The following is a 72,089-nucleotide window of genomic DNA, read 5'->3' as shown; positions in this document are numbered from 1 at the left end:
GTGGGAAGAAATCTTTTCACTAGAATTTTTACCAAAAACCACTTTGCACTATGGTTTTGGATTGTCTACTGACTTGAACAATGCTTGATATGGCCTACTGTATAATCTGTCAAATAACATCACAAATGTGCAAGCCATCATAGGCCCTCAGAGACTAGTTAGACTTTTGTAAGCATTCAGCTGTGTACCTTAGACATTTTGATTAAGACGCTAAAAAGATACAAAAAGAAAAGTGCTCTGAGTCTTTCAATCACAAGGATGTTAAAAAATATCTGTCAGTGTTGGAGACTTGCCTTTGATGACAATATTTCATCATCATCTTGTGTATTAGTACTTCACAGAACAGAAATGCTTATTCACTACATCCACCTTTTTGTAAGACAGACATTTCCTTAAAAGACTGCATTTTATTCATGTGATTTTTTTAATGGCAGAAAGACAACACTGTGTTTTCGAAAATACCCAGCCAAATGAGCTTAACAGACTTTTTCTGTTCTTCTCTGGGTTTTGGTTTTATTTGTTTTTTTCTTTTTTTTCAAGACATCTTTTTAATAAACTGTGACTTCATTTTACAGGAGGAAACTGTATCTTCTGGAAAAGGAGCAAAAAGTTATTTGTACTTTTCCAGCTATGTGCCTGGTCTTCAGATACATTCAGTTGAAATCCATACTAAACAGACATTCTAGGAAATGTAAATCCTGACAGAAACAGAAAGTATATATATAAATAAAATGTCTAAATTATCTTTATTAACCTTAGCCTGTACTTCAATCTTCGATCTTCATAGCAATTACTAGAATTAATTTACCTTAATAACTCAAAGTACCCTTTAGTGCCTTGACATATTCTTTTGTCTCCGACAAGTTAGAAAGAAAAGTTTGATTAGAACCTGTCAAAACATTACTTAATAAAATAGTACAGCAAGGTATGATTTACAAAATGGCATCTATTATAAATTAGCTCTGCATCTGTATGATATAAATGAATTTGCGGACCGAGGGTGACATCAAGGTACATGAAATTAGACATCTTTATACCAGAGATATAATTACACAGAACATAAACTTGAGGAGAGACAAAACAAAACTCTCGAGAACAGAAAGAAGACTCAAGAAAGAAAAAGGATTCTACTTATTCTTTTGCCAAACAGAAGTTCAAACACATAAAGGAATCTAGCAGAAGAGAAAGTCAGGTTGTTAAAGTAGTGGAACAACAGAGGCCTCAAAACATATTTAATCTGACCTGATACATCACTTACTTCCAGACAACCTTTTTGTCCTCGTTAACCTGCTCATACAGTTCTCCCTGAAAAAAGTAGTCAGCCACTCTCAGCAGCAACCCAAAAGCACTACCACATGCATATATGTATGTGCTAACACAAGGTTTCTTTATCTTTAATCTTTTTTTATCTTTCAGATGTGAAATCGGAACATTTTTCTGAATTACAGCTTTCTTAACCAATTAAGGTAGATTTTCTAGGTTCTCAGAACCACTTTAACTGAAAAACAGTGAGAAACGTTATTCATGGTTTACTATGGTAGAGGCTACTCTTAGAATGATCAGCTTTATTTTTAATAAATTTGTGGGGGGGTGTTGGGATTTTTTTTTTTTTAATAAAGATCCTAATAAATGCTCTGGTACCTATTTCAGTTTTAGATTTTTGCACCATATTTACAATCAAGTCAGTGTATAGCTGTCTAAAATTGATTACAATATTACAGAGAAGCTACATTTAAATATATTTATTTAGGAAAAAAAACCCAAAACCCACCAAAAACCCCTGATGATTACTGAGTTTAGCCTTGACCTGCACTGACACCCAAGAAGCCTAACATATATTTCTCCATCTTAAGTAAGCAATATACTTCTTTGGTTTGGATTATTTTTCAGACATTTGTTTGTTCATATTATTTTTTTCTCTCTTGCCCAAAACATGTGCTGGAAGAATCTTGCAAGTGCCTGAAATACTATTCCCATTCTTCTTTTCTCTCTCTCAAGAACACAGCCTGCCCTTACAGTGAAAACTACTTGCTTTCCCATATGCTGTGTAAAAATTTCAAGTGATTTGGATCTCTCTAAATTATTAGATAGAGAGTTAAGAATTTGACATTAGTACTGGTGCTACATAGAAAAAGGGCCCTAAACAATTGTTCTGCTTCCTTCAGTGATCAGTATAATACATGCCGGTGCAAAATGGAAAAGTAAATATTTTAGGAAAAATATGCCTGTAGAAAAAGCTTTCTGTAACTAAAAATCTGGCACCTGATACCTGGAACATATCAAGACTGAACACAAGAACTTCAAAGGACAGATGAACCACCACAAGATACAATTCTTATATTCCTATAATTTATTTTATTTTTCACTTGAAAATAAATATGTTAATAAAACACATTTTTAAGATGTGCAGTTTTCCATAAAATCATTCTTCAGCAACAGTTTAAGTTGGAGCTTTAGAATAGCTTTATTTGAAAGAAAACATTAAATTAAGAAAATTCTGCACACGTTTATAATATATGCTATCCAAGGAATTCAAAGTACTTTAAAATACCGCTTTGAAGTTGGTATCTGAATGTAAAGTTTAAAAGTCAGAATTTACTTCTGAAATATTTACATTGATATTTTCGGTGAAATTATTTAAATAACTCCCCAATATGTGCTTATTTTAAATTCATTTATTCCTCTTAAAATCATTACAAGTAAGCACACATCAGCACTTAGAGGGAAATCCTACAGACAACAGTACTGTAAATTTCAGTACTTTAAAAAATATCCACTAAATCAATCTGGATTTTCTTTATTCATTAAACATTTATTAGTTTTATGTGTAGGTTAGATATTTTGAAACTACACAAAGTACATTTTATAGAAAAAATTCAAGCTACTGATAAAAACAAGTGAAATTAACGTTATACTTGGAAATGAAACCTCCCCCGCCCTGAAACAGAGTTGATTCTATTAAAAGTGATAAATGAAATGGAAATTAAAATTTTAATGAGGTGCTTGTTAATCCATTTGTTCACATCTAATTTGAACTTGGTTAGATTGCTACTTATTATGAATACTATAGATATGACTCCTTCTAAATCTCAAGGGCAAACAAAATGTTAGAGGACTGCTTGTCCCAAGATAGGTCCACAGTATATTATCCAAGCTTCTGAAATTAAGCACTGGAGCTATTTCCTGTGATACATTTCATTTAAGAAAATTAATGACATTTTAAAGCAGTTGGTTAAGTCCTTTGACATGGTAATTGTCCGTACCAGAACAATAGAAGAAATATAACCAAAAGGAGACTGCCTACCTGCCATTGATCGCTTCCAAGACTGGAGGGTTTATTTGTACCAATTGCAATTCCCAGGGACTTTATCAAGCACTATCATTTCTCTTAGCAGGATTTGGGGTTATTTTATCTTATTTATTTCTACTTGATGTGTGCACAAGGATTTGGTACAGACACATATCAATGATTTTTTCTGCTTGACTTTAACATCACCTAGAAGACAGCACTAGAACTGAAATATATACAGCATAGCTCTGGATGTGATTTTTACACAAAACCAAAATGCAGAGCAATTGCAGGAATGAATAACATACAATTTTATAATAATTTCATAAAAATTTGTAAATTAAAAGGAAAATGTATAGGACTATAAACAAAGAAATGCCACAATCAAGGTTGCATAGGCAAGTCCCAAAATGGGTCCCTTGGACTTATGTATTGTAATAACTCCATTATTTAAATGGTCACATATGATTTTTCAAATAACTCAGTATGATCATTTTTAACCCACCACCTTAAACTCGTTTAAAACAAGTAGCACTTTTTAATATTTCATTCAACATTGCAACTTTGCATTTGTCTTACTGTGAGGATGTTAACTATAATTCAACATTTACAACGTTTCATAACTTTATTAAAGCCAGCTGAGTTCAAGTCAAGAGTTTGGAGGTTTTTGCTTTATATATGATAAACGATTTTTTCTCATTGGACTGTATTTTCATTTTACTAACATCATTTGCTACACTTCTGAGAATCCCATTATATAATACACTATATCCATAATATGATTCAATAAATTGCTATCTTAAAAATAGCTATGTTTCTTGACAATAGCATCCATTTTTTAAGGCTTTTCCAAAGTTTCTTTTTTTTCCTGAAGAGTTTATGTCCAGCTAAGTTCACAGACAGTGTATGTAGTTTGTTCTGGTCACCATATAATATTTAATCTAAAAAGGCTTTTTCCTTTCTTGGCACTTTCCCCAGTATATGTTATCAGAAAATAAAATTTTAGGAGCCACCTACTTCTTTATACAAAAATAATTCACCCAATTACTAAAAACAAAATTCACCAAAGAATAATCCTTAGTGAATTCTACTAACGATGTACTTACAGTCTGATAGTTGACCTTTCAGCATAACCTGTCGTCTTCCTTTACTAAATCTTTAGCCACCTTATATTCCTTTTTGTTCTCTTTACTTCATATTTTCCCATCTGTATCCTCTCAATTTTATCCAGAATTCTAAATCATCTTACATATGTCTGTTGTGTCACAATCTAGGAAAAGGAAAAGGTATAGAGGAAGGATCCTTTCAGGTCAAGTCTAGAAGTTTGGCACATATTGCCCTTATTTTACTACCTCTTCTGAGCAAAAGGATTTGATTTTTCCTCTTGCTAGTATGGTTTGTATTTAATTCCCAATCTAATCTAAATAAAGGAATAAAGTTAAAAATTGCAAGAAAAGATGCTGTTTTGATAATCAACAAAGCTCAGTTAAATAAATGCAGTTTAATTTTGGGGCACTCGCTTATCTGAGAAAGAAAAACACATGGAAAGAAACAGTAGCTATCTAATATTACTGATACTACTTTATGTGAACCTGTTTCACTCTGTACTGAAATGAACTTGGAGCACTTACAAATTCATTTTTCCTATCTCAGTGGAGGAGGGTGTAATGAACAGCTGTAGGGTAATAAATCTCTGAAAGCGCAACATGCGTTTTGTAAGTAAGCATCTGTTTACACACTGAGTTACAACATTACTCTGTCCATTCCTCAGGTACCCTCTTCTCTTATAAAAGTTGTTCCTTGTGACTTCCAAAAAATGTGAATGCATATCCACTATGACAGTAACTCTGGATACTACTCATGAAGGAGAATTCCCTCAAAGTGACTTAGGTTCGTATTAAATTTTTCCTTGTTCCAGTTTTCTTGCAAGCAAATGCTATTGTACAGATTGAGGGGAGAAGGGATTCAAAAGAAGAAAGGAAGAACAGAGCACTGGAGTGGACTGTCTTATCCCCCAAGCCCCTGCATCTGATACAAAAAAACATTTCTGGAAATATTTATATGCCAAATAGCTTAGTCTAACTTTGTTTACCTGTTTTGATACATACCATTTACACAATTCAATTCTCTATATTGGATTAAAAAAAGTTACATAGATTAACAGATTCCTCATGGAACCTTTTGACACAAAATCTCTATCATATTGCTCTGAATATAAGGAAATTTATTTTCTTTTTCAAGAAAGCATTTTAAAAAGTCCAACTGAAAGCTAACTCACAGCAAGTTCACCCACGATCAGGGACAGTCAATGGTTAAACAGGCAGTAGCGATGAGCCAAATGCTGAGTCCTCTTCAGAGGACTTTGAACTAAGCAACTGCAAAATGGCCCTTCTGGAAAGTAGATCATCACATGAGAAAAAAGGTAGGTGGCCTATGGGGCATGTGTAGGATTGGGAATTTTACCTATGAAAAGTAATTTTTCATGATTGCTGAGGTTTCTCTTTGTTGTTTTTTTTTTAACTTTTCTTTGAGGAGTGCACTATACTGGAGGCAGCTCCAGTCAATAAAATATGTATGTTCTAACATTGTGCTAACAACTACGGCATACCAAGCGTAAGTAAAAGTTTCAAACCCAAGCTGTGCTGTTAGGTAGCAGGGTTGAGAAGCTGGACGTACTTTGCAAATTTTAGGCCCAAAGAGGACAAGCTCCAGATTCCCATTAAATTATAGATGGACTGCCAGAGACAGCCAAACGCCTGCAGTGCAGTAAATCAGTGGGATTGAGGAGAAGAAGCCTCTAAGAGCAGTCACTCATGGGCAGAAAAAATTTCTGTCTAATGTTGTAGTTGAGTATATTGAAGAGTAATATTCTCCTAGAACAAGATTTAAGTGGCAAGTTTGAAATCAGTTGACATCCTACCTTCCTCCAGGTTTGAGTCCCACTGCCTGCATTTCTACACAAATACGCACACAGCAGTCAATCTGCAAATGCACAATAAATTCACCAAGTCCTGACAACATTTGATTTATAAAGTTCAACTGTACTGTGTATGCACAGTAATCCTTTCCCATAACTGAGGAGTAAACAACAAAGAAATAGGTAAGAGCAGACTGCCTTCCTCAAAGTAATTCATTCAGCCCACAGCTAGTTTTTGGCTGACATCTTTCTTGACAACATATCAAACTTCAGCCACGGATGCAAGGTAGATGAATAACAGTGGTGGCAGCAGCTAACCCTTTCCATCACTCCTCCAAGTAGCCATTCCTATTGTGCTTCATAAGATCACAGAATCATAGAATCATTTAGGTTGGTAAAGACCTTTAAGATCATCTAGTCCAACCCGACTGTGTAGGCAGGTTGGATGCAAATGAATTCTGCAGGTGAAGCACCATGATACAGAGGGAGTATTTGCCTTTCTTTGTTCTTGACTTTTTTGAGCACTTCTGACCAAGAATCATCTTTTGGGTTTATATTCATGCATTAGCTTTAGAGCAGAAACCTGATCCATGACGACAAATTGCTTGATAATAACCCATAACAACAATTTATTGTTTGTTTGCGAGGAAGAGATCTCCCATGCTGCTGATCTGGGGAGGGGAGGAATTACTTCAGTACTACTGAAGAGATAAGCACTATCATTTCTCAGTCCTGTGCTGTGTAACACTTCCTATCACTCCATTCAAGCTCTCTTGAAAGGATACCATCTTTCCCAGATGGCAGGGAAGTGCTGGTGCACTTTAATCTGGCTGTGTTTATATTGGAAATTCCTACAAACAATGTAGAAGCGTTTTAACTAAGAAAGAACAATTACAGTTCACCATAGGTTAAAAGGCCACATATTATAGGTGTTCAATATTACTATTCACTTAATCCTTTTCAAATCCAGTAAACATCATTGAAGAAAATTATAAATATTTATGCTTTCTAAGTGAAAGGTCAAATTATTTTTTCTGCTTTTCACCTCTCAATATTAATGCATACTCAAAAGGAATATATTTTATAAAAAAAATCCCCCAAACTCAGCAGAAATTGAAACTTGCAGAGAAATTACTCTACCGATTCCTTCACCAAACCATATTAAAATAACTATTTTTACCTTTATAGCAACTACCAGCCATCAGCAACTTCAGTAACAGTAAGCAAAATCTGTTAAAACATTGTATATTAATCACTTTCTAAGCCACACATGGTTATATATCCTAAGTCATCATTACTGAAAATCCTAGCAGTCTCTGTAAACACAAGAAATTCTAGTTTCATTTGTATGTTCATCCACTGAAAATTAGACCTATCAAATTCCATCTTTGGAGAAAGATACCAAGATTTACAAAAATCAGCCATGAATGAGGTGCACAGCATAGTTATGAAAAAGATGTGTCGGGAAAATTCTCCCAGGTGAAAAAAGAATTTGGCAGTTAGATGCAAAAGATGATCATTCAATGGGAATATATAAGAAGTCTCTCTTTTTAGCCCATTTTCTTAATAACGGAAATATTTAACAGCAGATCAAGACCTAAATTATGTAAATGATACCACCACATACCTAAGAATTTTGCCAGATACAGGTTATGAGGCTGGAGCAGAGGGACCAAGCTCAAGTACACTTCAGCCTCCAGGGTGGGAACTGCAAGGTGCAACCAAATGATTGTGGATGCCAGGCTATTTCACATATATTCATGTGGAACTTCAGCACCTTCCCATTAAACTGAAAAGACAAAAAAAGAAGAAAAAAAGTGAGGAGGCATATAGACATATACTTCAGGGATTTTCTCTCTCTTTGGCCCTCAATTCAGAAAAGGTATAAAGATAATATCTAAAGGGTGCTGGATGTATTGGTCAAAGGTGGGGAGAAAGGGCACAAGTACGTGGGGCAGTATTTTGGTATGAGTAACAATGACCAGGTCTTCTACCTACAGATTTTAAGTACCAGATATCAAGAATGGAGATTTTGTTTTTCATAGAAAAGGGTTATTTGATTTAGTCAAGCGCAGGAAGTCCTCTAAAGACCCCCAACAACCACAGTATCTGAAAGCATTTGCATTTGCTGATGCGCATGGTCAGGGACATTAACTCCACTGCTCCAAGATTTTGGATTATATTATGGAAAGCAAACACATACAAGTTTCTCAAATCTGAATATATTTGACATGCAGCAGAAATACACATAATATTCTGTTTTACTTGCCATGCTTTTACACATAAGTTATAACCAGCACTTTCGTCCCATGTCTAAGACAGGGCACAGAGGAGTTGCAAAGACATGGTTGAATGTAACCTACAACAAAATACTTAGCTAAGTGAATAGCCACCTGAATCCAGAGGCATCTATTGCAAGTAGTAGCTAGTTAGGGATTTTTCTCAAAATCATAAAGGATAAACTCTGTTGGAGGGGACACACTGAGAATATACACACGGTAGATTAAACGGCTTAAAGATGTATTGCCTTAAAAAAACCCAGAATCCTCATGTTCTAGAAAGTGTTCCAGAAAGTCCTTGTGCCACAGCAGCCACCATGTGCCCACATGAAGAATACTGATTTTAATTTTCCTGGACTTCTGGCCAGATAAGCAAGCTTCTCTGTGTTACTCTGTAGAAGGGAAAGAAAGACAGCAAGCAATGCTTTAAGCTAACTATGAAATTAAACCCTTGTTTTCCTTACTGTTACAGAAAATGGTCGTACTGTTTACAGCTGGCCTGTTTCCTGCAGATGAAGAAAAAGAGACCACACATGTGGCACAAATATTTTCCACTGGACATCAGTATTCTATACTTACATGACTGTGTTAAATTGGAAAGGGACAGAACTAGCTCAGTCCTTAAATAAAGCACAAGACCACCATCATGAAGAATTGTAGATCATGCAGGACAACAAATCAGGTCCACCATGACATGGAACTTCGAGACAGAATTGCACCTGAGTGTAATTAAGGATTGTAAGTATAATTAAGGTTAATAATTGTGCCCCATTATATAAGAACTGACAGACAGCTTTTTGCAGCCAGAATATTACGTAACATTTGAGGCTGGTAGCTTGCAGCTCACTTAGAAGGAACAGTGGATGTGGTGAGAAGTCAGTGAGTCAGAACTGGAAAAGGTAAAATTGCAAAGAAAAACTGCAACAGTTCAAAGCAGAATAAATAAGAAAGTAATGCATCGTACTTCTTCACAGAAACCGTTGGTGGCAAGTCAATTCACATTTTCTTGATACACCTCTGCAATCTCCACTTTTTAATTGTAAGCATGGTTGGTTGGTTGGGGTTTTTTTAATCTTTCAAACAAGACTCACATGACATGGAATTTTTATTTCTTTCTCCATATTCAGATGTACATTTCTAGCACATATGACAGATCAGGAAGTGGGTCTGCCTCAGATAACCCATTACTCTACAACTTCCAGCTTGTGGGTGGGTTTCAGATCAGACAGCTAGGTAAAATCAAGTCAGTCGTGGCTGCACCAGAAATCTAAAGGAACAACATGAAGACCTGGTCCAGAACTGATTATGTATTTAGGAATAACTTGATATACTTACAGAAGGTCACGTGATCAACAAGACAGACTAGAATCATGACTTTTGGGACATAAACTAGATAAGAAAGCATCACTGACGTAGCTGTAGTTTGCATTCAAACATGCACAGTGCATGCACACACCTGTGATAGAAGAATAATGGCCAATTACTACCAATTGCCATTTAATTAAAAATTACAGGGTAACAGGAGGAAGACGTGGACATAAAAAATTCTTTACTGGGTCACTGCCACTGTTTTCGGTGTCAGGATGCAAGGGAAATTCCAGTCAAATGTACCCAGAGTACTGAACTGCAGCATGCATTTGGACGAGAAATTACATACTTAATATTGAGTAAATCACTGAAAATTAGGATATGATCAGTAATCAATTTAATAATAAAAATCTTGCTGTCAACATTGAACAGAAAATTAAGTCCTTTAAACTTAGTGAGGACCTTCAAACTTGCTTTCTGTGATATAACATCCATTTTGCAAGTAACATAGGTGTTATAATGGAATTATGGCCTGGAAGATGCAAGGTAACATCCAAGCAAACGTCTACTTGATTTAGGGAAAGGGTAGAAAAGACCTTTTCTCCAGGAACATGCAGCAAACCCACTCTCATTTCCGCAGCTTCAGGGGATAGGAAGAAATGGAACATATACATATACAATCAGTCGCAAAGATGCCATACTGGTCCTGAAAAGGTAACAGAAGTATGGTAACAGCTACCATTTTCAAGGATATATTCGGCCCTGTAGTAGGAACATTCCAGGATATCAGCAGTTCAAGACAGGTCTTAACTTGTTTTTACGGTGTTGTGTTACAGGCTTTTTTCATATAGGTTGAGTGAGCTGGTGGGCTTATCTTCATCAGAGATGCTGAACACAACCACTGTGATAACAAATGCATGAGCTATCCCAGAAGAGTGGAAACCTTCCTGAAGCAGTCCACAATAGCCAATAAAAAGGAGTTTTCTCAATTGGTTGATGGAGCAGATAGAAAGTGCTGCCTCCCATCAGGATTTTGGAGCTCTGCTAGGCATCACCTATTTGCACATACGAACAAAACCCTTCAGACTGATTACAGTTTCCAGCAGGGAAAAAAAAGACCCATGATGTGCTGGTCAGAATTCCAGTGATTTTAGTCTTTCTTTTTGGACAGGACAAGCTTCTTCAAGGGCATGAATGGAGCACAGTCTGACCTAGGTGACTATGAAATGGAGGCCTAACTGCTATTACAATTAACATTTGCTTCATAATGATTAACAGCTCCTCCTCCTTTTCTACATAAACACAGCTGAATTTATTTTCCATTTTACAGGAAGGAGTCAGCAGTGAATACTGTGTTCCCAATTCAGTGGCTATAAAGAGGGTTGAGAAGGCTAAGCAGACTGCATGTGAGAAATATGCGCTTTGTTGTATTAGAAGCAGTATGATTGTTAGCATGTGTCATACTTGCCATCTCCATCCAGGTAGCCACACCTATCCAATGTCCTGGGTCACCACTTACACTTGAAAACTCCAGAGCATGGAACTCAAGGAACACAGATGTGTTCTTGGTTACCTTCTACATGTGTGTTTAATAAAAATACCATCTCATCTCTCCAGTAATGTGTTGGGCTGAGTATGCTACTTGACATGAATGCTGAATGAATCTTTTGCATTTTCTTTTTTTTTTTAAGGAAGGTTGCATATAAGAAAGTTGATGTAGCACCATGGTTATTGCTCATGGGATAATACAATGCACACTGGTAGGGCAGTTCACAAATTATGGTATTCCTTTATTGGATCTGGGGTATGATCTTTGATTGAGCAACATTATGAATCTAATATGTAAGCCCTGAATAACATGTATTTGAAAGTGCAGCCATGCTTCATGTAACATCCTCAGAAATGGTCAAATGCGTCCAGTTCTGAGTTTCAAGAAAAGCTTGTTCCTTTTCAACTGCACTGAAAAGACTTCCTCTTGGCTGAAAATCAGACTAAAGACTCCAGCATTCCCAATTAAGATAGATTAAGCTCTGTACATATGAACTGGACATACATAAAATTAATGCCTGACATTTAAACCACATATTTCCCTAGTTGTGTCATCATTTGTGCCTAAGTCAGAGAATTTAACATAGCTAACTCACTAATACAGAATTCACAAAGATCAATAACATCAGACCAGCAGCATCATATGGTTAATTTAGACTCTCTCTTGAGATACGGCTTTGGTTGGTAGGATCCTTGTAAACCAATCTGTTGGTTTCCGCACAGCATATCCATTTTGTGCACAAAGAATACAAGAACAAGTTTGGTATTAGGATCCTTAATCATATGAAACTCAAACCTGACTAGAGCAAAATGTAAACAACATCCCAACAAACAGAAAACAGCTGAGAAACTTATGCCAAGCTGCATCAAGAAACCAATGTCCATAGGGACATCCTCCTTTCAGAACAGTCTAATGAACAGTTCTGGAAAACAGTTTTCCAAGAAGAGCAAAAAGTCCAAAAACTGCTGAAGGAGACAGACCCTTCATTCCTCCTGCCTTTTTGATTTTTAGATGTTAAATAGAATCATAGAATTGTTTAGGTTGGAAAAGACCTTTAAGATCATACAGTCCAACCATCAACCTAACATTACCAAGTCCACCACTAAAACAATTCAGGGTAGAGTAATGATTTCATGTTTCCTGGCTTGGTGGTTGGATTATTTATAATGAAAGTAAAAAATACGAATCAGTAAGATTGGAAAGGACCTCTAAGATCATCAGTCCAACCATCAACCCAACGCCACCATGCCCACTAAACCATGTCCCAAAGTGCCACGTCTACCTGTTTTTTGAACACTTCCAGGGATGGGGACTCCAACACCTCTCTGGGCAGCCTCTTCCAATGCTTGACTACCCTTTCCGTGAAGAAATTTTTCCTAATATCCAATCTAAATCTCCCCTGGTGCAGCTTGAGGCCATTTCCTCTTGTCCTATTGCTAACTACATGGGAGAAGAGACCAACACCCACCTCACTACAACCTCCTTTCAGGGAGTTGTAGAGAGCGATAAGGTCTCCCCTCAGCCTCCTCTTCTCCAGGCTAAACAACCCCAGTTCCCTCAGCCGCTCCTCATAAGACCTGTGCTCCAGACCCTTCACCAGCTTCGTTGCCCTTCTCTGGACACGCTCCAGCACCTCAATGTCTGTCTTGTAGTGAGGGGCCCAAAACTGGACACAATATTCCAGGTGCAGCCTCACCAGCACCAAGTACAGGGGCACAATCACCTCCCTGCTCCTGCTGGCCACACTATTCCTGATACAAGCTAGGATGCTGTTGGCCTTCTTGGCCACCTGGGCACACTGCTGGCTCATGTTCAGCCAGCTGTCAACCAGCACCCTCAGGTCCTTTTCTGCCAGGTAGCTTTCCAGCCACTCTTCCCCAAGCCTGTAGCGCTGCATGGGGTTTTTGTGACCCAAGTGCAGGACCCAGCACTTGGCCTTGTTGAAGCTCATAGAACTGGCCTCAACCCATCGATCCAGCCTGTCCAGGTCCCTCTGCAGGGCCATCCTACCCTCCAGCAGATCGACACTCCCACCCAGTTTGGTGTCATCTGCAAACTTACTGAGGGTGCACTCAATCCCCTCATCCAGACCGTTGATAAAGATATTGAACAAGACTGGCCCCAAAACAGAGCACTGGGGAACACCGCTTGTGACCAGCTGCCAACTGGACTTAACTCCAGTCACCACTGCTCTCTGGGCTTGGCCACCCAGCCAGTTTTTTACCCAGCAAAGAGTATGCCCATCCAAGCCATGAGCTGCCAGCTTCCCAAGGAGAATGCTATGGGAGACCTTGTCAAAGGCTTTGCTGAAGTCCATGTAGATGATGTCCACAGCCTTTCCTTCATCCACCAGGCGGGTCACCAGGTCATAAAAGGAGATCAGGTTGGTCAAGCAGGACCTGCCTTTCATGAACCCATGCTGGCTGGGCCTGATCCCCTGGTTGACCTGCACGTGCCTGTTGAGTTCACTCAGTATGAACCTCTCCATAATCTTTCCCGGCACCGAGGTCAGGCTGACAGGCCTGGAATTGCCTGGATCTTCCTTCCAGCCCTTCTTGTAGATGGGCATCACATTGGCAAGCCTCCAGTTGTCAGGGACCTCCCCTGTTAACCAGGACTGCTGATAGATGATGGAAGTGGCTTGGCAAGCTCCTCTGCCAGTTCCCTCAATACTCTCGGGTGGATCCCGTCTGGCCCTAGAGACTTGTGAGCGTCCAGGTGGCGTAACAGGTCATTAACTGCTTCCTCCTGGATTATGGGGGCTCCATTCTGCTCCCCGTCCCTGTCTTCCAGCTCAGGGGGCTGAGTACCCTGGGGATAACTGGTCTGACTATTAAAGACAGAGGCAAAGAAGGCATTAAGTACCTCAGCCTTTTCCTCATCCTTAGTGACAATGTTCTCCCCCACATCCAGCAAAGGATGGAGAGCCTTCTTGGCTCTCCTTTTATTGTTGATGTACTTATAAAAACATTTTTTATTATCTTTTACATTTTACAAATGTCAGGATTTGCTAATTTTGACACATTAACAGAGTGGCAATGAAAGAAAAGAGGTACTGTATTTGACTTCTAAGAAAAGGCTTAGTAAATCTCAAATTGGCCTGACCACCACTCCCTAATGACACTTCACATCAAAACATCTACACAGTTCTTAATGTCATATAACAGTTAACAGTATTTCAAGAGCCTCATAGCAACTGGTCAAGCGGCTGATTGAGTCTAATGAATTAATCACCTGTTCAAATAATAAATGCATGTGGGAATTGGTGTCTATACTAGTTTAAAGATAAAACACAGCTACTCTCTCTTATGAGTTACTATACTTGACACCAGCATCACAAAAAAAATTGTGGGAAAAGACCTAATTATCAGCAAACACTCCAACTCCCAAATTAATACAACAATCAGTTTATAAGCATCTGTAACAGTGGCAACACGCATCTGTATGTTGTAACCATAAAGTTTATACACGGAGTTGTTCAGCCAAAAGTCATTTATTCATCCAGGAATTATTTCCACGTTGATTATATATTGTCACAGAGGAATACCACTAACGTACATGCATGAACACTCAGAATCGTTATACTTTGACTACTCCTTCTTCCCTTTGTTGCATTGTCACTATGCGTCTTTGAAATAATACAGAAACCCTAGTCACAGGTCCATACCAATTCACCCAAAGTATTTCCTAACATTTCATTTGTCCACCAGGAAATGGTAGAAGGTTCACTATGAAGAGGTGTTCACGCGCACTGATAACTAAGTGTAAGTCAGTATATTGAGAAGGCCAATTGAAGTGATTAGAGAGCTGGCAATATTGACATACAAAGAAAAACATTTGAAAATCAAAAATACACAATTTCACTACAGAGGATTAAGAGGCAACACAGACAACCATTGTGATACTAATAATTACACATAACATTTATATGACTGATTTTTAGAATTAAAGAATTACTTTTGAAAAGCAAAATAAATTACAAGGAGTAATAACAAAAACAAGTAAAGAAAAAAACGCAGACGAATATCATGAAAAACTACTTGGCAATGAGATCTGCAAACCAGTACAAAAGCATCCCAAGGGAAGTAGTGGAATCTCCATCATTTGGGATATTTAAAACCAAACTGGACAAAATTTTGGAAAATGCTCTGTAGGGAACAGTCCTGAATTTGTAAGGAGACAGACTGGATGACCTAACAGGTCTTTTTCCATCTGTAACATCTATTACTCTGTAATCGTCTCATGTCCTCAATCCACACATTAAGCAATCCTCACCCAGCTCCAGTGCCAAATGGTTTGGTTCCAAAGCTCCCACTCTTTCTTTACTCATCATTTAAGACTAGCAGAGCAAATCCTACTTAGGAATGAAAATGTTCATAGCAAGATCAACAACAAGGAAAAGAAATAATTCTGAGGCCCAACCATGTAATTTATCTCACACCAGCAGTTTTCAAGCTGTGCTAGTGTGTACCATTCATAAAAGGGTACCATTAGGAGAATACAAACAGCTTCAAAATGGTATGCCGCTCACCTCAATGCTTCTGCTTTTTAGTATGACTTGTATTTGTGAAATCAGCATTTATTAAATCCTGTTGCAAGCTACGCGCATCTCAAACTGATGAAAAATAACTCTGTAAAATCTCAACCCAGTTTTTTCAAGCTGTACATTGATGACAGTTTCTTTCAGCTATGATAATAATTTAAGCAGCACTTACCTCTGCCTTATTCTCATCACTCAATCCGATTCTAGGCTGTTTACAAGTCTTATTTACATACTGCAGGAAGGAGCAGGGAAGAGGGAATGCATTCATTATTACAGACTTTTCCCCTGAAGTTCTTTTCTATAGCTTCATAATCCATAGAATTACTTAAATTTGGGAAAATCAGAAAAAGCATTCTTTGATCAGGGACAGCTATTGTGTTCTCATAACGGAGAAACAGCATCAGGTTTCACATTTACAAATGAATGTGTTTCTGAGCTTGAGTTTCATAAAGTTGGAGAAAGACTTTCAGACATTTCTATCCCGCACATGAAGCTTTACAGCTTTGAGAAAATGAGCATAGTCGTCAGATCACAGTCACACCTTGCTGAACACCTGTGAGATTCTTGGGTTTGCCTTTTTTTTTTAACTGGAGATGGTACTTTAAATGTTTGTGTTTAAGCACCCGGTCATTTCCACAATTGCTGTATTTTATTGTTCAAAAGGAACATGCCATATTAAGAACATCTAAAAGTAAGAAATTTACTTGTATTGAACTACATTTTATTTAATAACAGTTTAAATCTATGGCTTTTTAATTGATTTATTTCAATGTCCTAAATATTTCAATTTCCTTTACTTTGAAAAGGTTTCAAAATATTGAATTAAGTAATATAAAATCAAGTCATGATTTTATTGTCTCTTTGTAGAGCGGGTAAAATTTAAAAAATAATTGATACTTTTTATAGTAATGTTAACATGTTTCTTACATTGTTTTCTACTTTGCTTCCCTTTATATTCACAGAGGGAGAATTAACCAGTTAACATAGGCCTGCTTAGATCCTTTCCTGGCATAGTGCACAGAAGTTTGCCCATGGCACACACACTTTCAACTTGTTTACATAATGTAATTTACCAAAAGATTTATATCACTAGAAGTTTGTCCATGGCAATGCTTATTCCAGAATAAAAATACCCATACATAGACTTATAAAGATATGCAATAGTTATAAATTTTGGATAAAGTATTTCCCAGTGTAGCCACAGTCTTTATTGTATTTGATCTAAATTCCACATTTTTAAAATGGGGATATTTCCACACGTCTCAAGACACTTTGTTTTCACTGTAAGTATAAATTAATGTTACATATTCCTCTCAAACAGTACAAAGCACAAAAAAAAAAAAATTATATTTTCTAAACAGTGTTGCACATTTAGGTAAATACCTAAAATATTCAACTGAATTACATATATCATTTATATCTAAGAGAAATTGATTAAAAATATTTCCTACTTCTATTTGGAAGCTTACAAAAAATATTACTTTAAAAAAATGTACCAAAAAGATATGAGATGTGTGACAACCGAAAAAATCCAGAACAAAATCTCAAGTTAATATTAAAAAAATGACAAAAGAGGTACACAATGAGGTTATGTCTACTATCATGTCTGAAATAGAGAAAGAGAAACATTAGATCTCCTAAAATAAATCTTGTGATTGTCCTAAAAGAAAAGCAATACAGGTAGAAAAGCTTTAACTATCTGCAAAAAAACAACAAGAAATTTACTAAAGCAAACTGCTATGAAAATGCCAAATAAACTAAAACTGAATAAAAATTAAAATCCAAAATGAACACACTTAATTTATCTTTTCTATATTACCACCTGTGAAGGGTGAAAGAAAGCAAAATAATTGGAATGTTATATTGGTTTTTTAACAGGACTTGTTCCCAATTACTGCATACTGCTACTTATGTGCTCCAAGAACCATTCTGAGAGAAGCACCACGTAATATGGCAATGATGGCTTACAAAAGATCAGTAAAACAAAAAAAGTAAATATTTAACTACTCACAACATACGGCAACATGTAGCAGAAAGTCTATGCCTTTGCATGCTTAAGATGAAGTACTTACTGAAAATTGTTTATCTTATTTCTAACATATTACGAAGAACAAGAGATGTCACCATTTGAAACAGAAATTATAATTAATACACTAGCAATATCTGGTTTTGACACTGAAGAATAAAAATATAGTGCTGTATAGTGCCTTATTTTCCACTCTTGATATTGCTTCATAGAAAGAAACACAATCTCTGAGGGTATCTTATTGACACATGCTGAATCCCAAGTATAAATCACGGAAACAATTTATCCATATAGAAAGATGAATATATGTATGTTACTTATATATGTATAAGTTAACTGGCAAGTTCAAAATGTATTTAAAGTTTAAATTAAAATTTTAACCTTGAGTATTCAAGCTATTAGTCCTTTAAATGAAGGGACCTAAAAGAAGTTTTTAATTTTGGAATTGTTTTCGACATTTTTTACATTTTAAATTTTTCCAGCCTTCAGGGTTAAAACAGCCAAACTCTTTGTTTGTGTGGTGCATTATCTTCCTAAATCCATCACGAACATCACCCCCCCCCCCCCCCCCCCGACATTACAATACATTAGTGACAAAAAGCATAAACAGCTAATAGTAGAAGTGCATCTTGTCACTGTGTGGAGAAACTATTAAGCAGCACCAAGGGCAAGCACTGGATATCACTAAGTAAACACTAAATTAAGAACAAGCAAAAAAGAAATACCTTTTCACATCAAAATATGAGTCATCTCACAGATCTAACTTTAAACTTACCCAGATCAACACATGCACACCACAGCATTAGCTTTAGAGGAGTTTCAGCTGTCCCCATCAGCTGGCAAAGCTAGCTCCTAAAGCTCTAGAAAATGGTCCCAAGATAGAAATATCAGATGTGCCCAAAAGTGATATGCTACTTGTTAGTTCAGCTAGACTTCACACAACGCAGAGTTAGAGCTAAAGAAGAATCTAACAAATGATATGGCACTTAAATAGCATACTCTATCTAGAAATTCATAAGCATTATAAAATTTGTTTCAGGTAAAGAACAATTTGCCCATTCATGATATTTCAGTTACTTTTCAGATTCCTGTTTTTTTAGCTCTTCATTTTGAAAGTTTCATTTGAGGAAGTCACATTACAATTGAACGTAGAGGTAAGCATTACTACCTTCATGCAAATGCATGTCAAGACTTCTTTTTTTTTTTTTTTTTTTCTCCAGAAGACTGTTCCTTTATCCCATATTCACATTTTGCTTTATGCATAGGTATACATGGTCGAGAGGCTGCAGGGCTCGGCTGACTATCAACTCTTGCTGCCTCCAAAAGGAGGAAGCGGTCATTTGAAAAGATGCCACTTCTTGCAGGTGACAGCTGCTTCCTCTTCAAGGGCTAAGATGGCTGCCTCTGATCTCTACTACCACTGACTTCCATTTCAGGAGAATGAAGCACCTCCCATGGAGGACAGGAGCATTTCTTTCACAGTATAGAAGAATGACATAAGATGAAGATGAAGCCCTGTTCAATGATGCCAGTACTTAGCACCAACCTCTTTTCCCCTCCTTTGTATCTGTTGTTGCACTGTGAACTGACAGACCAGGTTTCCCATCTTTCAGTAACGTGGTCACTTTTGTATCCCTATCCACAGGACACAAGGTAAAGGTTTCACTACGCCATGCAAATGCCCTAATAAAAGCAGAAATGCTCAGACTGTAAATGAAGGATGAAGCAAGTGTCTTCTTTCCATCTGTAGCCCAGGTACTCTGCTTTATTATTAGAGAAGGACATACCAAAGGGGCTGAAGAGATACTGAAGCGGTCACCTTAGAATTCATGATCAAACCTTTTCTCTTTTCCTTTCTTTTTTGAAGATAAAACAGGTATGGTTAACTATACTGGTAGTCTATACATCTACCAACTGCACACACAAGTCAAAATATGAGAGGCAGAGTCATAAGAACTGTTAGAACCATAGAATGCTTTGGGTTGGAAGGGACCTTTAGAGGTCATCTAGTCCAAACCCCCTGCAATGAGCAGGGACAGCTTCAACTAGATCAAGTTGCTCAAAGCCCCGTCCAGCCCAGTCTTGAATGTTTCCAGGGATGGGGCATCTACCATCTCTCTGGGCAACCTGTTCCAGTGTTTCACCACCCCCATCGTAAAAAAAATTTCTTCCTCGTATATAGTCTGAATCTACCCTCTTTTAGTTTAAAACCATTAGCCCTCATCCTATTGCAACAGGCCCTGCTAAAAAGTTTGTCCCCATCTTTCTTACAGGCCCCCTTTAAGTACCGAAAGGCCTCAATAAGGTCTCCCCAGAGTCTCCTCCAGGCTGAACAACCCCAACCCTCTCAGCCTTCCCTCATAGGAGAGATGTTCCATCCCTCTGATCATTTTTGTGGCCCTCCTCTGGACCCGCTCCAACAGATCCATGTCTTTCCTGTGCTGAGGACTCCAGAGCTGGACGCAGTACTCCAGGTGGGGTCTCACCAGAGCAGAGTAGAGGGGCAGAATCACCTCCCTCGACCTGCTCGCCACGCTTCTTTTGATGCAGCCCAGGATACGGTTGGCTTTCTGGGCTGCCAGCGCACATTGCCAGCTCACGTGCAGCTTTTCATCCACCAGTACCCCCAAGTCCTTCTCCGCAGGACTGCCCTTCATCCCCCAGCCTGTATTGATACTGGGGGTTGCCCTGACTGTTGCGTCAAGAGGGCTTTGGAAAGGTACCCAGTTTATCGTTCTAAGTCCGGTCGCGTTCAGTACACTGAAATGTCACGATTACGGATTCACAAATAACGTAGGCACCTTTCGTCTAGTCATGCTGCATGAACTATCACGGCCACACTTAAAGTGTCTGGTCACGTTCAATGACCACTATCACGGCTAGACCAATAAATCAAAGCAATTTATTAAAGCAACAGACACACAGGTTCTTTGGATTACCGGTGATAAATTCACTGACTGCAAGGCACATGCAAATACCAAAGCTTTGGACAACACAGATGCATCAAAAGACATAAAAGCAACTCTATAGAGGTTTCTAAATTTCCCGGGGAGGCACTTGGTACAACCAAGTGTTAGATTCTTACCCAAAGGTGTCCCATTGAGGGGGAAGAGAGGCTCAGCCCGTTGACTGATCCCAGAGGTCAGAGTAGTACGCGATGGTATCTTCCCTAACATCCCCTCTCTCTTAGGCTAATTTATAGTATTTTTACCTTTCAGGTGGAGCTTGAGGGACTCTAGTCATACATACTTTTGTTAAAATTGGTGTAAAACCTTCTCATTTCGTTTTAAAGGTATAGGCTCAGAAAAATTCAGAGCGCAGGCTCAGTGAGGAGTGGTCTCACCTTAGAGGCGAGTAGGTTTTGGGATGGAGGTGTGTTTTGGTATTAAAATGATATTATAATGAGCAAAGTTTACCAAAAGGACAGCATTTTGTCAAAATCATGACAGTTTGTTGGCTCAGGGTATCAATTACGCAGCTTATCGGTGCTGTGGTGCTCCTCTGAGTCCCTTATCACAGAGCTTGGCCGTGGTGTCTCCACACCACTCCTCCCTCTAGGCAACTCCCCTTAGAGCCAGTGCACCAGGCTCCCCTGGTGTTGCCGACATCCAAGGTTGCAGGCTTAGGGAACTTCCTGCGGGATAGATGTCTTGCATCCAGCTGCATTCCACCCGGAAAGCTTCTTCAATGCTGTGCCTTTCTTGAAATCGTAAATCTAAGTCTAATGTCTAAGTCACCTCCAGCAATTACTCCACACTGACCCTGGTGCAGGACCTTGCACTTGGCCTTGTTGAACCTCATGAGGTTCACATGGACCTACTTCTTGAGCTTTCCAGGTCCCTCTGAATGGCATCCTGTCCCCCAGGCATGTCAACAGCACCACTCAGCTTGGTGTCGTCTGCTTCATTTTCAGCTCATTACTCTTTTTTGTTGATTTGACCAGCAGTAATTAAAGTGAATTTGTCTGTCAGAGACAACATAGGCACAAAAGCTACTATATGAGGTAAATGAACAAAATCCATTAAGAAACTAAACTAATGAACTCTAGTTAAAAGCAAGAATTCCCTAGCAAAATATTAATGCAGTTGCTCCAAAAGAAATGAAAATGCATTATACATTTAATTGGCATTTCTTCCTTGCATAAACAGGAGAAATTCCTCAAAACTAAAATCCTTCCAAGATAGCCAACCGCAACTCCAAGGGCACACTGAGGCCATGCAATGAAATGTTAATGTTAGAGACAACTGAACTAGCACTAAATCAGCTACTGTATTTACATGACATATTAACATACTATCCAGAAGCACTAGCTTCAGTCTTAATAACAGAATATTAATAACCCGCTGCGCAGAGGGCAATTACTTTTGCATTGCAAGGTGCAGATATGCTCTTAAAATCCCCTCCCACCTCCTATTTTCAAGGGTAACATCTTCCTCCCATTAGCTAATTGAGTGTCATACCTATGGCACATCATTCTGAGTAGATATCCAATAAATGAATGACAGGTCTTCTGTCACAGTATCATTCATGTTCAGGTCTACTGTGTTCTTCCTTTACCTTCCTTGCTAATCCAGTATTTTGCTCTTTCTCACATGGGTAAGAGCTCAAATTGTAGATTTATAGAACCTAAGGCTATGAAAAACATTATGATCATCTATGCTGACCTCCTGAATAACACAGACAACAGAATTATATGATTCCAAATTAAATCTATAAACTCCTGCTAAAGCAACAGTTTATTGTATTAAATGACCTCCAATTCCAATTTAAAAGACTTCAGGCTCTAAAGAGCCCATCATATTCCTATACCATTCGTTCCACTGGTTAAGTACCCTCACTATAAAATTAAATCTTATCTAAATCTGCCTAACTTCACCTACCATGCATTGATCTGCTTAGTATTCTACCAGATGCAAGAGGCTACTATCAGAAATCTCCTCGAGGTTTCTGTAAGTTTTAATTAACTCTTTTCCTAAACTTCTTTCATTAAATCAGCTTTTTACTTTCTCTCAGTCATGGTGGGCTGAGGAAGATAATATTAATCCAATTTAGCAAATATTTTTGAGAATCAGTAAACCCAAAGCCTATGCAGAAATATATGGGCAAAACCAGACATTGAACACAGGAGTAAAAAGATAGAATACCAAGAAACCAGAATCCTGAAAAAAAATTGCTACAAAGAAATTTATGTTTACAGCAAGTCAGTAGTAATGATCTTACATTAGTTATCTAGACTGCTTTCAAAACCATCATTGGACTAAGCAACTTAGTCATTGGATTCTTTCAAAATATTCAGCTGTTTGAAGGAAAACTCTATTTTGATCACTTAGATCACGTATACAGACTGAAATACTCTTATTTGCACATGAATTGAAAAGAAAAGAAAAATTAAGCCCGTAACCTTAAAAAGGGATCACCTCATTCAAAATTTTGGCATTTACCGTGAGTTAAAATACTCATTTGTTCCTTATCTTTCACCATTATTTCATCACTTTTTTTTCCCTAATTGTCATAATAAGCATGCCCATGTAAGTCAACATGTATTGAAATAAAGACAACTAAACAGAATCAAAATGTTTAAAATGTAGCCCCAAGGAACTGCTACGGAAAAGGGCAAGCTTTCTTACTTTTATTAGAAGTTTAGACTGAACTACAGGTTAAAGGTTCTGTAACATACTAACAACACGGTTTCCTTTAGGATATAGCTTTTGGAAGCTTACCAAGACAAATTTTAACTCCTTGTACAATTCTAACCCTGTTTGCTATACAAACTTCTTTGCCTCATTCAACTTCTTCCATAAACTCATGACTGCCACAAAGACTCGAAGAAGTTAAATTATTTTTCTAACTCACAGTGAAAATATATTTATAACTTTCTACAGCTCCATCCTTTTCCCCATGTGAGCAAGATTTTGTTTCCTTTGCACAACACCAACACAGTTTAAAATAAATAATGAATAACTATTATATGAATATTTTAAAAATCAAGGTTCTATACAACATTGGATTCTATAAATTTTCTACAAGTGAGCTAAAACAGTATCATGTTTGACCAAACCAGATTTCACATGAAACTGATAATTATACAGAGTTATACTTGAAGATTAAATCACTGAAAAAATGCTGAAACCTTATAATGATCAACAGAAATAAATACTTTCAACAAAGTATGGAACCAGAAATTATTTTCCAGAACAAGAAGAAAAATGTTCTTAAAAAAATATATATAAAATATAAAAAAAGAAGCAAAGTGACCTAACCAATTGTAACCAATGTAAAAATGAGACACACTGTTCAGAGACAGCAAAGACATTTTCTGAAGTGTTACATTAGTCAGAATAAAGTAGGCCATTTGAGAGAAGTCTGAATGAACAGAAAGCTGAAATTTTAACAAGAAAATTCACATGTTGACTAGAGTCTCATATTCCTAGGGATTATGAAACCAAATGTAAGTCTCAAAATTAATTTTGTATTTTTTTTTTTTACCCAATGAGTACAGTTAATTGCTTAATTAGGAATTATAACAGCTGCACTGCAAGAAAGAAAAACCACTAATTAAAAATATAAGAGAGACAGGACCTCAAATGTAGTTTCTCTGCTGGTCTTTCCTACCTAATATCACTCTAAAAGGAACACTCCTGTTAGATGCCTATATAAGACTAAAATTCACTGAAAAAATTCTTCCTTTATAGCAAGCATCTCATTTATCCCATGAATGATAATGCAAATACCTTGCCTTCTACAAAGAAAAAACAGCAGAGGAAAAGTTAGTGCCCTCCTTTTTTCTCCATAGTTTTGTATGGAAACAAGAGGCACACATTATGTTTGTTATCTGTCTATTCATCTGTCTTGTTTTACTTAGCTGTAAATGAGCATATTTCATAGGCTTTAAGTAGCAGGAGCTGCAGTGGTGACCTATATATGGGAGGTCATGAACTGCCATGTGCCAGTTAAAATCGGCTCCAGCCTGTCCCAAATGATATAAAAAATGGTGGAAAAAACTTCAGTCTACCAGGGGAGCACACGGCATCCCTGCTCAGACATATTTAAGACAGACAGAGGCAGGTGTGAGGGGCTGGAGACACACTTGGTGAGGATGGGACACTCGGGGCACCCCCAAGGGACTGTGACTGTGGGCAAACTACAGCAGGGCAGGGACACCCCAAAACGACCGTAGCCACTAGCGACCCACAGCAGTGCAGGGACACCCCTAAGGGACTGTGGCTTACAGGTGACCCACACAGGAACCACTGACATGGACTAGCAGACAGAAACCATCACACAGAGCACCTCAACCTCCTGGCTGCCCATCACCATACCAGAGGTGTTTGCGTGGACTGAGTACAACTCATGGCAAAATAAGTGCAGCTGGCCTGGGGCAGGGGGACACACAGATGTTTATGTAAGTGTGCATCTAATTGCTTGTCATTTTCCTCTTCTCAACACTCAAAACATTGATCAGAGATTCACGTTGGTTTGCAATAAATTATCTCAAATAAAATTCCCCAATTCTAGATTGTCTCACTGACTATATTACCTTAAATTTTAATCCAGGGACCTAGTTCTACTAAATTTGAGAATGACTGAGTTCCCAAAGATATTACAGCTGTTGTGGTACTCAGTAAATGGGGAGGGCCAGGGGATAGAAAGGTGGGAATAATCTCTATTAATTCCCTGACTGATGGTAGAACAGGGAGACTTTAGATGTTACTCACTTTGACAACAGCCAGCAGGCCATTCAGCCCATGCATTCTTTGGACTAAGCCAGAGCACATGATGTCTTTTGTCCAGCTAACAGAAGCAAAAGGAAGCTGAAGGTACTACAAGCATGTTTTCAACAGGACATGAGAAAAAAATGTGAAAAACTGCAGTGGGATTCAAAGGATATCAGAGGACTGAATGTATAAGGATACAACGGGTACCGCTTTAGAAAGCCCTGGGGAGATCTAGAGGTAGTGCTAAAAGATGCCAAAGAAAGAGGGAGGTAGCAAAAAGCTGGATTTTACAGTGGCAGGATGTAGGGGACATACAATACAAAAAAAAAAAAGAAAAATCAAAGAAAACCTGCTTCGTTACTTCTCACTGAACAAAGTATTGCACTACTCTAACAATAGAGCATTAACATGGAAAATGAGAGATATGGGTTATCTCATGTCATGAAGACATACACTTTAATTCTATGGCACTCTAGCCACCAAGGATGGACAGAGAATGTGGTACCACTCACCCTTCCTGCAGCTGCTGCTGTAGGCAGTCAGGGATGCAAGGCACCTGGGACCAAGTACGCCACCATGAGAAGTTTGCTTTCACATCCTTGTTCCCAAGAATGCTTACTTTCTCTGCAAGATCCACTCCTATACTCTTTCAGATTTCGCTGTAAGTTATCACTGATGCCAATTATGGCTCCTTCCTTCATCACTCACTCGCTAATTATTTTTCTCTGACAATTTTGATACTATTTCTCATTCTGTCACTATTGGTTGGTGGTCCCTATAAGACTGTGCTACATTTTCAACTTTTACTGGGGGAAAAAAAAAAAAAGAAGTATTTTACCAATAGAATATTTTAACAAACTAATTAGTGTGAACCTGAAAGCTATTAACTTATTGAAAAAGCTATTAACATATTTTCATTACGCTATCTTGCAAATTAAATATTATCTATGAGACTCTAGAATCAGGTCTTTATTCTGAGAGGAAATGTCTCTGCTAAGGAGATTAATTTCTTTTTTAAAATTAGAAAAATAAGGTAACTTGACAAATGTGTATACATTTCCCTCACACATATTTATAAGTGCTGTTGTTGTACAGCAAATGTTTACAGACATCAGACTTTGCCCAATTCTAAAACCTAGTATTTCAGCTCCTCAAGTGACAAATCCTTACTTTTTGGCCAGCATGTTTTTATGCTTGTCCCAGACAGCACTTTTCGTTTTTGTTAAACCAGGGAAACAATTATGCATATGGATGTCAAGAAAAATGTTGCATCCACTTCAGAAATGAAGTACATAGGAAATGCTTTGTCCTCATTAAAAGTGAGGAAATGCTTTACTTAAAAGCATAAATCTCATTACAATTTAACACAGAAGATTGAAATAAGGCATATGGGATGAACTATCTCAATCCTGTGCTTTCATGAACCCTGCAGAATTTCTCCCACCTTTAGCCAGGCTGTGAATCTGTGCAAATTATATTTTGCATATGCTCAGCAGAAAGTTCATTCCAAAAGCAAAAGTCTTAAAAAAATATCCCTACTGAGTATTCTCCAAACTGGAGATGAAGGAGCTAATCCAGCCCTTTGTAGTTGCCTCTGTTCCAGGCTGTTACAATGCCAAAGACAAGAATAGACAGCAAGGGAACATTTCCTTCTGTGCCTTTTGTTCCTTCACTAATTGAGCACTGAGAGTTCACAGATGAGAGAAGCATAAAAGAGGGAAGAAAGACCAAAGACAATTAGGTAGATTAGACAGACAACTGCTACTGGAACAATGATACAAAAGGTCAGAGAAAAGAAAAAAAAAAAAAACACAGCAGAAGGGGGAGAAACTAAGATGAGACAGTTTTAGACCTGTATTTGCTCATGAAGGACAATGAGCAAAGTGAGTACAGAAAGGCGAGGATATAGGTTAAGCAAGATGAGGAAAGATACCAGGGAAAGAAAAGCTGTGTTAAACAACAGGGACACAGACAGATGTGGTCAGCTGAAAGGAGGCAGGGTATAATTCTGTACCTATATAATACATCTTGCTCAGAAACTAGAACTCAATCTGAGTTTGTAATCTCAACAGTCTTCAGTGGTCAGCAAAGCATGTGCTTTAACAACCTCTAGAAGTTGGCCCATATACAGATGATTATCGTTAGTACTCTCTCAAATTAAGTAGCAGATGTTTGCATTATCACAATGAACTATGTGAAGATCAATATAATTCCAGATAATGGAATTTTTTTTTTTAGTTTGCTTCACTTAAAAACTTAGCAGTTTATATTGATAAAACTACCATTTTTCTGAGTGATTGTTTTCTAACTGGATAATATTATTTCCCAAATTACTTTTATCCCTTCCTTCATGTCATAAATCACTGCTGGAGAAGCACTGGTATTATATCTAAAACTGACAAAGAGTTGAGCTGGCACCACCAGTAACAGGGTAAATATTTTTTAAAGATCTTTTTAGTGCATTGCAGGAAATATCACCATCACTGCCCCAAGCTAATAAATAACCCTGTTGTTGGATAAAACATTTACTGAATTTGTCCTTCCACAGAAAAATAAAATCTTACTGAATAAACCCGAGATACCAAGATCCCTCTGATTGTACATAATGAGGTGAAAAAATTAATCTAATTCCCTTACCAAATACAATCATTTAAGAAAAAATATCCTTCACAGTAAGCCAATTTAAAAAAAAATATAAAACAATATTGTAAAAGCAATCTTTGTATTTATCATGTTTTCCCAGTCTAGATAATCAGAAAGATAAGAAGGAGACCTGTTTTGATGAATGTGGCGCCTTTTTTTTCATTCCAATTTTTTTATACTGTTTTTCATTGGGAGGATCATAAAAGAGCATGCCTTCTTCCTTAGTTGCATGCAACACTAAACTGAAGTTTACAGCAAAGTTTAATGTTGATCTTTGTATCATCATCAAATATAACACAGACACACTGTAGTGCCCGTGCTCTCATGAAAACCTACATGAAGTAGGAGACACCCGTGCTTTGAGAATCAAGTTAGTGTACACAGTGCTGCAAAGATCTAAAGGGACAAAGGAGGCCAAGAATTTAAAGTGTAAATCTTAAAATGAGAAGGATACTACTAAAAGATGGTCCCCCCCAAAAGAAAACGAGGGAGAAACCCAAACAAGAAAAAATGTACCTCCTTTATCTCTAGCTATTGTTCTGAAGCAGAATCTTAGGTCTTATATCAGAGAAATGTTGACTGCAAAGCACAGAAAGCAAATTTGTTACATTAATAGGTACCATTTTAAACAGTTACTTTCCAGATTAAAACTGCATTTTACAGTGGTGCAAAGAACTGCAAAGCTGAAAAGAGGGAATATAAAACAGAAAGGGTACTCTTCAGTTTAAGAAATATTTCTACTGCTCTCCGAGGAGGTTTATTTTGTCCACCATATAGCAAGTGTCAAGAGTTATGCCGATCCTTCACTGGGAGCTAAGTACCCAATAGTTTTTACATTACCATGCACCACAATAGCAATCCTTGACATTGGTTATAAGTGTCAGACAGAGCCTTCATTAATTGTCATCACCTTTAACACATAAAAGAAAGCCTCTCTTCTTGCATGTTATAACACAAAACGTGTACATGCTATCTATATACAGCAAGTGCAAGAATGTTTTGTACTGTAATAATAATAATTTAGAATATATGGGATAGAAAGTGTACTATTGTTAAACTGTCAGTCAAAACCCTTGTTATACAGGGATAGAACATCACATCCATCTGTAACAGCCTTTTCTGTCAGTCAAATGTGTTGTTCTACACAAATCTAACATCAATTTGATTTTTAAATTGGCAGAGGCTGTAAAACATTATTCTGATGTGATACCAATGTGATCTAAGTTGCTGTTGATATCAGAATACAACACAGGTTTCCTCGCAAATCCAGTTTTCCTCCTGCTTTTAGGCATGTGCATAACATAGATGATTGTGCATATATAAGTATATGAACAGTCAAATGAAATTTTTTTCTTTCATTACATGACAAAGAACATGTTTGGTGATAATCTCCTCCAATTTGAAATAAACCATAATTTGAAAAGTCTGCATCAGGATGATGAAATAAACATTAATATGTACCCTACAAAACCCAACAAATACTCCTGTTTATCCATCACATACCTTCATTCAGAATCAGATATAGTCCCTTTAAGCAACTGTGGCTTATGAAAATTGAGTCAAAGAGCACTGAATTCCTACACCATTTTTCTGTGACATTAGCCACAGAATGAACCCAATCCCACTGCAAAACTGAACACAAATAAAAAGGACAGATGAAATTTAAATTTTATTATTAAAAAAAAAAAAGTCAAGACAAGCTCTGGCCCTTTTAGCCTATTCCCATGCCCACTGTGACATCTGCAATTTTTGTACTAACTTACTAATTTTTGTACCTGGGTTCAACAAAAGCTAGAGAAAGCATATCAAATCAATCTCTCCACAGACCACTAACAAATTGAACCATCCATTTTCTTCCATCTTTGAAGTGTGCAGGTAGAAGTGATAAGAAGTACAGGTTACCAAAAGCAATGTTAGGTTTTCATGTCATATTTTTTATTTTTTTCTTCATTCATTTCATATAGGAATCATTAATCTAGAGTAATTTATTAGCATCCTTACAATTATTTGTAAGGCAGACCTTTTTCATGGATATAATCAGTGATTTTTAACATACTTTGCATACACAACAACTTTATGGTATACTACCTAATGAATTACAAGGTTCCAAAATCCTTAAGAGCTCTGGGGGCAAGTTCAAACAAATTGCTACTGAGATGGTCTCACCAATGTGTTTTCCACTTGCACTGTTTCAGTAACACCTACAGTCAAAAGTCAAGGGTGCCAATGCCTAAATCATCCCAGTTTTCAGACCACTAAAGCTTACAACTGTTAGCAAAGGCACAGGACTATGAAACAGAGGCTAAAATGCAAGCTCACGCTTTAGTTTACTCTCTTTTCCTCCAGAATGTAAATATTAAGATTTATTCTTTCCCAAAATTTGTATCTTCAAAAAAGTTTACATCATGGTTGATTTTCAAACGTATGGAAATAGTCATGGAATACAGCACACATTTTCACAGTGACAGTCAAATTCTAATCATTATTTTGACTGATAAAAATGTCTAATGTCTATACGACATAAATTTGGTTACTGTACAATCTCTTCCACCAAAAACCATACCAAAGATTTTTCACTACCAGTGCACTGCCTCACGCATCATAAAGCACGGAACAGAATCAGTTCTCTCAACAGATCTGCACCTCCACCAGGGCTTCTGCTAGCTGTATCAGGGAGGGACTATGATTTTTTTCCTCCTCCTGTGCTGTCTTGATTATGCCAGCAGAATGCAGTTGGATGTACCAATCTTAAAATTTCAAAGCATAGAACAGATATTAATTTATGTCTACAACACTAAGAAGCAAGCAGGTATTTTACATACCGGGAAATCAAAGAAAGGTGAAGTGCTTTGTCTAAAGGCACTTGGAAGAAAGTAGTAACAAAGCCATAATTAAAATTCAACATCAAGCTTCATGTTAATCCTCTAGACCTAACTGCCTTTTTCAAAGTGCATGATTTGGAACATCAAAAATAAGAAGCAATTCAGTTCCTTTTCTCAATACACGCTTTAATGATAAAATAAAACACCGCATCTTCTTCCTCTGTATTGGCACGAGCAATCATCTTTCTTAGGAATCAAATTCATTAAATAATTTTGGATTAAAAAAATATTTAAAAAGGAAGCCAAGTCACAGTTAAAATTTAAATTCCACATTTGATTTGGCCTCTACCTCTGTGTACTGAGGGGACTCAAGGAAAATACACATGCATGCCAGGTACGCTAGTATACCAACTTATACTAGACTGATTTAATTAGTTTGCTTTCAATGCAAAGGTGCAGCACCTCAGCAATTATGAGATCATTAATACAACAGAGCACAACAGCACCTTTAGAGATCTTGTCTAACCTCTAGGCACACATATAACTCCCATTAAGGCTAATGGGAGTCACATGTGTGCATCCAAGGGAGAAGAGGCCCATTAAAACTGATACAACATATCCATTAATCTTCAGGTCACTCTTAAGGTCAAACATTACAAAAATGTTTATGAACAGTACTTACTAGGTATGCACAGTGGCTACTTTGGTTTTAGGACAGACCTGTGAGCAGTTAAGGCCATGGAAAATGTCTGCTTTAAAAGCATCACCACATTTCAAGTAGTGGCATAGAAATTTGAGAGCTTTTCTGTAGTCAGAGAGGACATTTTTCTATCATCTCCTGAAAGAATTAGGATAGAAATGACAGGGAAGGTTAGACATGAATGAAAACCTTGGACAAAGGTATGCTCTAGCTTTTCATTTTTCTTCCATCCCCCACTCTTTCTTCATATTTCAGTCCCTTAGTTGTGGTTTTCCACTTCAGGAAGAACATTAACTGCAGTGACTAAATTCCTAATCTGTGCAGTCTGCTACAAAGACACTACAAATAAGATTTTGATTATTGAATCACCAGCAAACCACAACAATTCAAGCACTGCTTGCAGGGAGGAAGGGGTGTTGAAAGCTTTTCAAAGAGGAAGGCAACCTTAGTTTGCTACCCGGTTCATTCTGCGTATCTGAAAACTCCCCTTTTCACCACTGTAGTATAGGTTAAGCAAGCACGCTCTTTTCCAGTTTAGAAAAAGCTAAGGCTATCCAGTCTGTAAAACCGATCTGATCAGCAACAAATTTCCTATCTTCCTCCACACTGAGTCCTAGAGGAGAGATTTCTCAGCAGCACGGGGGCCAGATGATCTCCATATGAACAGAGCAGAAAGAACAGCAGGAGGAAATGCGAGTGTCAGATGAGTACAGAAATGAGGACAAACTTCAGATATTAACTACCCCTATGTGTTTACTGTTTCTTTCAGGAACTGAAGTGAATGAGGAAAAGTGGCTTCATCAACAGTTACTCGTGAACTATTCTGAAACTCATCTTCCAGAACTCATGTCAAAATTTATTCTGCATGTGAGACTTGTGCAGCACTCCCTGATTACACTTCCTGTTACTGGGTCTGTAAGTATTCCAAGCATTGACAACTTAGCATGGCAAGCTTTTGTGCAGAGACCTCATGCGACAGACATAGATGGTCAGCTGTACCTGGAGTGTCAGGTCAAAACACAAGCAAGAGGCTGGAGAACAACCTCTCACCTAGAAGGCATGGCTCCCAGAGACAGTCACAACAGTATCAGCCCCACTGAGAAAGAGCACATTGCTTTAATCTTGAAGTTGCAGGTCCTCTATTGCCTCTCTCTGGTATGCCCACGTCACACAGGGTCTCACTTCACAAGATTTTTAAACACTGATATAGCTCTTTACAGTGCCCTGCACAAGGAAGCGTTTGTTTCTAATTCAAATATGCAATGATAAATAAATGATAATGAAGATTATTTCCGTGATTCAATTAAATTAATTACGCCTCAGCAGAAATAAATGATGGCATGGTTTTGTTTCAAAAACAAAGCAAAAATCGCTCCAAATACCTTGGTGTATGTGGTAGAGTAATCATTTGGGGGTGATTTGCTTTTCCTTTATTAGCGGTCATAAGCTTTCCACTACATGTCTTACTGTGAAACAAGAGAGTTGTCCTAGCTCAAAAGATAATGTTACCTCATTTTGCTTAAAATGCAGTTTTCGTATAAAAGATCTAATCCCTGTTTTGTGAAATCAGCCATGTGAATTAGCCTTATTCACTTTGAACAATTCTTCTAAAAGAGGAATTACTTGTTAACAAAATTAGGCATCTGTTTTGAAGATGCTTTACCATTGTGAAAAATGACATGTAAATATCCAACAAAACCGTTCAAGATTGTAATATTCATACAGGGCTGTATCCTGTTTTGTGACACCACAAGTAGTCCACAGTGCTCCCTAATTTCTTAGCTGTGAGGTAGAAAAAAATGGTATCGAATCCATCAATACGTGCCCATGGAATCCCCCCACAGCCTCCTTAGCACAGATAACCTCAGCAAGGTACCTGAAGAACTGGGGCCTTTAACATCACCTGTGAATCTGTATTCATGAATACACCAAAACTAAAAATAGTTGTTGTTTGGAAGTAAGTAAGCCACTATTTGAGTATCTTTTAATTTTTGTGTTTAATAAACAATGTAGATTCTTCTCAATCCACTCAGAGAGTCACATTATAGAGTGTTTCCTTTAATTTGCTTTCTAGAACCGTAACACCCAACTTCGAAGGCAGTTTTCCTCAATTAAGTGTGTAATATGTTCAAATAATACCTTCTGCATCACCTAAAACACTTTACCCATGAGGGAGGACTTGGCTGTCACCACCGCCAGTAACCAAGCGATCAACCGCCCATCAAGTAGAGCCGGTGTAAAGCTGCTGGAGAAATACCTGCCTGCAGTACTTACAGGCTGTTGCGATACTTCCTCCCTAGTCTGTTCAGTTTCTCCTCTCACAGCCCTGTGAATCCTGTCAGTAAATGCTACACAAGCCCTCGCCCCCCACGGGCCGCGGCTGCACCCCAGGCTGCTCCCGACTCCAAGCAGCCTGGCCTCGGTGACCACCTTCCCCCCGACCCATCCGCCGCCGCACGGGCAGCCAGGGCGAGCAGAGGCCGCTGCGGGCGCCTGCCGGGCCGAAGACAGCGAACCCGCAAGCTCCGCTTCCACTGGGCCGCTCGCAGGGCCTGGCAGGCAGCCGCTGCCCGGCGGCCCGCTCCCCCACGCTCGGCCCTGGAGCCGCCCCTCCTCCCACCTCCCCCATTGGCTCCTCAGCTCATCCCGAGCCACTGATTTGCTCTGTGGCCTGTCAGTCAAACCGCCCCGGCGTTCACCCTGGCACGGATACCATCCCCGGAGCCCTTCTAGCGCGTCATCTCCCTCTCCCAGAGTACTTCCTGCAGAGCCACTCTAGGCTGTTACCTGCGGTATCTATTGTCTGTGCTGCAGCCGCTCTAGGCGGCGGGAGCTGGCTCTATGACCCGGCGGGGCCTGCTAGTGGGCTGGTGCCCGTGGGCCGGGGGCGGCAGCCGGGTGGCGGAGGGGCGAGTCCCCGGGGCGGCCCGGGGAGGCTCCGTCCGCGTAGGCCTTCGCTAGGAACCTCGAGGCAGATGTCGCGCCCGTAGGCCTGCAGAGTGCCGGCGGCGGCGGCGCAGGTCAGTCGGGGCGCGGGGCGGGCCGAGGCGGGGTGCCGCCGGCCTCCCTGGCCAGCCGGGCTGCGGCGGGCGGCGCTGCCGCCGGAGTCGCGGCCCTCGGCGGAGCCCCGCCAGGCAGCTCCCGCGGGAGCTCGGGGCGGCGGGCTGGGGCGCGGCGGCGGGCCTGCGGGGCCGGCGGGGCAGCCTCTGGGTCAGCCCCGGAGGCTCCTCCGGGCCCTGTCTATAAAAGTTTGTGCTCCTCCTCACGCTCGCTCCGGGCGGCTCTGCTTCATGAGTGCCGCTGACGCACTGTCTCCTGTTGCGTGCCTCAGTATGCAAAGACTGCAAAGTTTCCAGCTAGGCCCAGGGTGTAAGGTAAGAAAGGATGGAGCCTGGTAACGTGTTCCATAGAGAGGAAAGGGCATAATGTTCTGGCAGACGGATATTTTAATCTGAATTGTTATTTTGATGTCAGTTGAGAGTGAACCATTTAGACCTCCAAAGGTCTTTCCTGTGATTGCCTGCTATAGGTGACAAGGTGTCCTACAGATATTGCCTGCTATAGGTGACAAGGTGTCCTACAGATACTACCTGCTATAGGTGACAAGGTGTCCTACAGATACTGCCTGCTATAGGTGACAAGGTGTCCTACAGATACCGCCTGCTATAGGTGACAAGGTGTCCTACAGATACTGCCTGCTATAGGTGACAAGGTGTCCTACAGATACCGCCTGCTATAGGTGACAAGGTGTCCTACAGATACTGCCTGCTATAGGTGACAAGGTGTCCTACAGATACTGCCTGCTATAGGTGACAAGGTGTCCTACAGATACCATCTGCTATAGGTGACGTGTCCTATAGATACCATCTGCTAAAGGTGGCAGTGGCTCCTTTCTACTTTCTGTTAATTGAGTTTTGTGCAGCCTGTACATGTAAGTAACAAACCATTAGTTTGCCACAAAATTAAGGTAGATTTAGTCTGAATGGCCAACGTGTTTTGGCAGAGGGATGAATTCTGCTTATGATGTAGTCCACACTGAAGACCAAGCAGTGTATATTACTTTCAAACCCTAAGTATATTTCTTGTATTATCTTTCATCTGTCAGTGTGAGGGAAGTGTTCATCAGGGTCAAAGGTGAAATATGGTAAGTTTGTAGTAAAATCCAATTCCAAAATATTTAGCCATTTCTTTGATTTTACTGGAAGTTAGTGAATTCTTGTGTAACTTCTTTGGAGCCATTATTAATACATAGTTCAGCAACAAGTTGCTGATAAAGTGTTCACTTTAAGGCTATTACTATTTGTATTCTTTATTATGATCTATTTTATCAGTGCTTTCTTCTACAAACATTTTTTCCTCTTTATGTTTCAGTTTCTACTCATTAGCAGTTTGTTTTTCACTTCCTGGATGTCCATCATCACTAGTTTACCTAATGAAGTGATTAGTAGGAAAAGAGCTTAAATTGTAATTGCTGGGACATGAATTAGGGTAGCAAATAAACTGTTAAGGGAAGTAACAATTCACACCTCTGCATTCTTTTGTTTAAGTTTGTTCATACTGTGTAAAGTCTTTCATTTCTGTTACCTGATCTGGAGTTAGAGTGATGACTTCACACCTATAAGATATATAAATGAACTCTTTGAAAGGGTTGTTTGGGTTTTGTTGGGGGTTTTTTGGGTTTTTGGGTTTTTTTTTGGTAGAAATGGAAGAGACTAGTAGGGCACATAATGTCAAGAGTATTGGAGGGACACATTTTAATTCTTATGGAATTTACTATGGAAATAGATGATCATGTCAGTATTGGAACACTGACTGCGGTTCCTAATGTTCTAACTAGTTGCTAGTAAGAATACTTTTTTGGAATTAAAAGGTTATATTCTCCATGAACACTTCTTTGGAGAGAACAGTTCACCACTTGTATCTGTGGTGATGTATATGGAGAAAACACAGTGCTGTGCATAAGAGATTACACCGTGAATAGGCTAGTTCAAACTAATTTCAGTTTTCTGTAAGGAAAATCCTTCCAATATTTTTCTATCCTATACACTGAAGTAATGTTTTGAAAATACTTTGTCTTCTTTTCAGTAAATTAGATACTACTTTTATTGCTAAAAATTATCAGAAGTTTATGTCTGCCTGTGCAAACATACTCTTCAGAAAGCAGCATTATTATTTTTTATTTTAAAAAATCTTAGTATTTTAATAGCTTATGCATTTACACTTTAATTGCCATGATGCTCATAGTGTTCTCTATATTGTTAAGTAATGGATAGAGTCAGTGAATTGGAAAGTGGAATACATTTAAAGCCATTTGTCTATCAAGGTTTTGCAAGGATCTTGTATTTACATCCTCTTTCTTGCCTACCAGTCTGGGTTGTATTGTGGGAGGGTGAAAGAGGTGGGCTGTTTGGGTATTTTTATAAGTTACAATTTATATCACATTGGTTTTTTTAAATATATGTGTATATATATTTACTGTTTTTTCGAGTAAGAATTGAGTACATATATTGAGTACAGAGCATACTGAAATTGGATTAATCTGGGGGCAAGGCAGCTGAAATAACTCTTTGCTTAGAGTTTTGCCTCAGTTTGTAAGTCCTTTTAACTTCTAGGCCTCCCTTGGTTTGAACTTGCAGTTTTTTATTTGTTGAGATCATCCTTTTTACCAAATGAAGGAAACTGCTTCCCATTAAAGGTTTAGTGAAACTTTTGAAGTTGATATAATTGAGTAAATAATTAAAATTAGACATCTCTTTGAATGAGTGCCAAAGTATCTTTTACACGCTAGAAATGTTGAAAATTGTAAAGTAATAGCGGTGAACTTACATGTATCTGAATCAGCTCATGCTTAAGTCTCTCATAGCTACCCTTAGAACTCTTAATACAGCAGTACAAGCGTATAAAATACCATCCTCTGAATTTATTTTTAAAAAAGTTTAATTTCTCAGGTAATGGGCCTTCAGATGCATTATAAATCCATATACTGATTAAAAGGCTGTCAGGTAACTGGAATGGTATACCCCAGTTCATGTTGGTGGATTATTAAGGATTAAGCTAGATATATGAATGTCTGTTTTGTGCAAGGAGAGCATTTAGGTTTGGAAGGTAGTTTTTTTGTTTGTTTGTTTGAGAGCTCTGTGTGTTTCTCTCCTATTAGATTATTTTATTATTCCTCTATCCCGAGACTGTAGGTATCATTTCTTTTATTAGAGAAGGTAATGACTCACAGAAAGATTTTGATGCTTACTGTGATTCAGGACATGTAGGAAGCAAATGTTCTTGCGATGGACTAAATAAAACTCAATTAAAACTTGCAAACAGGTATTGATAGTATATAAAGACTTTGTTAGACACTTCATAGAATAGAATGGGAAAGGTAATTTCTGTACTCTGATAGTTTTTGACACTGTTACTAATCTGAGGACCTCCATTTGTGCTTTGACATCAAATGTGTGGTGCAAGTCAAGACAGACATTTGATCTTCTCTTGTGTTTAATCTTCTATAGTCTTTTAAAGTGACAGTTCTGAAAATTGCTAGACTGCTACCCAGAGAATATTTGGGAAGGAAGGAAACAAATTTATGGCTATCAATACAAAAAAATATATTATAAAATGAGTGACTTCTCAAGATGTAAATAATCAAGGAATAGGGAGTGATGTCCAAATCCAGGATTCACATATATCTGGGTATAGTAATGAAGCACATGGTCTTTCAGAAAAAAAACACATTTAATTACATATTCGAAATGGGAGACAGTGGGAATGTCCTTTTCCTATTTTTTTAAACATGTGAAAGTCATTTCAATGCTATGAGATTCAGAGAGTAGGGGGAAAGAAAGAACGGAGGAGATGAACAGATGTCTGAAGGAAAAGTAGTGGCAAATTAAACAGTAGACAAATCAGTCAACAATTTGAGGTTATAATGCAAGTACCTTATTACCTATGTGCTTTATTTCTTTATTGGTTACAATGGTCTATTCTTAAAAAACAAAACCAAACCAAAAGAAAAACCCCACAGCACTGTTGCACTTGTAATTTCTGTGCTTATTTAGTGACAACAGGAATCAAGAAGATCTAAAAAAAAATTTGGTCCAGCTAACGCTAACTGATAAGTTTTTTAGGCATAAATAAGACATCATTAAATTAGCCGGTAAGCATGGTGTGCTAAAATAATAAAAATAAGATAATAATAACAAACAAACATGAATAAGCTTTTGAAATGAAAGATAGCACTGTATTTAATAAGAAATGTTTTTCATATATTACCAATAAGCTCATTCGGGATTAAAGTCAGTCTAACTGAAGAATAAGATATATTACATTATTTTTAGTACCTGACTTCTAAAACTTTTTAGACATGTAATGATTTTGGGGCAGAGAATTTTTTTGAAGACTCTCTAGATAATAATTTATAAAAAAAGAAGTTCAGCATGTTTGTTCCAGTTTAGTTCATGTTGCCTTTAAGCTGTATGGTCCCTGGCAGAAAGTAATGTAATCTATTTCTTATTCAGTTGGTTACTGATATTAGTGCCTGCTTTCTCTGAAAGCCTGGTTTAAGTATTAGAAAGCAAGATCACAGCCCTGGACTTCAGGAGAGCAGACTCTGGCCTCTTTGGGGATCTGCTTGGAAGAGTCCCACAGGATAAGGCCCTGGAGGGGTGCAGGAAAGCTGATTGATATTCAAGGATCACCTCCTCAGAGCTCAAGAGCAGTCCATCCCAACGAGTAGGAAGTCAGGCAAAAATGCCAGCAGCCCGGCATGGATGAGCAAGGATTTCATCACAAAACTCATTGACATAAGAAGGAGGCATGCAGAAGCTGGCACAGGTAACCTGGGAGGAATATAGAGGCAGTGTCTGAGCATGCAGAGGTGTGATTAGGAAAGTCAAAGCCTGCCTGGAGCTGTATCTGGTGAGGGATGTCAAAGACAACAAGAAGTGCTTCTGTAAGTATGTCAGTGGTAGAAGGGTGACTAGGGAAAATGTAGGCTCACTGATGAATGGGATAGGGGCTTTGGTGACACAAGATGTGTAAAAGGCTGAGATACTGAAGGCTTTATTTGCCTCTGTCTCTACTAGCAAAGACCTTCAGCAATTGTAGAACCCAGGGGAAAGTCTGGAGCAGGGAAGATGTACATTTGATGGAAGAGGTTTACGTCAGAGAATATTTAACTGGACATACTTAACTGGACCGTATCCTGGGCTGCATCAAAAGAAGCGTGGCCAGCAGGTCGAGGGAGGTGACTCTGCCCCTCTACTCTGCTCTGGTAAGACTTCACCTGGAGTACTGCATCCAGCTGTGGGGCCCTCAGCACAAGAAGGACATGGACCTGTTGGAGCGGGTCCAGAGGAGGGCCACCAAAACGATCCGAGGGCTGGAGCACCTCTCCTATGAGGCCAGGCTGAGAGAGTTGGGGCTGTTCAGCCTGGAGAAGAGAAGGCTGCGAGGAGACCTTATTGCAACCTTCCAGTACTTAAAGGGGGCCTACAGGAAAGATGGGGAGAATCTTTTTAGCAAGGCCTGTTGTGACAGGACAAGGAATAACGGATTTAAACTAAAGAAGAATAGATTTAGACTAGACATTAGAAACAAGTTTTTTACAATGAGGGTGGTGAAGCACTGGAACAGGTTGCCCAGAGAGGTGGTGGAGGTCCCATCCCTGGCAACATTGAAGGTCAGGTTGGCTGGGGCTCTGAGCAACCTGATCTGGTTAAAGCTGTCCCTGCTCACTGCAGGGGGGTTGGGCTAGATGACCTCTAAAGGTCCCTTCCAACCCAAAGCATTCTATGATTCTATGATATATAAGGCTCTGGGCATGGATGGGATGCAGCCATGAGTGCTGAGGGACCTGACTGATATCACTGTGAGGGTGAGCCTGATAATATTTGATTGATCATGGAGCTGGGAGTAGTACCTGAAGACTGGAGGGAAGCCAGTATCACTCCTGTGTTCAAAAGGGCAAGAAGGAGTACCCAGGGAACAACAGGCTGATCAGCCTCACCTGCATCCCTGAGAAGGATGGAAGGTGATGGAGCAGCTAATACTGGAAACCATTTCCAGGCACATTAAAGACAAAAAAGTGATCAGAAGTAGTCAGCATGGATTCACCAAGGGGAAGTCATGCTTGACCAATCTGGTAACTTTCTACAGTGAAATGACTGACTTGGTAGGCAAGGGGAGGGCAATAGATATTGTTTCAGTAAGGCTTTCAACACTGTCTCCTGTGACATCCTCATAGAGAAGCTGATGAAGTATGGGCTAGGTGAGCAGACAGCAACGTCAATATAAAACTTGCTGAACAGTTGGGCCCGGCGGGTGGTGATCGGTGGTGCAGAGGAGGCCAGTAACTAGTGGTGTACCCCAGGGGTCAACACTGAGTCCGATCCCATTTAACATCTTCGTTAATGATCTGGATGATGGGGCAGAATGTACCCTCAGCAAGTTTGCTGATGACGCAAAACTAGGAGAAGTGGCTGATAGGTCAGAGGGTCATGCTGCCATCCAGAGGGACCTTTACAGGCTGGAGAAATAGGCTGACAGGAACCTCATGAAGTTCAAGAAGGGAAAGTGCAAACTCTTGCACCTAGGGAGAGGATCAGCCCTATACCCTGGTATCTGCTGGGTGGCAACCATCTGGAAAGCAGCTTTGCAGAAAAGGCCCTGGGGGTCCTGGTGGACACCAGGTTCAAAATGAGCCAGCAATATGCCCTTGTGGCGAAGAAGGCTAATGGTATCCTGGGCTGCTTTAGGAGGAGTGTTGCCAGCAGATCAAGGGAGGTGGTCGAGGATCCTCTCACTCTCCTCAGCAGTGGTGAGGCCAAGTCTGGAGTACTGTGTCCAGTTCTGGCCTCCACAGTATAGGGAAGGCTTGGACATACTGGAAAGTCCAACAAAGGGCCACAAAGATAATTAAGGCACTAGAGCATGACTCCTGGGAGGTAAGGCTGAGAGAGCTGGGACTGTTCAGCCTGGAGAAGCAAAGGCTTAGGGGGGATCATACTAATGTATATAAATGTGCAAAGAGGATGGAGCCAGGCTCTTCTCAGTGGTGCCCAATGACAGGGCAGAGGCAGTGAGCATACACTGAAACACAGGAAGCTCTGCCTAAACATAAGGAAACACTTTTTTACTGTGAGGGTGACTGAGCATTGGCACAGGTTGCACAGAGAGGTTGTGGATCCTCCCTCCTTGGAGATATTCAAAAGCCATCTGGACATGGACCTGGGCAACTGGCTCCAGATGGCCCTGCTTGATCAGGTGGGGATTTGTCTTCATAAACGTACAATAAACATGCTGATCGCTTTCTACTTGTCCCTGTTACCACATTTATAAAAAATAAAAAGGGAGGGGGTAGCAGTCAAGCCTGAAGTTTTCTCTTCCCTCGCCCCCCTTAGCTTGCAGTAAATACACAAGCAGTATTTGGCAACCCACCAGTGGACTTTCACACACATACTTTAGGAAATTCAGAGAGGGAAACTGCTTTGTACTACTTGAGAATGACTGCAAAAAAAGACACCTTTGCCAGCAAGCTTCATGAGGGGCATATTTGTCTTTAAATCGCAACCAACTCCATGCTACAAGTATTGTAAAGTGTCTGTTGGTCCTTCACATCCTAAGTACACTTAACTCTCTACAAATATATTAGCCTTATACATATGTTTAGTATATACTAAGCTGAACAACTGGTAAGATATAAAATATGAAAAGGATGTATTTGTACTTGTGTGTAGTGTGTGCAGTTAGAAGATGATAATTTCATCAATTAAAATCAGTCTTTCACTAGAATACCCTAATGTAAATTTCTCCCTAGCAAGGTCTGGTTTCCAAATGTTAAGTTTCCAGGAACAACATCTGAATTCACATAGTTTTTTTAGAGCATGTAGAGAGCAAATTTAAATTTCCAACCTAAATTATGGTAAGGTGTGTATGACTGAAAACAGGAATAGACTCAAACTCGCTGTATTGCTGCTGCAGTTAACGATGCCAGCCCCTACAACTTGTTACATCTCTTGGACTGCCACAGGTTACTTCAGTATGCTGTTTTCAAGCAGGCTGCTTATGCTGTTTTGAGGGTTTTTGTTGTTGGTTTTGGTTTAGGTTTTTTTTTGGGGGGGGGTGGGTTGGCTTTTTCCCTTTTGAGACCTAATAGAATATATACTTTTTCACATAGACCAGTGAAGGGGGAAGAGAAAAGGTGTGATGCTACAACTCTTCATTTTAACTAGCTAGTATGCTCTCAACACCAGCGACTCCACAGCACTCCCTGTACTCTTTGAGTAGTAAAGTTAAAAGCGGCAAATTAAAAAAAAAAAAAAAAGTATGTTCTGATAAAAAGCTGCAGGCTCATGAGTCAGATTGTGCTGTACATGGACAGAGAAGGTAGCAGGCTCTGTCCTGCGTCTTCTCAGATGAGCTAAATGGTTCGGGCAGCCATGTATCTGACCTACATCTACAAGCATTGTTAGTTCACATCTAAACTTTACAAAAATCTTCAGGAGAAGGAGAACAGAAAGGATGCTATCCTTTTTGTAATGTGCCTCTCTGAGATGGTGGTAGGTGCTTTTTTTTGGTTTGGAAGTGGAATGCAAGAAATTTGGAAGTCTGAGATTATTTCAGACTGTTTTCGAAAGGAAACTAAATGTAGATTTTTCAGAGGAAGAAAGGATAAAAATTAAGAGAAATAAAAAATATTTGAGATGGAGGAAAAAGGGGACAAATACGTGATATGGGAAGAGAGAGGAATTATAGCAGTAGTGCAACTCGTGATTCAAGGCTGACTGTGACTGGGTCTGGGCATTTCCTCCTTTCCCTGCAAGAGAGGGCCTGTGGAGGTTTTTGGCCTTTAGAGGTAAGTTGAAACACTCCTAATTTTTATTGTGTTTGTATCAGTGGCTGCCTGGGAACTACCTCTCTAAAAATGCTGTCTCTGCCACTGCTTTTCTCCCCGTCTCTGTTTTTGCTAATATTGGCAGTGGGTTGGAAAAGAAAGGAAATAATCCGAATTTAAATTCTGAGAGAACTTGAAAAATACATTCAAAAATAATATTATTAAAAAATAATATTATTAATTCTATAAGCAGAGGAGCTGACAGGAGCTATCGCAAGAGGGGGCTAGTAAGGAGAAAGGAACTTTTCCTGGAAAGGAAATTAATATAGGGCCATGACACTGTGGGGCATAACTAAATCATGAAGGGGAATTCATGTTGGAATTGCAGAGGGATTGTAGAAGCTGTCACAGTGTACAGCTCAGGCTGCCTAGTAAGAAAATTATTATCCCTCTTCTAAACTGTTGCTTATAATATGTGTGTGCAACTGTGCCAGTGGATTCTAAATGCTAATGAAGTTACAGGATTGAAGAGAGTGTGGTGAAAGCGTATCAGTCTTCCCTCATGTGCTTAAAGTTACCGTAATTACCAAGTAATAAAACTGTCAAGATTTGGGGACACTGAACACATCTAATTTTCCAAGCATCCCTATTAGTCACTATGTATGCCAAACATTTCAAAGTACAGTTATACCAAAAAGGTAAGAGTGGGGAGGAAATGCATAGTGTTACTCGTTTGAACAGAGTAGCCTCTCACCTGCAAGTCTGCATGAATTCTACAGTGAACTTGTACATATAATTCTTCCTTTTTTTTTCTTTTCATTTTTGAAAGAAAGGAAAAAGTTTCATTATTCATATTTGCAGTGTTGTGATGTTATTCTTGCACACTCAGCATGTTGGGTTTGAAGACCATAAGAAAGTCATCTAGTCAAATGAAAGGCTTGGTTTTCTATCTTGCTATTGACTGGTGGCAGATATAAGAGTATGATGCTGAGATTCAAAGGCAGCCAGTTTCATGACTACCTGTTTTTCCTGGCCCTGATGCTCTTCTTACTGGTACTGCATGCATCTTACCTGATGCTGTGCTGACCTGTTTGTGTACTAAATCTGCAGAAAAATAAACAGGTTTGTTTTCTGCCAGTTTAACATACAAGAACAGTTCAGTAGAGGGTCAAATGAGTATTGGCACTAGTCTGTAAGAAAAGGTGGCAATACACAGTTGAAATAAGATGGGAGGGAGTGACTGTAGCTGTCAGAAATCACATCAGCTTGTGTTTCTATAGAACATAAGCCTGAAAAATGAGACACATATGTTGGGTAAAGTACTGTTCTTTATCCTTCTACCGTAATTAGATGCAATTATTCCTAAGTTATGCCATATAATACAAGGCCAAAACTTAAAACTGGTAGTGAACAGGCTTGTCTTTTTGTTGATGCAGGGCCGTCTTGGCTTTAACATGCCATAAATATACAGTCTGTTAACAACACTGGTTTTACATACAGTCCTCCTTTTGGTACAGATGTGGACAGAGGTTAATTATGAGTTAGCTATGTATTTAGAACAGATTTTACCTTTCTTATCTAATAAGTATTTCTAATAAAAGGTTAAAGGACGTTATGTTCCTGCAGTGCGGTATTTGGATCAGCATTGTTATGCTTGCATATCACTGCATATTCATGACTGTGCAGTTGGTATGCATATATATGTAAAAAGGAAGAAAGCTGGAATAAAATCTGGGCGATGACTGTGTTTCACAAATGATGAGGCTAAGGTGTTTAATGCAAAATTCCAGGGTTCTGTCATCTGTGGTAAATTGTATCTGAGTATATAGAACAGGCATTGCTTCTGAATCCCTTCTACGTATCTTCTTAATCTTCATCCTGGCATCTCGATATCTGTCTGGTGATCCATTCATATGGATCAGACAGGTAGAAGCAGAACAGAAACACAGAGCTGTGAAATGGGAATTTAAGTTAGATGACTTTTTTTTAGGTAGTTTCAAATGGAAGAAAGGTAAGGAGGGGCATAAAGTTGGGACTGACACTGTGCTTGACAAATAAGGCTATGTGAGATATAGTGCCCTTACAACGGTGAAAAGCAAGTATTACATATGTCATGAGGCATAAGGCCAACTTTCCAGTTAAGTAACAGTAACCAGCAAATGAAGAGTTATGGCTACAACTGCCCACAGTGTGCTCACAACCATGCATTGTGTTCCGTCTTTGAACTGTTCTGAAAAGGAACTGCATACCTCTACCACAGTGCAATGTTTCACCTGCTTAACACAAAGGATGGCACATCTACTGAGCTTTACATCCTTCTCACTTTTACACATGCAAGGCAATATAACTTTCAGTTATCCATTCTTATACCAGAACCTCATATCCTCATCATAACCAAAATCTCTCAAAACACAAGGGTTTCCCTATCATCTGCTGATGTGATCATCAACAGTTGAGACCTACATTTGTAGCACAAGGGATCTTTCTCTTTCCCATGTGCTTATACGTCCTAATACTAGTTTAGTCAGAGATGTTGACCCTTCCTTGCAATGGGCTGTTCCTTCCTAGTTAACCATCACAATCTCTACTCTGTCAAACTACTCCAACAAAACCCTTCACCGTTTTAATTTAGCAACAGAAGGGCATGTCTCCAGGTAAGTCCCATTACCTAGTTCCAAAGAGAGAGAGTCAATATTGTATATTGGGCATATATTTTAGCTCTTCATCTTGGTGTTCAAGGGGTTTTTTTTGAACTGCGCTTTTTGGAAAGCCTCAAGTTACGATGCAGCTTTGTTTTGTTGAGCTTTTGGGTTCTTTTATCACTGATTTAATTAAAAGGAACAGCAGCTAGATTTCATTTAGTACAGCAGAGAAGGGGAATTTACAAGTGGAATTGAAACATCCCTTTAGAGATGAGTTTGCGATTTGACATACTAAGGAGAGGGATGACCAAAAAAGGAAATAAGATGGGGGAAGAAAAGGAATGGGATATGGGATAAAGAAGAACAGTGATTGAACATGTGACTTGTTACATGCTTACCTTCCTATTTATTCTAATAAATGAAAATTAGGGCCATATCCAAAAAGTTGGTAGGATGATTCTATCTATGGTCTTTATACTACAGGGAATACAAATGTAGTTTGAGGTTTTGTAGCCTTAAATTTAATATCACAAATTTTAAAAGGTAGTATCTTAAATATTAGTTATGCAGTAATTAGTCCATCAGATCTAGTTGTTTGCATCTAATAATCTGTCTTTTAAGAGTGATGACTGATTACCATTTTTTCTGAAGTCAGTGGGATCTCTTAGCATTCGGAGTATCTTTAACAGAGGCCAACAGTCTCGGTTGCTAACATTCAATGAGAGAATGCATGACATTGACACAGGATTTTCAGTTTCCATCAAATACTGACAGAAATGACTGATGTACAGCTTCTAACAGTGCAGCACTTTCTTACTGCTCTTCATTACTGTTGTATCAATTCTGGCTCTTCTGAGCTGGTTTTGATTTTGTAATTTGAAGTCCTAATATTTTGACTCTGGCAGGTAGTTTATGAAAGATAAATCAATGAGCTATTGTTATGTTTTCTTGCTGTCTCCAGGCATTCAGCAGTGGCTAATCTCTTGTATCCCATTTTATGAAATCAAAGATTACTGACTTAAAGTTGGAAAAGGAACCTGTGATTTGAATCTGTCTTTGTCTTGTACTTGGTCTTCTGACATTAAGTGTAGCTGTAGCATTCAGGATTCTGGGATTTGTTACTAGTTGCTCACTCAGCCTCCCTAGTGAAAATCTTAATTTCATCTATGGGATTGACTTGTCACACAGTCATTCAGTGCTTTCCTTTACTTTGTCTATTTTGAAAAATAGTCCTGCCTCCCTGGAATAGAAGAAATAAATAATATTTTCTGTGATTGTAGTGTATTACTGTTTTTTCAATTAGTGTTAGTAGTTATTCCAAATGGTTTAAGAATTAGTTTATGTTCTTTACAAAATGATAGGTATTTAGCTGAAGTCTATAGAAATCCAGACAGTAATACAAAATCAATCTTTTGTAAGGTTATTTGAGGTAATGATATAGTGATAAGTTAATTTTACAGTGATTAAGAGACAATGCAGTTGGGGCTCCCAGTTAGACTTTGATCTGAGGATATTTCTCTCTAGACTTGATGAGCAAGAAAGAGATGAGAATTAATGGTAAAACATGAGGTTTTGAGCAGCTGGGGTCCAGGTTCTGTGTTTTATTATAAGAGTTGATGTAAAGGAAGATCTTAAAATTAACTGGATACATATCATTTGATTTCTCATCTTTAAAGTTTGTTGATTTCAAATTGACATCTAAAATATCCTCTGCGATTGAGAGTAACTGAAAAGAGCAGTTAAGTGGAATACATTTTCACAAAAAAAACCCCAAACCTTCAGCATTCTTGTGACGGGTGGAAAGATAGATTTCATTGCTATCTGTTGATATCCTAACTTTGTGAACATAAAAGGAGGTATCATAAACCAAAGATATGGCTTGTTCTCTCTCTGTCTTTCACACATACGCAGTATGGCAACACTGAACACACAATACTGAATGCATTGTAGCTCCAGAAGTAAAGAGGAACTGTGTGTTAGTGATATTTTCTCCAGAGAGGGTATGATTCCTAGCATGACCACCACAAACTACTTCCCCCTGCCTGGGCCATAGTTCTCAGTGCTGGGACTTGGCAGAATCTAGTCTGTTGAAATGGCTAAAAAAAATCTGTTCTATTTTGTGCATACCTTGTCATTTCTTTGTGTTGAGATAGTTTATAATAATAAACTAAAATAATGATAATGAATGTTAAAGAGATTTTATGTATCAAGAATTCTTCAGTGGCTTGGAAATCAGAAGAGTTGTCCAGGCAAAAATAATGCAACATGATTACGGATGAATGTAAAGGAATAGCATAGGAATGTAAGAATAAAATGAGTGACTCTAAAGAATAAAATAAGTTTCAATTTACAAACCACAAGAAAAGAATCAATGAAAGGGTCTCAAAAAATCTAAGAGGAGGCCCAAGAGGATAGGTCCATTACTTAGATCTGTTGTTGAATAAGAAAGGAGAGTAAGTAACAGATTTTCAAAGACTGATTTTTTACTTCATACTTTATAAAAGAGATATATTGTGACCTGCTAATTAATAAAATTAATCTTAGACAGGAAATAAGAGTGGAACCAAAGCACAGAAAGAATAGCCTAAGGAATCTTAATATAGATGTGCTCAAGTAGCAAATCCTAACAAAATTCATCCTAGAATGACTGAGGAATTAAGCACCACTGATTTTATTTATTTATTTAGTGTCCCAGAGGGTGAAAATAGCTGACAAAAAGGGTTTGTGTCTCAGTGTCTCTTTATTCTTTTGTTAAGAGAATTATTGAAGCTCTCAGTTTCAATTCCAAATAAAGATTCAGGAGTAAATAGTTTAGCAATTAATTTGTATCTAGAAATATGCAGAAGAGAGATTGTAAAATAGCCAGTATGGTTTGACATGATCTGTTCATAAGAAACCTCAGTCTGTTTCTCCTTTTAGAGAGGATGACAAGCTTAATAAGAAAGAGGAAAACTTTAGGTACAATATAGCTTGATTTTAATAAAGTCTTTTTCCCTACATAAGCAAGCTAGCAAAATGTAATATCAATACTATCTCCATTAGATGCTGATATTATCAGCATCAAGTTGAAAAATTGCCTTTACAGAGTAATTATCTATAGTACCCTGTCAAGATGAAAAGGCATTAATGATTTGGATGATCGAAGAGAACACACACTTATAAAAGTTACTGATGATACCAAGCTGAAGAGGGGTTGAAAGTTTTGAGGGTGTTTTTTCTGTGTTTTGAACATAAGGTCTGATTCCAAAATAATCTTGAATCTCTGAAATCAACAAGATGAAAAGCAATGCAGGCAAGTACAAAGCACTGAATTTAAGAGGGAAAACTCAAATACATGAATATGAAACAGGAAATAATTTTTCAGACAGAAATATTACAGAAAAAGATCTGAAGATATAGTAGACCTCGAAGTAAATACTAACTATGCTGCTGGAGAAATTTTTTTGTTGTTGTTGTTGGAGTATCATACCAGGCATGTTGTAAGAAAGAGGACATTGTCTAGTTTGGCAAATCTATATATAGTTGTTCTCATCACTGCTTTTTCTTCTTGAGAAGATGCAGGGAAACTGGAAATTCTTCTCCATTGTTCTTACTGTTTTCTCCTGTGGAATAAAAACTATCTTTATTTGTGACAAGGATGCTTTAGATTGAATATGAGAGAAGTCACTGGAACAGACTACCTAGAGAAATTGTAGAATTGGCTTTCTTGGTAGTTAAATGTCTGTCGAGATATTCTTAAGCCTGCATTCATGCTGAGTTAGGGTTAGGTGGTCTCTTGTGGTCCATGCTGTCTTTACATGAGTGCAGTGCTCAGACTACGTGTTTTGGCTGCACAGAAGAGATTATCTAAAACAGTTAAATCATGAACTCGGTGAAGTGAATGGAAGTGTTACTTCTTGCATCCTAAATGCAATTTTAAGTTAGAGGAGTAAGGAACAAAGTTCATTTTTGACTTAATAAAATACATCTGTATTTGGCTTCCCAAAATGTGTTTTGACAAATCATACTTAAAAATATTTTGAAGCTTCTGTGTATTATATATGTCTGTCTGTCTTCTAACAATTATTATGCTAGAAAAGCAGGGAATGCAATTGCAGTAGCACTGAGACAGTAGAAACCCCTTGATTACTCATCCCCAGTGGAATAGCCCTGTGGAAAAAATAGACAGTAAAAAACCCTTGATTACTCATCCCCAGTGGAATAGCCATGTGGAAAAAATGGCACCCTAGAGGTTACGTGGATTTGTGTATTTCTGCAGACAAAGTTTACAGACTTGTAAATTTACATGTAGAATTTTTGTGGGCAGAATGCATTGACAAATATGCCTGATGGTAATACATCTCATACTGATAGTCTCAGAACAGGTCAATAATAATGCTTATATTGATAGAAGCAATGCAGGAGATGTTACTTGGTATTATAGCTAAAATCCATGTTATCCCCTTAATCATAATTACATTAATATTGACAGTCTGTTGACAATACTCGCATTACTATTGATAGATTTCTGTCAATAACATGTTTCCAAATAAAATATATTAATTCATAATCTGTACAGTGCTCAATAACAGTACTAGCATATAAGAGAAAAAACTCCTCTTTCCCTGGTGATATACAGTAATTATGTTTTTTTGTTGCACAGCGTACTGTAGAAGTGGGATTGTTCATTTGTTTAGTTTTTAAAAAAAAAAAAAACAACAAAAAAAAACCCAAAACAAAAAGCTAGACAAACTGTAGGTTATTTAAGAAAGAAATGTTCCGTGGTTTTTTTTTTTTTCAGGGAGGCAATTTTTTATTTTTTTTCTATGCAATAACTGGTACAGTTTAAAATCAAGGGAGAACCTTTCAAGTAGTAGTCTTCAGTGTTTTGTCTCAAAGTATATTTATGCAACAAGTTAATCGTACATAGAGTTTATTATGTATCTTCACCTGATTTTTGACTGTTCAATTCTGATCATACAAGCTAAGCCTAATGGCATCCTTAACTGAGCATTGATATTTGTCTCTTTCATTACTGGGTCTACAGTTCTGAGTTCTTAAGTTTTAAATAATTTAAAATATACCAAATAAGAGAGTTAAAACAGTAAGGACGTGACAAGTAGAATTTAATGCAGAAACATGGAGGAAAAACAACATTCTCTTTATAGTCTGTGTACCTCAGCAGAATATAGAGTGCAAAAATAACATAAAAAACCTAAACTTAAATGTCTTGACACTTAAAAGCTGTGCTTATTATCTAGTTTTAAACCAGAATATTTCTTATTTATTCCTACTCTAGGACCACTGTTTGTGAAAACAGTACAAACTGAAAAATGTAACAAGTTTATGAAAAGATTTTGTATAGAGGAAGTCATTTTAAAATGGAAAACAAATGGACACCACAGATAAAGAATATGACAATTCTCTACTATAGCAAAATAGAGGCCTCTTCTGTCAAAGAAATAGTTGCTGTTATCCAGATCATTAGGACATTTGCAGACATTTTTCATAGGAAATACAGATTTCAAACGTTCCCTTTTAATGTTTGTCTATGGGAAGTAACTATCTACCCTATAAGTACAGTAAAACCTTGAATTGGTTTGGAAGCAAGCATAGCGTATAGCAGAACACTTCAGCCTGTACGTAGCAGTATGCACACCAAAATGTGCTTACACGTTAAAATCAAAGCTATATGGATACAATCTTTAAGTAACTTGCAGGGTCCAGTTAACAGCCATGGCCTATGGCAAACTTTCAGTGATCTTAGCAACAAAGAACTTAAGACCAGGGTGCAGTTTTATTGCTTAGATTGAGAATGCTTACCTAATTGTTCATCAAAAAGAAAGGTTTGTTTACATAGCAATATTATAAGCGTAATTTAAAGGATTTTAAAGGAGTACATCTTTATTATTAGTTGCTTATCTTTTTGTCTGATATTCTTCCATTTCCATATAGTTTGTATAAAAATTACTTCAGAGTTGAATGAAGCTGCTAGTTGGTAATTCAGGAAGAGACATTAAATATGTCACAGTTAAACAGTATATATAGTGTTGATTCTAATTTTTTTTAAAAAGGAGACATTGCATTTTGCAGAATTTTGAAGGTTAACAAACAGTGGTTGGACTTGTTGGTTCAAAAGTGGTTCCTGTTTTCAGGTTCACTGAAGTTATTTCCTTCAAATAAAGTTCTATAAAGGGTCATGGACATGAAAAAAAATGTATTGTCTCAAATCAATTAGGTTCTATAATAAGGCATGCACAAATTTTTGGGAAGGTTCGGGGAAGATTTTTACAACATCTAGTCCGTCCTCCTGTGAAAACTGGGGGTAAATTCAATGCTAGGACAGGTAGCTTAGGGCATAATTTGGTCAAGTTTTAAGAATCTCTGGGGATGGAGACTTCACAATCCCTGTACGCAAACTGTTCCAGTTTCCATATGTCCAACTGGAAATTCTTATGTAGCAACTTAAAACCAGTTGCCTCTCTTTCTTTCACTACACCTCACAGAAAGGTTTGACTTAATTTTCTCTGTAACCTTTAGGTATTGGAAGATTACTATTAGATCATTTCTTAGCTGCCTTATCTTCAAGTTGAACAATCTGAGTTTCTTCAAGCTCTCATATGTCAGGTGTTGGAGCTCCATGATGATATTAGCGGCTGGACTCTTTTCACTTTGTTGACATTTCTTTTGTACTATTGATAGAAAAGAGGCAAAACTTCACATAGTATCTCAGGTGTAGACTCACCAATGCCAAGTAGAAGGGAATAAGCATACCCTTCAGTCTGCTAGCTGTGCGCATGCTAATGCACTCCAGTAGGCATTACTGCCACATGGATGCACTGGTGACTTGTGTTCAGCTTGCTGCCTACCAGAATCCCCAAGTTCTTTTGTACAAACCAGCTGTGCAGTCAGTCAGCTCCAAGTCTGATCCATGGATTTTCTTGCATATTTCATGATCCATCATAATCCTGTGTATTTGACAAATTTTCCTTGGACTTCAGAAGGTTCCTGATGACCTATTGCTCACTTGCCGAGGTTTCTTTAGATAATCTGGCTATATGGGAAGGGGGGGGGGGGGGGGGGGGAGGGGGTGGAATTCTGCACAGATTTAGCCTACCTTATAAATAAAGATATCTACAAAAGTAATTTCTCATAGCACCTGGGAAGACAGCTGGAAAAGATGGTTGAACTGATGTTGGAAAATAGTCTTAGTAGATGGATCAAGGAAGGGGTTTAAGATACCCCTTTCGAATAACGTTAGGATTTTGAAAGGGGATTTTGTGTATTGGGAATTGTGTAGAACACTAGTAGGAGGGTAACTGAAATGAGTAGAATGGAGTGAAGTGAGCAGAAGGGACTGAGGTTTACCAGAAGTGAAGAAGACACTAGACTTCTGGGGGTTATGAGTGAATAGCACTAAACCAGAGTGACAGGTTCCAGAGCAGACGGTTATCAGGGGCTGTGGTTCCTAATATGGTAGGGGGATGAGGAGATGAGGGGTAAGAGGGTGGATAGTCATTAGAGCTGGAGTTTTTGAAGTGATACAGCAAGATCCAGTAGGGGTTGAATTGATACTTTAATCGCAAAGTGGAGGAGGTAAGTTACTGGGATGATACGGGGTAATGCTTTCCAGCCACACTTCCTGTGCCTTGGTGCTTGCTACAAAATCAACAGAAGCGTGAGTGGGACAGGATTGGCTATACTGCCTTGGTATGCCCTTGTATTGCCTTTTGTGTTCAAAAAACATGTGGACATGGCACTTTGGGACATGGTTTAGTGGGCATGGTGGTGTTGGGTTGATGGTTGGACTGATGGTCTTAGAGGTCCTTTACAACCTTAATGATTCTGTTCTGGTTTTACTTTCATTAAAAAATAATCCAGCCATCAAGGCAGGAAACATGAAATTAATTATGACTCTACCCTTAACTGGTTTAGTGGTGGACTTGGTAATGTTAGGTTAATGGTTGGACTTGATTATCTTATAGGTCTTTTCCAACCTAAATGATTCTGTGATTCTGTATACTGGCTTGTCAGGCCAGTGTGGGTTGATGCAATGAACCCCATCACTGTTTGCCCAGAGGCGGTGGCCTTATACTGTCTTCAGCCATATTTTGCTTGCTAATGAGGAAGGAGGACTTGAAAGAAACTGAGGGGGAGCTACTGTATGCCCTACCCATGTAGGCAGTCTTAGTTAATTGGAAAATACTATTGTACAGTATACATTAAGAACAAAATCATGTTTCCTGTTAGCTTTGCGTGATATTGGCCTTACAGACATGATGAATGGTAGGTATAGAAAACAGTAGGAATGCTACAAGTAATGTTTTATACTGGGTTTTAAAACTTCTGGTGCACTCTGTTTCAGCAAACATTTATTGGTTTAGAGGATTTTTTTTTTTTAGTATTCTTAGCGTCATTAGTAACCATTCCTCTATAGGATCCTATACAGCACGTTTTATTCAAAGCAGTCTTGTGTTATAGCAGGTTTTCCTCTTACAAATAAGGATTTGAAGTACCTTCTTCTGTACTTTCTCCAAAAGGCTGTTGACCCTTGTTTGTCCGTTATGCAAAGAATTTGGTTTAGAAAGTGAAATATTTTGCATACTATCTGAAATATACCACTTCTCCTAAATCATTTTGGGTTTTTAATGTGAACAAAAGGAACCAAAAATCAGTTACCCCACAATTTTGAATTACTGAGGCGTTATCCATGTTTTGCTCTTGCAATTTATTGCATTTATTTTCTTAGTCACAGAATTCCAGATACAATAATGTTTAAACCAAGCAATTTTAACAAATATTTTTATTTTACTCTGTAATGCTTGAACAAGAAGAGTATACATTTGTTGAAGTTGCTAGTATACATTAATCATCTTGCCGGGAAATTTGTTATACGACAAGTAGCACAATTCTGCACCTGTCAAAAGACTCTAGAAAATATATGCAGGCTCCAGTAATGTACTGTATGATAATTTATGTGTGAATGCTGAATATTTCTTTAATCTCATATAATGGTTCTTCTCTAAACTAAACAAATCACTGCCTTTATTTAGCAAGTTTTATCATCCCCACCTTAATTTTCATCCATATCTTTCTGTATGTAATCCTTAAATTTGTCAGTATTTCTAAGATTTTACTTTCACCTGCAGCTGCTGAAGTATTCACAAGGCAATATTTTCTATCCACCCCACTGTTCTCTTCTAGATTTTTGGTTAATTCATTTTCCCTGTTTCTCCATAAAACACCATATAGTTATAAACCAAGTTTTTCTGGTTTCTGATCTTCTATTTTAAGGTCCAATTGAATATTACAGTTATGCCCAGTAATTTTTTTTTATTTATACAGTGAAATATTAAATCTGTGGAGTCTTCTAAATATCTGGAAGGTGCTAAACGCTTCTCTGTAATCAAATACAAGTGTTACAGTTTGTGAGAAATAGTCCAATATAACTTCTTTTGAGATGAAATTTTATACTGTTAATGTAAAGCTTCCTGAAAGGACTTGTAGCCTATTAATAGCATATTAACATAGCATTCTGAAGATGCTTTTTTGTTATTTCTTGTTTACTGCTGGTTTGTTACAACTTTGCTATCTTTAATAAGAATAAAAATAGGAAATGCTCCGTTATACTAAAATCTATTTGTATTTATTCCTAGAACATTTTTTCGTGAAGAAATGGCCTCCAGCATTGGAAACGAAAAGACTGTGAACCCTGTGCTCAGAATAAGTCAGCTTGATGCTCTTGAACTAAACAAAGCCCTGGAACAACTAGTGTGGTCGCAGTTTACCAGCTGTTTTCATGGATTTAAACCAGGGGTGTTGGCGCATTTCGAACCAGAAGTAAAAGTGGTTTTATGGCTTATATTATGGAGATTCACTATCTATTCCAAGAATGCAACTGTGGGACAGGCTATTCTGAATATTCAGTACAAGAATAATTTATCTCAGACAGAGAAATACCAACCTCTGAGCAAACACCAGAAGTTATGGTATCTTGTTTTCACTGTTGGTGGAAGATGGTTGGAAGAAAGATGTTATGATTTATTTAGCAATCGTCAACTGCAATCTTTCTACAAAATTAAGCGTTATATTAACTTTGGAGCTGGACTTCTTAAACTTTGTGGACTTCTAAATTTTCTGATTTTTCTTCAGAAAGGAACATATGCAACGCTTACAGAACGCATTCTAGGAATTAGGTCAGTTTTTTGCAAGCCACAAAGTGTTCGTCAGGTAGGATTTGAATACATGAACAGGGAGCTCTTATGGCATGGCTTTGCTGAATTTCTGATCTATCTGCTACCACTTATTAATGTACAGAAACTAAAACTTAAAATTTCTTCTTTGTGTTTGCCTATTGCAAATCTTTCCAATAGTGAAAACACATTAGCAGCTCATTGCAAGGAATGTTCACTATGTGGGGAATGGCCTACCATGCCTCATACCATAGGCTGTTCGCATGTTTTTTGTTACTACTGTATTAAAAGTAACTATTTATTTGATATGTATTTTACATGTCCTAAATGTGGCTCAGAGGTACACAGTCTTCAGCCACTGAAATATAAAATTGAAATGACAGAATTGCATGCTTGATATGGGGTTGATTTGTTTTTATACTGTACATGAATATTATGTTGCAGAGATTAATGGAAAAATTCAGAAATTATTGTAAACAGACAGCTTAAAGATGGTTTTGGAGACTCTGTAATTTGTTGTAATGTATGTCTTTACTGGTCTTAGGTTTTTACTGAGTATCAGTGCCAGCTTGCCTCTCTGAAGGAAAGAAAAGAAAGGAGTTCACCAGCTTTTCTACTCTCTCAGACTATTTGATCCCAGTTTGGTACCCCTATGTTGTCAAGTCATTCCATCGTAGATCTAGAGTCTATCAGCCTGCCACTTCCGAACTTCATGCCCCTCAAAGATAGAGAACCCTCAGACAGAGAAGATGCCCAGTAAGTTTTAACCCATTTTGTGGATTTTCTCAAGCTTGTTGTAAAAGCTTCTGCCATTACCAGCTTAGGTAGTAGATGGATTTAGTGGGAAAGTCATCCTTGTCATGTCTAAAGAATAATTTTAAATTTGAATATTTTAAATTTGAATTCCCAGTGTGATGTTCCACTGCAGAAAGGAAAGGTGTAAGAGGAATTGTCATCTCAGGAGATTATTAATAGTTTTCATCATATTCAGCCACCATAACAGGACACACTCTTTCTCTAAGTCAGAATTGCTCTTTTATCGATAGACCATAAGCTTTAAGTGATCCATCTGGTAGGCAGATAGATACTCCATAGTCAACATGTTCCTATAGGAGATATAACCACTTCCTGTGCAAATACAGTGCACCTTCCGGATCTTCATGAGATGACTGAACTCATTTTCTCAGTCAGCTATATGTTTGTGATCTTCAGTGACATATGTATGACCACCTCCCAGTTCTTCCCTATAGAGCTGAGGGACGCGGTCCATCATACATTGGAGTGTGGCAGCTGCCCAAGGTAACCACATTCTTCTGAGTTGGAGACACTGGAGAAAACTGTTTACTCACAACATGCTGTCTTTGGGACTTACCACTCTTCTTTGTTTGGTGTGGTCAAAGTGGGTACCAAACCTCACTAACAGCTCACTACCACACAGAAAAAAGACCAAACACATCTATGTGCATGTAGACATATTAAAAAAATAAGTAACTCTTCTGGTTTTATACTATTACTACTTGCTTTCTCTTGTTGGCTTTGCAATGTTTTTATTATTCCCTGTTTTAACACTTCATCCATTTATTCTCTGACCTGCTTTTAAAAGATTTATTGTTTTTTTCAAAATTGCAGTCCTTTATTAATAGGAAGTCTTACCCAGAAGTGTCTCATTAACACAAAAATACATTGCATCCTTTTTTGGCTCTTAAATCAAATTCTCAAAAACTTATACAGTTAAATTGAGTAAATCACTTTATGATGGCTGTGTTCTTGATTGGCTATCAATAGTCAGTCCCAAAAATAGTATGGTAACAACTGATCCAATATCTTTGATCTACTTTTATTAAATGGTTTATTACATTCTTCAGTGTCTGATTAAAACAACCCACCAGCCTATTTGTTTGAAGATCTTAGATTCTGGGTTTTGATCTTTAGAGTGACACACAACGCTTTCATCTGATACAATTAAATATAGTTAGCAGGCTCGTAACTATCTGTGGGCAGCCCAGAACTTCATTAATTCTGCTACTGTTCTATGAGTCAACAGAGACTTCAGAGCAACTGCTTCCAGATACTGTGCCACAATATATTATTTGCCATCAAATGTGTGTATCAGCAGCCTGCCAAATTTCTGTTATTTGCAGTTGCCACTTGAACCAGCAGGTACAAATCTGTCTTTATTAGAAGTATCAAAACTGGCAACTCTGTTGGAGAATACCCTGGAGTCAGTTGCTGGTCCTGAAGTGATTCTGTATGAATTGTCCCTGCACATCACTTAATAGCCCTTCCCAAAGAAATGTTTTAGCAACCCTGACTTTGAGGTGAGGATCATCAGCATTCCTGCTACCTCTCTCTTTAACTATCTTTATTAATTAAGAGTTGTACACATCCAAAATCCAGTGTTCGTAGTTTATAATGATAGCAGACCTTTGTTTCGTGTGGACTCCTCATTCCTTTCGAAGTCACAGTGCAATATTGTGTCAAAAGGGCATTGGATTTTCTATATTGGACTCTGTTAGGTGTCATGTTCTTCTTATGTAGGAGTTAACTTCTTTCCTATTTAGAAATGTTCCTTTTTCCTGAATAGTTAAAGAATGTTATCTTCCTTTTTCATTCCACCTCTCTGTCCTGCTGTTTGATTTTACCCAAGCTGTATGAATTTCCTGAGGTTTTTTTGTCTCTTGCAGCTTCATGCACGTGAAATCGTAGTAAAATGTATACTCTGTTTTTCATCCCTGTTACAGTATCAGTACAAAACCTGTTCCCAGAAGTTCTGTACCTCTGTTGTACAGCTATTTTCTGCTGGCTGTGCAATATTGCTGTTGGCTCCCCTGTTTTTCTTCTGGAGTTGAACTTTTGATACTTAACTTATGATGGGTTATTATACCAAAGCATTGACCTACTACTGTAGTACCTCATCATCAGCATGTTAGGTTTGTAGCCTGTAGCATTGACCATGTTTGTAAAGTCTGTATCTTACGGCATAAATAAACAGTTTGCATTACCCTAAGATCCTAGATCCTAAAGTGTGGCTTTAGTTCTTCTATTTTCCATGCAAGTAAGCAGGTACTGTGGATCTCACAGAAATAAAAGCTTTGGGAAGAGAGTGGTTCCTTCTGTCAGATACTGAATTTTTTTTTTTTTTTTTTTAAATCTACCGTGTAGTGAAACCTTTGCTCCGTTGTAGTCAAAACTCAGATTGATGAGACCAAGATTCCAATTTGTGCATTGAAAAACCACTTGTTACCAGGTTAGCTTTTTAGGACTCCAAAGTCAGTACTCAGCAGCTTTCTTATGGCACTGTAAAGTTAAAAACACACCTTTTTTATGTTGTAATTCTGTTTTGTTGTGGCTTGCAATATATAAACTGCAGAAAAGTCTTACTTGAAGATATTACAGAGAAAAATTAGATAATTTTTAGACTAAAGAAAGGATAATCTAATTTTACATACTAATTGCATTGATAATTTCTCTTCATAAAGCAGAGTTTTAACCTGAAAATATAATGCTTAACAAAGGACTATGATAATCTGGTGGTGCTTCCTTCAGTAGAGGGAATAAAATTTATTTTAGATTGTTAATCTCTTCAGTCATTTTCTCTAAAGGGTTTTGGTCTTCAGCTACCATGAGAGTGTACTTTTGAGCAATCATATGTGCATCAGTGAAAAGGATAAATGCCTAGAATTTAAGAAAGCTAAAGGACCAGAACTCTGATTATTCAGTCTTGGATAGGAGTTACAGCCCTGTATTAACAGTTTTATTTGTGCTCTGTTGTGTGGCTTGGTGTGCTACATGAACGTTTTGATTGTATCAGAAATCAAAAAATGAAGCCATAACTGAAACAGACTAATTATGAAAAGTTTTTTAATGTTTATTAATAGACCCTCATCTAAATGAGAATTACCAGTTGTCACAAGGTGTGATTTTTTTTTTTGGAGTCATTTGTATGAAAGGAGTCAGAGAATGCTGATTCCTTGCTTCCACAAACCACCACCACTCTGTCTACTCTATATGTTTTGAGAGAGGTCTCTTAAGTAGTGTCATGGAGGACTTATAGGTAGGAGTTTCAGTATTCTGTAAAAGAAATGACAGGGATAGTATATGATTTCTGCATTATCTGGAGATATTTCTTTATTTTTCCATAAGCGTGAGCTGTTATGGGCAAGGATGATCTGGACAAAGTGGTGAAGAGAAGATGTTAAGAAAGATGAAAGAAATGAGTTTCCTAAATACAATCCAAACTGATGAATGTCCTTATTTAGAATATTACTACAATTGTTGTCTGGGATGTATCATTGTTATGAAAACCAAGTTGACAAATAAAAGATGCTTCTTAACAGGAGCTTCTGAAGTTCGCAAGACTTTTTTATTTTTTTTTTTTAATGCCTATTTAGTGGCTTGGCTGCAAAGTGATTTCATACTTTAGTATTCATGAGACTAAAAGTTGGGAAACTAGTTTGTAGTTACAGTTCACTCAAAAATTTCCTTCAATTTTAAGTTCCAAAGCAAATTATTTTTCTAATAATTCTCCTTTTGAGCAGACCAGTCACAGCAATAAATTGTCAACTGTTACACTTTGCGGTATGCTTGCTGGGAAGCTGTCTTAGCTTGTACTAAGAAGAGAGTATTGTGGCATGACTGGACATGCAGGATAGGGTCATGTGGTTACTGCCATGGTAGGTATTAAAGTTGATGGTCATTTACTTCTAATAAAAAAAATACCATAGCCTGGGCTACTGCAATGTGTCACAGTACATACAACCAAAACACCAGGGAGCAGTTTCAAAAGGGTGCTTCATACCCCAGGAAAAACTAGTAAAATTGGTCAAGTAGATTACAACTGCTTCCCTTCACACTTCCAAGAGAGTTTTCCATGTTGTCACCATCAAAACATCCACCTAAATTGTTACTGCAATCTTAATAGTTTCCACCATTCCAGGGGAGCCTGCTTCCAAGGCAGGATCTGATGCAAGCCTGGCAAGGTGATCAAATAGATGGCATTCAAGCAAAAGACATTTGGGGGGGTGGAATCCCTCTTGGGCTGGGACACTGGAACCAGGTGACTACACAAACGTGCGCAGAGATACTTGTAAGGGCATCTGCTAAGGCCAAGCAGTTATCTTTTCCGTTCTCTAAAGCACACCTGGGGTTTTGTACCTGTGCTTAAACTGTCTGTTTGCTGTACGCAGAATGCAGACGCATTTCAGGTAGGAGGTGTGGGCAAACTTGTTGTGCAACAGCAAGTACAGGTAGTTCTAGATCTTGCAGGCAGTTTTTAGTAATTAGAAAATCCCTATTTGCATACCTCTCTGATCTCTACTTAGACAACAGACTGGTGTAAAGTATGGTAAAGTTGGCCAGTGTGCTGCCATTCATCTCAAAGGAACCAGTCTACTTTCAGGGAGATAGTTCAAGAATATTTCAGGGAACAAAAGGTTGTCAGTCTGGTAACTGCTCTGCATTATGCTATAATGAAAGAGCTGTAATGGAGAACTAACCATAGCATGTTGGAGTAGCTGAGGAGAGGGGGAGAGACTGACTCCTCTCTTCCACCATTTTCCGTATTCATCACAACCCTCTGACTGCAGAACTGCCAAGTTTGATTGAACTGAAGAACATGTCCTGTCATGTCCCCTAGCTTTTAGACACTTGCCAATAGCTGCTGTACCATCTTGTTTACAGATCTTACAGTCTACCAAGGAAGTAGCCCAACCTAGCACGTCCAAATTGTTTGTACATTTGGGAAGGATACCTCTGGTGCAGTTAACTGTGTCAAGGATCTCCCTCAGAGATACATTGTCTTAATAGAAAAAAAAAAGTAACGGCTTATAGATTCAGTAGAAGTCTTCAGGTAAATATACCTGATTCCCTAACAAGATTGCTAGCCTGTCCCCTGTAGTTAGTTCTCATGTTGTTTGGGGCCCAAAGACAGGCTGCAGAAAGGATCAGGTTTCTCTGCCAAAAGGCAGGGCAGTCATCCGGGCTAGGCAACTAGGAGAGTGCCTATTGCAACAGGCAAAGACAGTAAATAGTGTTTATGGCAGTACTGATTCTTACACTGGAATCTGTATTAGCACTAAAGACTTGCAAAGAGTTTTGAAAGTTGCTCTGCCTTAAATCAGGTCTCCTGCCTGTTACATCATTACTCTGAAGGAATCCTCTCCTCTTATACCCAGGCTTGATGTCAGATCTTTAGCCATGGTTGTGGATGGTACAGTACAACAATGGGCTTGGTATTCTGGATATTGATACCCGGGTTGGCACTCGTTATCTCCATCTTACTTTCAGATGCATTAAACCACAAACAGGAACTGAACATACCATGTGACACAATTATCTGGGTAGACATGTGTCCCGGTTTCGGCTGGGATAGAGTTAATTTTCTTGCTAGTAGCCAGCACAGTGCTGTGTTTTGGATTTAGTATGAGAAGAATGTTGATAACACACTGATGTTTTAGTTGTTGCTAAGTACTGCTTATGCTAGTCAAGGACTTTTCAGCTTCCCATGCTCTGCCAGGTGCACAAGAAACTGGGAGGGGGCACAGCCAGAAGAGTTGATCCAAACTGACCAAAGGGCTATTCCATACCATATGATGTCATGCTCAGTATATAAACTGGGGGGGGGTAGGGGTGGTGGCCGGGGAGCAGCAGTCACTGCTCGGGAACTGTCTGGGTATCGTTTGGCGGGTGGTGAGCAATTGCATTGTGAATCACTTTGTATATTATTATTATTATTATTTTATTATTGTTATTATTACTACTACTACTACTACATTGTTATTATTATCATTACTATTTTACTTTGTTTCAATTATTAAACTGTTCTTATCTCAACCCAGGAGTTTTCTCACTCCTCCGATTCTCTCCCCCATCCCACCAGGGTAGGGGGAGTGAGCAAGCGGCTGTGTGGTGCTGAGTTGCTGGCTGGGGCTAAACCACGACAAGATGCATGACCCATGACAAGGCATAAGAAGCAGTATTCACGATGCAGACCCAGAGGCTAATTAAGCTTTTCTGAAAATACTTTTGCATTGATGAAAAGAAGGTTTCAGTCTGTTTGTACTGAAGTAGGTTTCTCATATGAGTGACTACCGTAGACAGTTATGGTATCCACAAAACAGTCTGTAATTAGCAAAAGGCTGTATGATGTGAGTGCAATATTTATTGATAACTGCTAACTCCAGCCTCCTCTGATGTAGGTTCCTACCAAAGATTGTGGATCCCATGGATTGCCCCACATAATAGTCACATGGTTCAAAGCATGGTTCAAAGATATATTCAGAGAACAAATAATTACCATCGCTTCAGATTGGTTTTCACAACAGGCCCTAACATCTCTAAGACTGCTACGCTATCAGTAATAATGACCCATCTCTGATTTGTTCCATATTAACCCAAAGGATCGGAATAGGGCCAGACTAGAGGCAGTGAGTGGTGCTGGACACAGAAATCAGAGCTCTAGAGGACCTTGGCTTCAGGGTAAGCAGCATGAGGATTTTTGAAGAGGGCCTTTTCCATGTAAAAGCTTTGCAGTCACTGCTGTTCATTCCATATACAGAGGAGAAAATGGTCTCATGTGGTGAGTAGTATTTCTTCTCCAAAAGCAATGCTTGAATGGCCAGAGCATGCTGCAAATGTAAGCATGAGATGGGCAATTAGCCAAGTGGCACAGCTTCTATTACATGCATTGTGGAAAACAGGGTAACAGTTAAGTCATGCTTGGCCAGCTGTCTCCAGGTTTAAGCAAACCTGGCCATTGCAGAAATATATGATGGCCCTGCAGCATGCCTTTTCAGTTACATCCTTTTCACAGTCCCTGTGACTGATAGCAGCAACAGCAGGCACCAGGTAACAATTTCAAAGGTGGCAGATGTGTGGCAAGGCACAAAAGAATGCAGGTTGCTCATTGCACCATTGCTTAGTGCCAGGAAAACTCGTCTTCATAAAAATATACTTACAAATTGATCCAAGAAAGACTGGTACGTTAGCAGTACTTGCAGAACCAATATAGATGTCAGGACAAGGAGATAAGAAGTATGAAGAAAACAGCACTTGAAGTTTTTCAGGACAAGGAGATAAGAAGTATGAAGAAAATAGCACTTGAAGTTTTTCACATACACAGCAAAACAGCTTTTGCTAAAGAAATGCAAAAAGTATTAGTCATTAAAAAAATTTATCTGTACATTTCCAATCACCTACATCTATTCCTGGAAATAATTTGGCAGGACCCAAAAACAAGTCACATCCAAGCAGTGACATCTTTTACTGAAATATCTCAATATACTGAAAGAAATGAAAAGAATGTAGCAAACTCAACTCTTCTTCCCATCTCCCAGTGTAAGAACAAAACAATTATTTCAGTTAAATTCTCAAAACTAGCTCCACTAATTAATTTGCAGGCATACAACTGTCTTAAGACACATTTGATTGTGAAAAGTTATTTTTCACATTCAAATGGTCAGTTCTTACTCCTGAGCTATCAGTTTAACTCTTACTTAAAAGAGATTGTTTGTGAAGGGGCATGCAAGGAAGAGCAGGTACTTCGTTGTCCATAATTACAAAGAGACGTTGCTTGCTTCTTGAGGAATTGCTCACAAGCATGATTTTCTCCTATACTATGTTTCAGATCTACTTTCTGAAGCAGAATACACTTTTTTTTTAATAAAAGTATTCATTTTACTTTAAGATATGTTAACAAAGGTAACAGTGTTAATATTGTCCCTGTTACTTTTTTCTCTTGTAAGACCTTAGAGGATGGATGGAAATTTTAATTCTATTATAGAAGTAAAAGCGCTTTTTTGGCATTTTGTAAGCAGATGATATGCTGCTAGTGACTGTCTTTTCAGTAATGTGTTGGTCTAAATTCTGAATTCTATTATTTTACATCTACAGCAACTGAAAGTATATTTTTTATAAACAGCAAATTTCACCTCATAAAAATTCATTACATAAGGGCATAAACAAGTACTTTTCCCTCCAGTCATTGGCAGTAAGTGATTCATCAGTTTTCCACAGAAAACCAATTTCGTTGCAGATGTTCTGTAATTTCCAGAGTCCCTGAATTGTAGAATCATATCATCCAATCCCAGGACAAGGAATGCAGGATTTTTTTTTAAAAAGGGGGGAAAAAGACTGTGCTTAGTCTTTTTAATAGGATTGAATATCATTTGCTGTCTCATCAGTTTTGTGAAATAACCATAAAGTAATCAGCTTGCCATTCTTTCCTTTCCTGTACAGGCTATCAACTTACCCACAATGCTGATTCCATAGCAAGTGCATAAGTGAATAACTTGCAGGAGAGAAAAATCTTCCTTTGAGGTTAAACAAAATGTACCTCGTTTACGTAGCTGTCTCTCTTTCTTTCCTTCATTCTTTCTGTTCTCCTTCCTTTCTTCTTTTCTTGCCTCCCTCCCTGCTTCATTCCTTCCTTCCCTTCTTCCCTTCTTAATACTTCAAAATATAGAAATTTCCCATAGTTATCAGTCACTAATATTCATTGTCTAACAGGCTTGCCTTTTTTTTTGCCTTTTTTTTAAATTTTTAAATTAGGGTTTACTTTTATAAGAAACAGTAATTAACTATTAATTCAATTCTGATTTATCCCAATGAGTCAGAAATAAAGGGTGGGCCTAAAAGCTACTTTTTGCAAGTGTATGTATTTGTGTTTAATTCTATTCTGTATAGCATATAGAATCCACCCCACTATATTTCCATTGCATTAAGTTATGTAGATACCAAATTCAATTCTGACAGCTGAAGGAGGGAAAGGAGACAAAGAAAAGAATATATTCAGGTGAAACTGAAAAGGGATGGAGAAAGTTTGAAGCAGAGAAACCAGAACAGTAGCCGGCAAGCAGCAGGAACCAGAAAGAGAATTATTTTCCAGTAGGGAGAATGAGTTTCATTGATAACCCCAAGACAGGGTTGAATTTAGCCCTTAGAGAAGAAGCTGATAGCAGCAAAATGCACAGATTAAGTCAGCTAGTAAATGTTGGCTTATACTGCTTTAAGTCTTGCTTTAATTCTTCTATTTCCCATTTTGTTTTCTCCATTGTTACTATTCTTAACATAGCATGATGAGAGAACATTTCACCAAATATGTGTGAATCACTGAACTAATAACAGAGCAAGATCCAATCTTGTATCTGTATCCACAGAAATAGTGTATAATTTGGTGCTGAAAAAATTGGTGAAAGTCCTAAAGGAGAAACATTTGTTCAAAGACTGAGAAAACAGCAAAATCCAGATCCAGCTGAGTTTTGTTGACCTGATCAGATTCCGGATTTCACCAGATTTAACAGCTACACTATGTCTATACTAGAAAGCCAAACCTGTCATGACCTGATTGTTTCGTTACATGGCACAGTCTCCATCTGTGTTAGTAAACTCACTATCCATTACAACAAGACACTTTGAATGCTTGGGCTCAGCTGAGTATATATGTATATGTAGAAACAACCACAGAGACTTAATTTCTAAGTAATTTCAAGTGTATTTCACATGGTAAACACTTCCCATGTATTGTAACTATGCTCAAAGATTGTTCAGTGTAACTGATCTCAATAATAGATAAAAACAGACAGAGGATGCATGCTGCCTTCTTATAGTAACCTCCACAGAAAATGGACATCAGTAGAAGTTAGGGAGCCATAAGAGGAGCATCATCTCCAACTTTGACATCTCTGATTCTGCAGAAGGATCTGTGAGTGCCCCAGAGTGCTCTCTGCTTCTTTATTGCTTCTCCAGTTCACTTCTTTCCGGGGCAGAATCCCTGAGTGTTTTCTCTCCTGTGACTGCTAGAAAAAGCAAAAGAGCTCAAACTGCTGGTATGCGTGGTTCCAAGATAAAGTCTGTATGATTTACTAAAAACAGTGCTACAGAAATCGTCTCCCCATACCCATGAAAGTGCTTGCTGTGCAAGGGCACTGGGGCAAAGCCTAGACTGGGTTTAAGCATGACTATCTCCTAGGCTCTTTCTTTAACAACCTTTTTTCTGGCTCCAAACCACACAGGACCAGGACACTGACTGTGTGTCGACAAAGAAAAGCTGAATTTGGCATACCTCCTACAGGACAGTGCACTCGAGCTACCTGTATTTGTCCTTTGCAGGTTATAAAAACAAAAACTTGAGCCCATACTAAAGCCCCAAGCATATCCAGTCTCTTACCCCTTCAGAGCACTATGGAATTTATCCTGTATGTCTCTATTTAACTGTTTTGTAAACAATAGGGATGACTAACCAATCTAAATTCAAGAACAAGCTCAGAATGAGAAATTGCACCCTGGTAGTAATGAAGAATGTATTTCTTCATATGTAAGTATATATATACGTAAATATATAGATAGAAAAATACATATGGTGGTTTATTAACTATTATTTTTAGGATCTACTGTTGTAGCATTATAAACTTTCTTCTGAAAGCAGTGCAGCTGTCCTCCAAGGTGCCAGAGATTGTAAGATCAGACACCTAAGGAGAAGAGTTTACACAGTTTTGTAAGAATGAGCTGCGACAAGACATAAAAATATGGTCTGGGAGAAAAAAGCTATAGACGTATGGACAGAAATAAAAAGAAGAGGAAGTAATTTCAGAGAAAAGCTTAAGGAGGACTTGAAAAAAGAGAAGGCACTTGGCAACTGGGGATAAGAAAATTTACCTCATGCGGCCTAGTGGAGTTGAGGAGAGCAGCACATAAAATGAAGAAAAGTTGATTCTTACTGAGGCATTGAAAAATCCTGTTGAATTAAGTTTTTCCTTTAAGATGCCTTGCTGGAGCTTTCTGTCTGAAAAACAATCAGGCTGCTAACTGCAGGCTCCAAGTGAATATGTGGGAAAAGATTTTTCTTTCTGTTATATAGGTTACACTGACATGTAGAATGGAAGCTTAATACTGTACTTTATCATTAGTCCAATGAAATTACAGATATCAACTCCTTTAATAAATTAAAGTTATACTACATGGAGAAAAGGATTAAACCACATACAGAATTAAGGCTGTCTTCATTCTTTTCTGGTCTTAGACCCATTGAAATGAAAAGGGCCAGTTTGAGAAAGTTGCTAGGAGACCATAATCACAAGTGTCAGAATAATACATTTTTATTTAAAATAGGAAATGTTGATTAATGAACATACTTAACAGATAATAAGTAAAGGTATTGAAAGCATCTATGTTCTATCAAATTTCAGGTGAAACATTTAATTTATATGTTGAAAAGCCAATGAGAATTGAAAGTCTTCAAGGTAAAGCCAACCAACACATGCAGTTAAAACTGAAGGACACAACCATTTCATAAGTGCTTGATTAGAAGCCCCTAGATACTGAGAAGCAAGAGAAAATGTTTCCAGCATGCAAGTCCAATAAGACCAAAACCAAAGAAAAAAAAGGAAATGATTTAGCTATTAGAGTCTCATGTACACATGTTGTTGAAACTAAGGTAAGATGAGCCAATTACTTTGGAAGCAATGGCCTGATTTAAAGGTAAGATACTGGAGAAGATGCTGTGTATATAGCACATTAAAATTAGAGAAAACTAAGCAATAAATTAAATTGATGGTAAAGAATCTTCAGCCTAAATGAAATGTTAACTTATTAAACCCTGAACAGAAGGGTCCTAAGATTTATTAAACCAAATCCTCCAACAGTGTCTACCGCGATAGTCACATTGATTTAATTTGTGTCATTACAATTTAAACAGGTATTATGCCAGGAAAACACTAGCATAATATTTTACGTGCAAGATTTATGATCCTTATGTTCTGGGAACCAGGAGCCCAAGAATGTTACATAGCTAGAAACCTGAAACTAGTCAAGATATTGACTCTCACATTTAGCTGTAAGTGGTGATGTATATATAATACACAGCTCACTGTGATGACCACTTCAACTTCATGTGCATAGCATGGATTGTATTCTTACTGATTCATGTCAGTGTCTTGACAAGGAAACAAGTGAACAAGACTGTCCATCCAGACCAAGTAAAATAATTTTAATGCTATGAGCAAATTGCTTCCTCTATGCTAATAGACACCTGCAGAAGACAGGAAATGAGATACTGGTCCAGTGTCTGGCTGCTGATCACTCCTCCGACTAGTAACAACAAAAGCTGATCATAGATACAAGTCTTGCTAAGTCTTCTAGGGAAAAAACATCTGTACTGACAGAACAGGAATCACAAAATGCTCTTGAAATTATGGTAGTTTGAAATAAACTGATGATTCCATTTTTAATGTGGAATCATCATAAAAGCATAATGTATTTATGTGATGGTTTTACTTGATAAATAATATATCCAGACATTTATTTTTACCAAGTCATCACTTAGCTAATTCTAACTTAAATATTTCTAATAAAGTATTATATGCATAGGTTTATTTCTATGTACAGCACGTATTATTTCTAATAAGAAACTGTAGTTGCATGCAATGAGAAAACAGTCATGCCTAAAGCAATTACAATGCAGGAAAAATACATTGTTGGTGATGTTAGCTGAAATGACAGCTACTTACATAGAGAAAGCATAACCTGAAATAGTGCTTCACTTAAAAGCAAAATAGATTAATGTTATTTTAATAGTTGGCTCAAATTTGAAATATCTTATAAGAAGCACAGTGTACAACTGATAGTTTTCCACTATCCAGTAAAATAATGAAATTAGGAAAAAAATATTTCAGTAACTTGTAATTGAGAACAGCAAGTGTGCCTTTTATGTAAGAAAAAGACTGACATAGCACTAGTTTGGAAATGTTTTGTACTTCCAAAGTTTATAGTTGCTTCCATTAACAGTTCCAACAACCTTTTTACTTTTGATCTGAAGAAAGCTTTCCTGGCAAATTGGAAAGGACTGGCACTACAAATTCCTCTCTTGAATGGTGCCTTTATCACCTACCAAAAAGAAAAGTGAATAAGAAAAAATTACTGTTTATTAGTTCTTGATAGAAATGACAAACTCTGATGAAATATATTTGTTTGAACTTTGATAGCATCATTATTTAGTTATCTTTATATGGTATTATATTATTCTGGGATTGCTTATTTAATTTATATTCTAATTTAATTTAACTCCAGGTCTTGAATCCTTATATTAGTTAACGGAGCCAAACTCACCAGAAACACAACATGAGTAATCAGCCAATAATTACAAAAATTCATTCATTTCTATTGTATAAAGGAAAAAACAAGGTAATGCTCTTTATAAATTAAAAAGTGCACTCTTTTTCTTCCTGTGCCTTAGGTGAATTAGTTGCTGAAATATGTAGCAGATTTTGCTCTTCTTAGGAATCTTGGGAAAGCAGTTACCAACTGAATTTCGTAGCTATTACATGCGGAAAAAAGCAAATATGTAGAAATTACTAGTTTCCTAGGAACATGTAAGGGAGAATTTTTTTAAACTTCATACACACAAAAAAGACTGACTAGTAAATAAGATAAATGTGATTAGTTCTTAAACAGAAATGATCAGGCTCTAAAAACATATTCAAGAAAGTATTTCAGCATCTAAGTCCAAGAGAGTGATCCACAACCCCCGCAAAATATTTATGCACCTTGCTTTCTACCGGTAGCTTCATTACTACAGCAGATTTCTTAGACATATATTACTCCAGTACTATGCATGCCCCAAAGTACAGTTCTTTTGGGAGAGCAAAGCATGCCAATGCCCACCTTGTACCTAAGACAACTTGGGATTTATAAATATACCCTTCTGCCTAGGTCTTCTGAAAGGCCTGTTTCAGCAGTTATGCACCAGGATCTCCAAACATGCATTGACAATCGCGACTCACACATAAAACATAGAAAGAGGTAGTGAGAGGTATACCTGCCTATATCCATATTGTTTAATATAACAATGGGTAGAAGTGAGAGATTTGATTTCTGTGATTTCCACCTCCTGGAAGTTCAACTCATACATGCCTGTGAGGAGCTAACACCAGCTCTAGATTAGGCTGCAGGGGAGGCAGCAGTCAAATATGTAACCATTTGTAGCATCTAGATGTGTCTTCTTAATGATCTATTTCTTTATTTTCTGTGTTAGGTTCATCACTGTGCTTTTGACTGGGAGCAAGTTATCCCTTATTTTCAACTGAGAATTTAATAAAGTACTATGTTGGCAGAAACATTTTGTCAATTCTTATCTCTTCTTCTTACCTCTGTTGATTGCTAATTCTGTATCTCTTCTTGAAGTTCAGTACTTGGGAGATACTAAAGATCAACTTCTATAGAAGTCAATGGCAACTGAGTCTTTCAACAATAAGAGCTGATGGTATTCAATGCATCATTGGGTGTAATAGGTTCTGCAGTTGTCTTTTTTTCTTCATCTTTATCTACTGGACCTAAATTATATTCAGTTGCATCATTTCCAAATGATTTTTTTCTGGGAGAGGTTCACCACAGACAGTAAAATCTTATTTTACTGTGGGCTAATAAAAATTAGAAGTTCTTGTGCCCTTACGTTCAACTGCAAGAAGTGACACAAGACAAAATACTTCATACTATCTTCTTTAGTAACAGCAAAAATACTTCTATTTTAACTTATAATACAACACTTTACGCACTTTCTGGGCTTGAGTCCAGAAAACTCTTTGAGAATGTAGACCTTAATATACTAAGAAAACAGTTTTCTGCTATTCTTGAAAAACAAAATCTTCTATTTTGCATAATACTTGT

General features: G+C 38.0%; 1 protein-coding gene across 1 annotated transcript; it reads left to right on the top strand.

Annotated features, from left to right (window-relative positions):
• The first annotated feature begins 35,021 nt into the window (after nt 1–35,021).
• PEX2 (peroxisomal biogenesis factor 2) lies at nt 35,022–56,829 on the top strand. Its single transcript, XM_075706418.1, has 2 exons — nt 35,022–35,165; nt 55,896–56,829. Exon 2 carries the CDS (start codon nt 55,915–55,917, stop codon nt 56,827–56,829), a length of 915 nt encoding a protein of 304 aa, XP_075562533.1. The 5' UTR covers nt 35,022–35,165; nt 55,896–55,914.
• The last annotated feature ends 15,260 nt before the right edge of the window (nt 56,830–72,089 follow it).

Source organism: Pelecanus crispus, chromosome 2 (genome assembly GCF_030463565.1).
Source record: "Pelecanus crispus isolate bPelCri1 chromosome 2, bPelCri1.pri, whole genome shotgun sequence".
Classification (NCBI taxonomy): Eukaryota; Metazoa; Chordata; class Aves; order Pelecaniformes; family Pelecanidae; genus Pelecanus; species Pelecanus crispus.
This window is presented reverse-complemented; position numbering and strand designations above follow the sequence as displayed.

Coding starts and splice junctions, on each gene's coding strand:
- PEX2 (XM_075706418.1), top strand. CDS start 55,915: ATGGCCTCCAGCATTGGAAACGAAAAGACTGTGAACCCTGTGCTCAGA.